Below are 72,089 nucleotides of genomic sequence, written 5' to 3'. Positions count from 1 at the left end.
GGAAAATCCCTTTGGAATCTTCCTTTATCTCTTATCACTCCCCCCTCAAGATGTATGTTGACAAACATCCTCTAAACATATAGCCCACTAATATACATCTATAGGGTCTCATTACTAAAGGTTTACTAGACAGTAGTAAATGACCTTATCCTAAAAACAGCTAACCCCTCAAGGTCCTGGAAACCTTGCTTCCAAATTCCTTAGAGACTCACTAACCCTAACCCCCTCCCAACTTGAAAGTATATAATCATCATTATATACTTGAAAGTATATAATCTTCACAATCCCAGTGCAGGGTCCTATCCCTGTGCTTTTATAAAACCACCTTTTTTGCACCAAAGATGTCTCAGGAATTCTTTCTTGACTGTCCGCTCCTGGACCCCAGCATTTCACATCAAGTATCAGTAGTTTACTCATTTTTAGTTGCTTAATAGTATCTCATTGTTTAATGTACCACATATTGTCTATCCATTCATCGAATGCTGGACATTTGAATTGTGTCTAGTGTGGGTTTATTATGAATAATGCTGCTATGAACATTCATTTATATGTCTTTGTATGGATGCATATTTTTATTTCTCTCCGGTAGATTCTTAAGAGTGGGACTTTTTTTATCATATGTTAAGTTTATTTTTAACCTTTATGAAACAGATAGAATGTTTTTCAAAATGTCTGGAATTTCCACCAGCAATGTATAAGTTCCTATTTCTCCACAACTTCAGCAGCACTTGTCTTGTTGATTTTATCAGTTCTGGTGGGTAAAGTGGAATCTCACTGTAGTTTTAATTTACATTTCCCTAATGACTAGTGTTTAGCATTTTTTAAATGTGATCATTAGTCTTTCTTATATCTTCTTTGTTGTAAACTTTATTAAAATAGAATCTTTAGGAACACCTGGGTGGCTCAGTCTTTAAGCGTCTGCCTTCGGCTCAGGTCATGGTCCCAGGGTCCTGGGATCAAGCCCCACATCAGGCTCCCTGCTCAGAGGGAAGCCTGCTTCTCCCTCTCCCACTCCCCCTGCTTGTGTTCCCTCTCTTGCTGTGTCTCTCTCTGTCAAATAAATAAATAAAATTTTCAAAAAAATAAAAAAATGGAATCTTTAATCTGGATTGCCTATCTTATTATTGAGATAGAAGAATTTTTATATCCTGGATAAAAGCCCCTTGCAACACACATGGTTTGAAAGTATTGTCTCCCACTCTGGGTCTTAACCTTTGCATTTTGGGATGGGGGGGATAGTGTTTGTTGTACAAATGTTTATAATTTTATGAAGTCCAATTTATTTTTTTTCTATTATAGATGGTGCTAAAATATCTTTGCCTAACACAATGTTTTCTTCTAGATGTTTTATAGTTTTAGATTTTGCATGATCCTTTTTGGGTTAATTTTGTGTATGAGATGGCATAAGAGTCTGTGGTATAATAAGAAATGTATTTGTGGGGCGCCTGGGTGGCTCAGTTGGTTAAGCGACTGCCTTCGGCTCAGGTCATGATCCCAGGATCCTGGGATCGAGCCCCGCATCAGGCTCCCTGCTTGGTGGAAAGCCTGCTTCTCCCTTTCCCTCTGCCTGCCCCTCTGCCTACCTGTGCTCTCTGCCTCTCTGTCAAATAAATAAATAAAAAATATCTTTAAAAAAAAAAAAAGAAATGTATTTGTTCTTCATTCCTGGTTCCTCACACAGATCTCCCTAAATGCTTGGAACATCCTGAGTGAAAAGAGTGTTTTTGGTTATTTCTAAGAAACCTCCTTGAATAAAGAGTTTATGCTAATGGTGACTGAGCGTGGGGCCCCTGTTTAACTTCAGAATGGGGCTGGCCACCAGAAATACCAAGAGATTAGAGGGCTGGAATTTTTTACCCAAATGGTGCAGCTTCTAGGAAAGGGGAAGGGCTGAATATTAAGCTTTATAAAAGTTATAAAAGCTTTATAAAACTGAACAAAGAGGTTTGATGAACTTCTTCATTGGTGAATGGATCCAAATGCTGGGAGAGTGACACACCCCAGTTCCACAGACACAGAAATTACTGTGCTTGAGGATCCTTCCAGACCTCACCTCAGTACCTCTTCAATGGCTATCATCTTTAATATCCTATATTTCATTCATATAGTAGCATATGAATATCCCATATTATCATGCTCATTATCCATTATAATAAACAAGTAAGCATATGTAAATATTTTCCTGAGCTTTGTGAGCCATCCTAACAAATGATCAAACCTGAGGAGCGAATCATGGGAAGCTCTGAATTATATCTCCTTGCTGCACCAAACTACAAGTTCTGCCATAGGAATACGTCTTTGGTACTAAATATTTGTGTGTATTCAATCATGTGTTTTTTCCAAGTAGTTGACCTTTAATGACTAGAAAAGACTTTTAAAAATTCAAGATTGGGGGCACCTGGGTGGCTCATTCAGTTAAGAATCTTCCTTTGGATCAGGTCATGATCCCAGGGTCCTTAGCAGGAAGTCTGCTTCTCCCTCTCCCTCTGCCCCTGCTCATGTTCTTTCTCTTGCTTGCTCTCTCTCTCAAATAAATAAATAAAATCTTTAAAAAACAAACATGAAAAACTAAAGTTTGTTTCAGCTATACCAAACGTTGTTGGGTGAGCTGGGGAAACCTCAGACCCTGGGGCCTCGACCCAGCCACACTCAAAGGAGTCATGGAAGGTCCTTGGTCTCATTACAAAAATGAATTCAAGGACAGACACACAGCACAGCAGACAAGTGACACCAAGTGGGAAAGTTTATTAAAGTGAAAATTATGCTTTTGAGACATGAGAACAGGCAAGCTCTAGAGACTAAGAGCTGCATACCCTGAGAGTTAGGTTTCTATCTTTTATTCACAGTTAACTAAGGGATAGAATATTTATTACTTGTGGTGGGAAGCAGGGTTTCCTTGCTTTTTCTTCCTAATTTGGTCAGGGGTTTCCTGTCATGGCATCCCCCAACTTGAGCTCCTCTAGTTTGATCCCACTTCTTGTGGAATGCTGCCAGGACAGGCCTCTGACCTTTCTGATAGCTGGCCATGACTTCCTCCTTGCTGACCTCTAGGTATCCTGTTAGAACCAACTAACTGCCTACTCTACCAAAGAGACAAAGTAAGGGGTTTTTTTGTACCTATGTGAGCCAGAGCTATATTCTGATTAGTACCAATAGTAATAGAAAGGTAAGAAACTGAAGGAGGGAATAAAATTTAAGAGGTTAAATTAGAGTCACTGACCAAGAGCCTTTCCCCATCCTGAGATTCTACTTTCTAAACCACTAATTGAAGAGTTTGACTTCTGTTTTCCTAGGAGTGGTGGAAATCCATTATAATTTCTTTTTCAATTGTTGAGTCTTCAAGGATTTATGTTAAGTCTATCTGGGTTTAGTGATTGTATTGGTCTGGCCCTTTCTACAGTGCCTGTCACATAACATCTCAAGAAAAGACTGTTAAATAAATAAATGTATATATTTCAGTAATTAATCTTCACTCTGACATCTAATATACTCTTCTTTATATAAAGACATTCTCAAGGACTATTGACATAGGTAGCCAGAATATTAGTATACCACAAAGGGCTATTATTAATTTAGTTAGTTATTTGACTTTCTGTGTCTTTATTCTTAATTTTCAGTGTGAAATTTGTCTTTTTTTTCTTAATTTGTTGTTAAGAAGCTTTAAGAGCAGAACCTTCTAATTTGCTGTTAATTTGGAAACACTGGTGTCAATCTTTTATAAGAAGGTGTTAAAATGCTCTACATGGAACAAATTTGGAGATATCAATTTGGCTATTTAGAGGTTCTTCCCTGATCTTAAATTTTAGTCTAGATCATTGAGATCACCAGGTAAACACTATTTCAATTGGTGAGATTTGATTAAGTATTATTGGTGGCAGTTAAGTATTTAACATATATTTCATTTAGGAAGTTCTATATTATTAAAAAGGAGATGGTAGTTGTAATAGTTGGAATCATCTGGTGTTTCCTCACCTGCCTCTTACATAACTCCATTAATGAGTAAGGCTGTTTTACATGCTCTTGATAGAGTGAAATGACTCACTCTATCTAAATGCCAGATATAAGAATTCTTAAAGATCAGTTAACGTGAGAAAGTCAACATAATGAATTCTCATTCTGATTCAATTATGAAGATACATAGTTTAATATTTTCTATATACACATATCTTACTTTTTGTGATAGTTAATGCCTATACACATCAGTCTGTTGGCTCATCAGATAGATTGGGTTTGTTGAATTCTTACGTGTCATTACTAATCCACCTAAAACACATGGCATATGTTGTTTTCCTTATTGAAGCTGGAAAGTGATTCATTGGAGAAAAGAATCCTAGAGCATTGTTTGTGTAGTATTTATCTTTCCTCAATGGAGTTTTTATATTTCAATTTCCAATTGTGTTTCCTTTTTTCCTGCTCTTAATAATTTAAAATGCTTACATTTTATATGATGCAATTTGAAATGTCAATTTTCAGAATCCATAAAATGGTTATTTTAGGCTATGAATTAGCTATGAATTTCTTGGACATAACAGTTAAATTTTGCTTGTCCCTTTATGTACGGTTCATGTTATTTTCTTGCAGAAATATCTAACTAGAACAGCTGTGCCTAGTTCTCTTCTCAAAATGAACATTAGTTGCTACTACACCTCTGTGTGCCTCTGTAAAGTGGAAAGGGGCATTTGAATTTGAAATGATTTACTTTGTCAGGTTCAAGTTAGGTGTTAGCTTATTGGAAAAAGAATCCAAATAGATTTAGGACACGTTCTTTACCTCTTCATTCATGTGTAGAGAATATTCAACAGTATCAACACCAGCAATGGAATACATACTTCTGCACTTAGGTTCAGAATCTTTGCTAATGAAATATCCTGGCCAAAGGCTGCATGTTTCACACTCTGGCTCATTTTCACACCTTCAGCAACCAGGAAAGCATATTCAAAATACTGCAGTCAGCTACTGACGTATGCGGATCTAATATAATTCCTTGGTAAGAAACTTTGGTCTTTGCCCAGTCGGCCTTTTTTGATACAAAAGTAGTTTCACCATTTTACAATACTAGCATCAACAAATGTTGGTAGATATTGACTTTCTCTGTTAACATAACACTTGATGGATGCATTTCTGAAGCCAATGAAAAAGTATTTATTCAAGTAAATTAGGATGTAAATGGCATTTCTTTTTTATTATTTTTTATTTTTAAAAAAGATTTTATTTATTTATTTGACAGAGAGAGACACAACGAGAGAGGGAACACAAGCAGGGGGAGTGGGAGAGGGAGAAGCAGGCTTCCCACTGAGCAGGGAGCCCGATGCAGGGCTCATCCCAGGACCCTGGGATCATGACCTGAGCCGAAGGCAGACACTTAACGACAGAGCCACCCAGGTGCCCCGTAAATGACATTTCTTAAGCTTGTATTTTTCCAGAACAGCATTCCCAAAGCACATTGGTTTACTGATGTTCAATGTGGCCTTCAAGGGATTGTTTTTAAATGTTTTGGTAGATCACTCATATTTCAGGTTTTCTGAATCTTGCTATGGACCCCTATTCCTGTTTCCTCTGTCTTACTTTTATTGTTATTTATTGGTTGTCCCTAGAAAAATAAATGAGTCTATTTTATATCTTAACAGAACCATCATACCAATACAACAATAATTTTTTTAGTGATTTATAAACGTATACCAAAATCATTCCTTGTAGTCATCATCGTAACATACCATTCTTTTCATGGAACATCTGAGAGGGATAAGAAACCATAAAACCCATACCCAATAATGTCACATTCTGGCTAAAATATGTTCAGAATTGTAAAATAATAGCAATGTATTTTCTAGACTTGAATCTGTATTTAATGATGCAGGAGTCAGGGATCCTTGGTTGTCTGCTTTGAAATGTTAAGCCATGAGCAGTGTTGAAATTAAACTTTGAAATAGCTCTGTTATCAGTGACAACTTACAGCAGTATTACTGATTTGGATATATTATAGATTATTAAAATATTTATTGTGCCAGTGGGTGGGATTTTCATTCCTCATGTTTTGATTGTAGTAAGAGTGTTATCTTACAGTTCTCCTTTTGGGTATAGTAAAATTCTTCCAAATGAAAGAGAATCAATCATAGATTTTGCATAAACTGGGAACATTTTAATCACTGCAGAGAGAAGCTGTACTTGACACTGAAATTTCTTATCTCTCCACTGCTTTTCAACTGTTTGCTTTTGTAAAATTTTCCACTAATGTTAATGTTCATTATAGACCTTGATTACTTTCTTGTATTAGGGACAGTTCTTATCCTGTTGATAGTTGGCATCCTAGCCAGCAGGAAATCTTCCCTGAGTGTTAAAGAAAGGAATTATGAACTATGTCCACATTCATTTCCTTTAAAGTCAAATGAATATCTTTACACTACATGAGTGATTAAAAACAAATTGAAGATTACCTATAATTGTTAAAATATTAAAACACATAAAAACAGGCATTTATGTTCATGAATTAAATATATTAACTGAACTTTATGCAGCTTAGGACATTCATCATTCGTTTATTCATTCAACCATCCATTCATCCATCTCTTCAACATGTATTATACATTTATTGTGAGTGCAGGTGGTAGTATGGGTGTTTTCTTTGAGTTGAACAGCTACCCTTTTTATAAAGATATTTTTACTTCTTGGCACATGTCATGAAGCTATAGGTAGATAAATACCATACAGATACAATATATAGATAACTACCACTTCTCTTTTTATGAAAAGATATATAATCTATGGAACCATGCTGTAGATAAATAGTCTAACAGGCTACAAAATTCTAACTTCATAACAAGGAACAGTGATATCAAATGTATGTATACAATATAGATGTAATGCTTAATTAGGTAAAGATTCCAGTTTGAATGGAGGTGCCTGTGCTAAAGTTGGAAAAAAGAGATAACAGTAAGTTGTGGTGGTTAAGAACATGGCACTGAACTCATCTTTCTGTGGCTAGAACCCGGGTCTTTATTGTCTATGAACTTGGGAAATTTTGATGCTTCTGGGCTTCCATTTGTTAATATGCATAATGGGGATGATTATAAAAACTAGCCCCATAGGGTTATGTAAAAATGGAAGGAGATCATGCATATAAATCCCTTAGATCATGCCTGGCCTACAGAAAACCCTCATTAAATGTTAGCCATTATTGTAACAAGTTTATACATATAAAAATTCATTGACTTGGCAACCTTCAAAACATTTTAGTTATTACTTAATAAGCAAATATTGAACCTTAACATTTTAAAAGATCAAGAAATATGACAATCATGATAACAGTGTCAGATGCATGTTATGAAATGGTAAGTGGCCAATTAAATTAGACCTAAAGGAACATTTTTTTAGAAAACATGATTTTGTAGTTATTGATTTTAATATAAGTGACTGACAATGGAGATTTATTTCTTTGCTTTCCATGTATTATAATTATACTTCATTAGAAACTATTCTAAAGAGAATAGTTAAAGATAAATAGTCACAAGACTTATTCTACCTTAAAATGGCATTTTAATTACTTGCTTTTAACTCTTGTGTTGACTTATCAGGAGCTATTACAGCAAGTAGGTTCTAAGCAGAAGTGTGTTACTAGAAGAGGATGTGTTTCCAAACACTGAGAGATGAACTATGCGAATGAAATCACCATATTCCTTAAAGTTCACTTCAAATATTACTCCCACCCTGATGTTTCTTTAACTTCTTTTAAGAATTTTCTATTTATTCATCTCTACTTCCTTAACATATTATACATTCTGTACATTCTCCTTTTTTGAAGCATTTATAACTCTTTATTATATGTCAATCTTCCAGATCTCAACAACACATATCAGGAGGTTTTACTGGCTTTAAAGCTACAGATTTCATTATTTAAATGTAGTCTAACTACTTAGGTTTACATTTTTTGATACCTTGTTTCATAGAGGATTTAGGAGAGAGTACATAAACACAGAAATATAACCAGCAGGATATTAGAATGAGACTCATCTTAGTTTTTCTCTTTTTTTATTGAAATATGATTAACATTCAATGTTATATTTTCAGGTGCACAATATAATGATTCAACAATTCTATACATTACTCAGTGTTCATCACAGTAAGTGTACTCTTAAGCCTCTTCATATATTTCATCCATCCCTTTCCTGCCTCCCCTCTAGCAACCATCAGTTTGTTCTCTGGGAATTTAAGAAACCAACCAAACAAAGGGAGACTCATCTTAGTTTTGAATGAAGCATGAGAAAATAAATGCAAGGTACCTAAGTGAGTGTATAAAAATCACTTCTCTGCATACACAAATTTTATAAAGGAAGTAATTGACAGAAATTGTTCTTCGCTTCTCTATCAAGGAACAGAAACCAGGGATGTGACCACTATGGAAACTTAGAGGGTAAGAGAAGGGCTGGCTGACTAGATTTTCTGCTGAGAGAGTTGAGAATGTGATGATGTGTTGTGATTGACCAAGATTCCTAGACATTACTAATTCACAGGACATGTTTCTCAGGGACCAAACACATCCATGCACGTTATGGGACGTGTGTGTGGTCATCTTGGCTCTTATCTCTTAGAACCCTTGGGAATTAATTGATAGTGGTCTTCAACATAAAGATGAATGTCCATGGATTGAGAAAGAAGTCATCAAAGCCTTCCACCTAGATCATTGGAACTGAGGAGAAAGGGACCCAGCAGAGAACCTTTGAAAAATCAATAATAATGCCCTAAAAGATAGGTGTCAGCTTTAAGCACCTTTGAGACCCACCCAGGGATGTCAGCTTTAGCATCTGCCAAACAAGAAAGAAAACGCACCCACATCAGAATTGCTCTGTTTTTCCCTACTTCTCCACTTTCCCCTTAGGGAAATGAAATTGCATCCAGAAAATGGAGGAGAATGGTTAACAGAAAGTTTCCTGTGTAGATAAATAAACATAACATTCTTTATGTTTTCTAGAGATATCTGTTAAACTAAGAATATATTTATAGGGTAAGAAAATATGAGAATATTATTTTCTTTTGATGATCATGTTTTTTCATTTAAGATTTGGTGAAAAATGGAGATGCATAGGTATTATAAAAAATGATAAAGGAGCTTAGGTCCTTCCTTGTTAAAATATAATTTGAAGTCTTGGGAAATATAAACATTTCTGGTTTTGTTTTTTTTTTAAAGTAATCTGTGGTCATATTAAAGAACTTGTAAACTAGACTGCTTACTGGATTCATGGGGTTTATTTATACAGTATTATAACATGAGGCTAAATGGTTGTAAATACACTATTTGCATGTCTACTCAGATGTAGTTATTTCCATGACAGATAAATACATTCTTACCATTTGGTAGAGCAATTGTAGAAGTTTAATAAATATGTACATTGGTATTTCCAAAGATAAATTTGTCTCCTTAGCAGATTTAGTAGACATGCAAATAAAGCTTTAACAATGCTTGGTGGAATATTAAAATTACTGCGGAGTGCCTACTTTAACTGCTAATGTAAGCCAGAAACTTGAGCCATATGCTAAGCCGTTGGTTCCCAAACTTGCCTGCAATCAGCTGAAGGTTTCAATAAAAGTAAATACCAAAAAACGAATGTCTCTGTCTCATCCTCAGAGATTATGACTTAATTGGTCTGGGGTAGAGATTATAATTTAATTGGTCCGTGGTAAGGCCTGAGCTTTGAAATTTTTTAGAGATCCCAAAGTAATGCTAATGAGCAAAAAAGTTTAGGAACCTCTGAGCTAAGCAATCATTCTTGTTTTATAATGCTTACAATCATGTGCAGAAAGAACAATTTCCTATTCATTAATGAGACTGCTAATTCTGTAATGAAACAAAACCAAAGCTCCATTCTTTTCTGTAAACAGAATTACCAGGCCAATTCCAGAAAGCTCTACAGTAAGATTTAATGTTGCATGAACTTGCTCAGCTAAAAATTCCTCAAAAGGGAACTTCATATTTGTTATGATATGGATAGCTTACTAAGCATTATGTATAATTTAGAAATTTTAGCAAAATTTTGTATAAAATCAGATCAGATCCAAATTCCATAATACTATTTATTTTTTATCTGGCTATCAAAGAACAGAAACCTGCATTGCATAAAAAGCAATGTCTTGAAAAAGGCAATCCTTCATTTATATATCTATGTCATTTAGTCATTCAATCATTTGTTAATTCATTCATTCATTTATTCATGTATTAGGTTATTATATTTTTAGCTACTACTTGTGGCAGTTTTGTGCAAAATGTAGGAAAAAAGAGATGAAGAACACTATTATTTTTTAATTGTTTGGAAATTCTGTTATCCTTTGGCATAGTAATTCTATTTATTGAAAATTGTTTGAAGGAAATAATCAGAGATGAGCACAAATAGTACACATAAGAATGTTAAGCAACATACAAATTATAGTAGAAATTTCAAGATGAGAGAATTTGAAAATTATAGTAAATCCATATTCAAGGATGGGGGTTGGTTGAAGGTTTACACTTTTCGTTTTCTTTTCTCGTTATGTATTTTTTCCAGCTTTATTGTGATACAAGGGGCACAGAACATTGTATAAATTTAATGTGTACAATGTGATGATTTGATACACATATATATTTTGAAATGAATACTACCAGAAGGTTAGTTAACACCTCCATTACCTCACATAATTACCATTGTGTGTGTGTGTGTGTGTGTGTGTGTGTGTGTGTGTTGAAAATATTTAAGATGTACTCTCCTTAGCAAGCACTCTTTATTTTCAATAGTCCATAAGTACTCAAGAATGTGAGGAAATTCTTCTGATTTCTTAATAATACTAATTTTCAGTGTGGATCATATATTATATATCAGGTTCTTTAATAAATGCTTTACAATAATTTGCTGGTACTAATCTTCACAACAAGTCAATTATGTAGGTTTTTTTAACTCTCACTTTATATGTAAGAAATTGGGGGAACAGAGAAATTAAATAACTTGTCCAATGTCATACATCTAGTAAATGGCTGGGCTCAGTTTGAAAGTCCACCCAAAACCATAAGATAACTAGGAATAAATCTAACCAGAGAGGCAAAGAATCTGTACTCAGAAAACTATAAAATACTCATGAAAGAAATTGAGGAAGACACAAAAAAGTGGAAAAATGTTCCGTGCTCATGGATTGGAAGAACAAATATTGTGAAGATGTCAATGCTACCTAGAGCAATCTGCACATTTAATGGAATCCCTACCAAAATACCATCCACTTTTTTCAAAGAAATGGAATAAATAATCCTAAAATTTGTATGGAACCAGAAAAGACCCCGAATAGCCAGAGGAATATTGAAAAAGAAAAGGAAAGCTGGCGGCATCACAATTCCGGACTTCAAGCTCTATTACAAAGCTGTCATCATCAAGACAGTATGGTACTGGCACAAAAAACAAACACATAGATCAATGGATCAGAATAGGAGAGCCCAGAAATGAACCCTCAACTCTATGGTCAACTAATCTTCAACAAAGCAGGAAAGAATGTCCAATGGAAAAAAGACAGTCTCTTCAACAAATGGTGTTGGGAAAATTGGACAGCCACATGCAGAAGAATGAAACTGGACCATTTCCTTACACCACACACAAAAATAGACTCCAAATGGTTGAAAGACCTAATGTGAGACAGGAGTCCATCAAAATCCTAAAGAACACAGGCAGCAACCTCTTCGACCTCAGCCACAGCAACTTCTTCCTAGAAACATCACCAAAGGCAAGGGAAGCAAGGGCAAAAATGAACTATTGGGACCTCATCAAGATAAAAAGCTTTTGCACAACAAAAGAAACAGTCAACAAAACCAAAAGACAACTGACAGAATGGGAGAAGATATTTGCAAATGATGTATCAGATAAAGGGCTAGTATCCAAAATCTATAAAGAACTTCTCAAACTCAACACCCAAAGAACAATATAATCTAATCAAGAAATGGGCAGAAGACATGAACAGACATTTTTCCAAAGAAGACATTCAAATGGCCAACAGACACATGAAAAAGTGCTCAACATCACTCGGCATCAGGAAAATACAAATCAAAACCTCAATGAGATACCACCTCACACCAGCCAGAATGGCTAAAATCAATAAGTCAGGAAACGACAGATGTTGGCGGGGATGCAGAGAAAGGGGAACCCTCCTACACTGTTGGTGGGAATGCAAGCTGGTGCAGCCACTCTGGAAAACAGTGTGGAGGTTCCTCAAAAAGTTGAAAATAGAGCTACCATACGACCCAGCAATTGCACTACTGGGTATTTACCCCAAAGATACAAATGTAGGGATCCGAAGGGGTACGTGCACCCGGATGTTTATAGCAGCAATGTCCACAATAGCCAAACTGTGGAAAGAGCCAAGATGTCCATCGACAGATGAATGGATAAAGAAGGTGTGGTATATATATACAATGGAATATTATGCAGCCATCAAAAGGAATGAAGTCTTGCCATTTGCAACGACGTGGATGGAACTGAAGGGAATTATGCTGAGCAAAATAAGTCAATTAGAGAGACATCTATCATATGATATCACTGATATGAGGAATTCTTAATCTCAGGAAATAAACTGAGGGTTGCTGGAGTGGTGGGGGGTGGGAGGGATGGGGTGGCTGGGTGATGGACATTGGGGAGGGTATGTGCTATGGTGAGCGCTGTGAATTGTGTAAGACTGATGAATCACAGACCTGTACTTCTAAAACAAATTATACTTTTTATATGTTAAAAAAAAGATAGTAGCGTGGGAAAAATGAAGGGGGGCAAATCGGAGCAGGAGAAGAACCATGAGAGACTATGGACTCTGAGAAACAAACATGGTTTTAGAGGGGAGCGGTGTGGGGGGATGGGTTAGCCTGGTGAAGGGTATTAAAGAGGGCATGTACTGAATGGAGCACTGGATGTTATATGCAAACAATGAATCATGGAACACTACATCAAAAACTAATGATGTAATGTATGGTGATTAATATAACATATTTAAAAAAAAGAAAGTCCATGTCATATACTCTTAACTATTATTCTGAATTCTTAATGAAGAATAGCAGAATACATAATTGTACAGATACGAGAATTAAAATTTCATTTTATACACTAAATGTTTCATTGTGGAGAAATAATAAATAACTTCTGCTATCTTTTTTCTCCATCTCTTTCTTTCTCCTTTTTTCTCTATTATATAATGAACATGGATTAAATTTATAATCAGGATGACAAAAACATTTATGCATACATCTGAGAAGCAGGAAATCACCTTCTCTTTTCTGGACTGTCAAAGCCTGGGCATTTGCAGTACAGTAGGGGAGAAGGAGCTTTCTGTTCTCTCCCTCAGATTTCATTTCCATTCTCTAGCTCCATTCAGAGCTCCCTGACAGGTGTAAAACCTAGGGAAGAAGGAGAAATAAATGGACAGTACAACTCCTTTGTGCCTGCCTACTTTCACGATCTTGGGCCTTATATATATTTAAAGTGGCTTCCCCGGGTCGGCCTAGTAGATAAGAGAAGCCAATTTCTGTCTGTGTTCTTCATATATTTCTCACTGGGCTTCTCTCCAGCACTTCCTTGAGGTGGGCAGAAGCACCTCTGATTTGACTATCTTTAGGGTTTCCTTCCACAGCCATTGGACATCAAATGTGAAACTTTTAGGCCTCCCTGCTAAGGTCTCCCTCTCCTCCCACATGACCCTATAGGACACAGGATATGCCATCACTAACCCACATGGATTCCTCTGTCTGGGCCACATCTGGTCAATAGGAAGCATTCACCCATCCCTGTCCCAACAGATTTTAGGAAAGCTGGATGATTCCAGTTGTAAGTGTAAATAGAAATCTAAAAAGGAAAAAAAACCAATAATTTTCCCTGGTGCCAAAAGGGAAAGAGACTCCTTTTCTTTCAGACTATTTTCTTCAGAAAACGTGTAATTGTAAATTCTTTCTCTATCCCTTTGAGATGTATGCAAGTTCTTTTTAAAGTCTAAATAAGCCACTTGCCAGCTTTACAACCCAAAAATATCTTTCTGGAGAATGTGGGGGTCATCTCTTTGAAATGTAATCAAGGAAGATAGCACCTCTCTCCCAGTGGCAGGATAGGAGCCTGACTCCTAGACGGGCTGCTTAGCACCACATTGCAAAACTAGCTTCTGTCATAAAGATATAAAAGGTTTATTTTTCTTTTGGATAAAGCCAATTTGCTAACACAGAGGGTCACCGCAATATCAGGCAAATCTAGGATGAACTATGTGTGGCAAATGGTGCTGTCAAGTCCTCTTATTTGAGGACTAGTTATTTATTTTGAGATCATATACGCAATGGGTTGTATGTATCTGCTTGGCTATATGAAAGTGTGAGATTTCTTTCTGTCTTTGCAATCTCTTTAGTGGACTGCCTCTGATGGGCTTCATATTCTGGTTTAATGCCTATTCAATAGTAAAACTGTTTTCTTTATCTTCTACTTTGTGAGAGGTTTCCTGGGCTGGGAGGACATTTTGGTTTTAATTAAATTTCCCCAGTACAGTACAGCAGCTCTTACTTTCTGGCTCTACCACCAAAGTCTCCCTTTCCCTTCCCCTCTAAAAGTCCTCAGTCCACTGTCTATTTATTTTTCTTCAGTTATGGGCTGGGTACCTAACCTTGGCATTTCTGTAGGTTACCACCTCCTCCCCTTCTCCAAAAGGAGGGGTGTGAACTGTGATTATGGTAACAACTTTATCTAAAGAAATTTCTTCACTAATCACTTCTTTTCATGGTCTCTGACCTGTCCTTACAAACTTCATCTGCCTTAGGGTGCGACCAGGACATAGTGAAGAATTTCTTGGAAACTTAATTCTGCACATGGATGTGAGGGATTCTGAGTCACTTTTATATTCTGACCCTCACACTCTGGAAAACTTGTTCAAATGTGGAGAGAAAGTGTCCTATTCGAACAATTACAATAGCAACAATAGTAAAATGTACATACTACTTTGGGAACATAGAAGGATAGAGCTATTTAATTTACCTTGACGTGGACTACAGACTTTAACTGTACATTTAAAGATCTCTTCAGGGAAATCTTTTGTTACTGTTGCTTGGTTTGGTTTATTGTGTGAACTTTAAGCCATGTTTTTTGGGGGGTAACATATTCTAATGAACAGAGCCCCCACCACAACCACACACACACACTTTGGACTTTCATACTTATCATTACTAGTGCACCTATGAACTGAATTCATTTTTTTAAAGATTTTATTTATTTATTTGACAGAGAGAGATAGCAAGAGCAGGAACACAAGCAGGGGGAGTGGGAGAGGGAGAAGCAGGCTTCCTGCCGAGCAGAGAGCCCGATGCGGGACTCGATCCCAGGACCCTGGGATCATGACCTGAGCGGAAGGCAGACGCTTAACGACTGAGCCACCCAGGTGCCCTGAATTCATTTTTAAAATATCTCATGGTGTCTCCCAACAGTCAAGGCATACTATAATAATTATTTTTTGAGTAATGATATCTATAATTTACTTTAAAATACTTGTCATAGACAGTGTGATATCAGGTAAATAATGGTTTAAGTTATAGTTTAAGGAATTCCCTGATCTGAAATTCACATTCCAGGGGTAGTCAGATAAATTTTAATCTGAATTGTCACTCTTCAGAAATAGCTACAAGCCTGATTTAAGAAAAGAGGGTTTGCTATTTTGCATAACTGGAATGGGTTTTCATTTGTAAAATTAATGCTTATTAGCTAATGATTGTTGGAAATGGGTCCCCATTTGTGTAATTAATAATATTGGAAATACATTATCTGGACAAAAGATTTTTAGAAACATCTCTCTAACCTGCATTAATAGGCATAAGAGTCTAGCCAGCCTTGGGTATGTTCTGTACACTGAGATATTGCTCTCCAGACTTGGTTCCAAACAATTTGTCCAGATGAATCTTGGTCTCCCTTGTATGTGATTTGAATATTGTCACACTTGCTTTAGACAACTTTCCAAGAAAGGTTTCTCAACAACTCCCCCTTACCCATTCACAAAAAAAAAAAAAAAAAAAAAGGAAAGCCAGGATTTTTTAAGCTCATGGAAGTTGTATGACTGTTTAATAACTTCTTGTGGAATTTTGTCAGAGGTTTACTTGCAGCCTAACTAGTTTCAGGTTATTGGAAAATAATAATCTATCACCTACCTCACACTGTTGGAGGTTGAACAAAAAGAACCCAGTAGTTCTGCATCAACCTGTTTTAGACCAGATCAAGACAGTCGGTAGGAGATGGGTCCAGGAAGAAGGATCACAAGGAGGGGAATGTCTGAAAACATTCTGCATATTGGAAAATAAATAATCATTTCTGAAAATTGGAAAATGAGGGATAATTTCCCAAGCTGAAAGGAAGGTGTGAGAGGAAATATTTCATCAGGGGAGTGTTAGGAGATTGTCCCAAGGTTCAAAAGAGTATGCCTTATTCATTCATTCACCTAGAGAATGGCTGAAACTTTGAGGTTTTAGGTACAAAGCAGGCAAAGGCAAGATTATGTAAGACTCTACGTGATCTACAAAAATGTCTACTAAACTTTGTAAAAACACAACACATTATAGCATACTTTTTATATTATACAAGCATAAAGACATAAAAAATTAACATTTCATGAAGTATTACAGCAATGTACTCAGATGTTTTATATTCCACTCTATCCTTTTTAGTTTATTCCATTCTATCTTATTCCACTTAAAATGCTGGTTTTGAACAAATAAATTAATCTGATATATCAATGGATCATTCTCCACAGTATGAGGAAAACTTTGAGGAAACTCTGCCCTATAGAAATTGAGAGCTACGAAAACATTTCAAGCAGGTTTGATGATGACTAGAGAGAGCATTGTTTCAGTAGTATAGAGAATGGATTCAAGATGTGAGACTAGGGGTGTAGAAAAGAGGTAGAAGATTATCACCCTGGTCCAGACAAGATACTGAGAGTATATGAACAGGACATTAGTTTTCTGGATTGAGGGCAGGAAAGATTTAGTAGAAAAGTGGGTAGAATTAGCAGGATTTGTTCACTAATTCTATGTGAGTGTTGGGTGTTAATGAGAGAGGTGGTATGACAGGGAGGAAAGATTCAAGAATATTTTCTAGGCTAACATTAAATAACAAGTGTATGTATAGGAGAGATTCACAAAAGTATGCAGAAAAACCACAGTTCTATTTTATCTATTTTCTAATGAGAGAAGCCTACCATATTCTGTTGTACTCAGCGTGGCTTGGAATTTTCCATGATTCTGTGACTTTTTTTTTAATAGAACATATCTTAGGAGGTATGCTGGCTATTTAGACCTTAACAGTTGTTTGATCAAATGCATTCCAAATCTGATGCTGCCTAGAACAGAATCCCTCTGGGTGAAAAATTCAAGGATGTGTATTGCTTAAGAAGATCCCCAATGGATCTTTGCAGCAGTCCTATGACTGGATTGTGGCTATCACTGCTCTTTATTTTACATATAAGAAAACTGAGTCTCCATGGCATCTAGTGATTTCTCAAATTCTCACTATTTAGAGGCTTAGCTAGAACTAAAATCCATCCAGGTGAGCACCTTTTCTCCACTTCAATGCTTTCCTTAAAACCTTCATACTTTATTATTCACTGATGACCTTGCCTTATACTTTCAAATTAAGACTACCTTGCAATTTCACCTTAAAATACTTCTGTGCTTTTACATTTTCAACCTTCCTTCAATTCTATCAGTAAGATGTGCCCTTCTTTATTGCTAAGACTCCTCTCCAACTGTTTTTATGGCTCTCACTACCCCTTTATTCTTCTGAGATCAATGTGTTGTTCCATTTGCTTTCTAAGATCAATATTTTTCAGATGCTCCACCACCATGTACTTTTTATAAACACTTCCTTTGGAAAGTTGTATTATCCTCACTTCTTTGCTGTTTAGAAACCACTTTTCCATTTTGAGTTAGGATAGAAAGTGAAATAATATTTAACTTTGGATAAAATACATATAACACTCATTGTACCAGCTTTATTTATTTACTTTAAAAGTTCATTAAATATACAATTACCAACAATCTAAAAGACTAAGAAGTACTACTGAAGCTTATGTTTGTTAGAAATCAAGATGCGTGTATGCGAGGGAGAGTATGCTGTATGTAAGAGAGGAGATATTTATTTCACTCTATTTGACATTTCTATTTATTAAAGTAATATATAAAATAAAGACTAAAATAGAGTTAAGGATACAAGTTATGAATATTCTAATGATGTCAATATAATACACACTGTGGTGTCTAGTGAATTTAATTTATCAACAAAGATCAATAAAACATTCTGTCTTATCTATCTTAATTTTGGCATAGTGAGGGGAGGGTGAGATGATCTGGAAAATGAGAGTGACATATGAGTATTATAAAGTAAAACCTGTCTAGTTCTAATATCTTAGTTTTGAGAAATTAATGCCACTAAAGAAAAATTATGGAACTACCTGACCATAAAGTCTCTCTTTAAAATACTTCTGTCAAGTTTCATATACTTATGGATAATACCTCAATAAACCAGATCTCTTCAAGAGCAATTCCAAAATTTAGGAGGTAGAGTGGAAAGAACCCAATTTAATTCTGTCTTCTATTAGTATGCCTTATTTGTTAAATGATAAATCATATTCTATAACCTTGCATCCTAATATTTTTGAAAGATTAGAATTTCTTTATTTGTATGTATAGATAAGAGCCAAGAATTTGAAAGAAATAGATATTGGTTGAACATTGGCTCTGTCATTTACTACCAATATAACTATCACTGGGTTTCTTTGTAAAAATTAAATAAAAATTTGTTTTACAGAGTTATTATTGGATTTATGGGTTTTTCATGCAAAGTAATGAGGATGTTGCCAGTCACACATTAGGGGCAAATAAAATGGTTTTGTTTTTAGGTTACCTATTTCCCCCAAAGTTGGAGTAACGTCCTTTCAAGTGTCAAAATGTAAATATTTTAAAAACATTTTATTGAAAATCCTTTTACAAAGGCTGCATATTTTTCTGCCACTTTAATCTGTGTAACAGAATTGAAATGTTATTTTTAATTAAAAAGGGTCTAGGGGCACCTGGGTGGTACAGTTGGTTAAGGGTCCAACTCTTGGTTTCGGCTCATGCGGTGATCTCTGGTTGTTGCGCTCTTTCTCTTTCTCTCTTTCTCTCTCAAATAAATAAATAAATCTTTTTAAAAGGGTCTAAAGACATAGGGTTCCTTAGAGTTGTCTCAGAGACCATGAATGAAAGGACAAGTGGGTGGTTACATGGAGACCAGCTTCAACCCTGTAAAATCGCTATGGCTGTTTATATGTCAGGGTTCTTTATAAGATTTTCAGAGAATACTGGTCTCTGCTGCTCAAAAATGCACAAAAAGTGAAATAATTATTAATGCATTATTTTACCAAAACTTGTTTTTGAAACACTTCATACATACAGCAAAGTTGAAAAACCATTGTAATAAATACCCATATATCTTTACTTAGGTTCATCAGTTATTAACATTTTGTCACATATGCTTTATATTTCTTTCTATATTTCAGTCTGTCTCTGTCTCTCTGCTCCTGTCTCTGTCAATAGATAGATGATAGATAAAAAGAGAAAGAAATCTTTTCTTTTTTCTGGGCCATTATGATAACTCACCCCCCAAGCATTTCAGCATTGCCTCCTACATACAATGCCATTTTTTTACATAAATCTAAGCCCAATACAATGATCATGTCCAAGAAATTTAGCGTTGAGATTATATTATATTATAAAGACTTTATTCAAATTTCTCAATTTTCTCGATAATGTCCATTGAAGTTTTATTGGAAAATTCAGATACTGTATTGTATTTAGTTACCATGTTTCTTTAGTTTATTTTAAATTGAAACCATTCCTAAGCCTTTTTTGGCTTTCAGTGCATTTATGTTTTTTAAGAATCCAGGCCAGCCGTTTTACAGAATGGGTTTCAAATTAGATGTGTTTAATTGCTTCCGATTAAATTGAGATTTTTTTAAATGTTGGCAAAAATGCTACATGATGTCAATTTTATCCCATTATCTGTGATGTTAATTTTAATCACTTGGTTAAGGTGGTATCCACTAACTTTTTCCATTATAAAAGCATCTTTCCCAATCCACTTAACATGTAATCTGTGGGGTGATACTCTGAGACTGAATATCCCATTCTCCCAGTACAATTTAGCCAATAGCTTTAGTATCCATTTCTTCTGCAATTTCTTCTACTTAATTAGTTAACCCGCCTTCCATAGTTTTTCATTCTTGTCTCATGATTTAACTTATTTTTTAAAAATTACCCATGTGGATTAATATATTCATTTTAACTCACCATGTTAAAATCTATTATTATCATAATTATTTCCATGCTAAAATTGTCCTCCATTGAGCCAGTGAAAGTTCTTCAAGCTACCTCTGCTTTTTTAAGCATTTCCTTACTTTCTGAAGTAAGTTGCATACCAAACTTCTGACATAAAAGTAGATTCTAGGCTTACATTTTGCTCTTCTGTTCCCATCTGGTTTCAGTTTCTCCAAGGATCTGGTTCACTTAATCAGAGGATGGTTTTTAGGAACCAAGATCAGGGCTTTGGGGTTGTTTGTTGCTACTTGGGTGTCATTGCTTCTAGGCCCTCTCAGTGTATATTAAACCATATATGTACACACACACACACACAATCATTTCTGTATCTAGCCATTAAGATCAGAATGAGTATGTATGGATATCTTTGACTCTAATCTGATACCACAGGTTTTATTGTAGCCTTTTTTCTAACTTAACCTGTAACTTCTCTCTCTGACAGTAAGAAACCTGGCTCCCACCATTCATTTATGTATTTGTTTAATCCTAGTATACTTATAAAGTAGTTCAGAGTTATTAACCCATTCCCCCATGAAAAACAAATTTGCCAACTAGAGTACAAAATTTATGTATAATTTCTTTAGTTTTTACACATATTTTCCAGTCACAACACCATTTTACAAAATTAATTACATCAGCTCCTTTTTTACCCCCATTGCTTATGTAAAGTTATGTCATACATCTGTAATATTGTCACATTCTTTTGTCAAAGTGCATTCTATTCAGGTATCCCTTAACATCCTGGTTGATTTGTTGTTTTCGTTTTAGTTGGCGAATATTAAAGTTCACTCTTTTACAATGTACAGTTCATTGCTATAGCATTCTGTATAGATTAGTTCCTTCACTTTAAAATTCTCTTGTTCATTCACTTTGTTGACAACCACCCTACTCCTCTAATCTCTGGCAACTACTGGTATTTTCTGTCCTTATAAATTTGCTTATTCTGAAACATTATATGAATGGAATCATAAAATATGTAGTCTGTTGGTCTAACTTACTTCTCTTAGCAAAATAAATTTTCATACATGTTGGCATGAATCAATGACCCATTCCTTTTATAATTGAATACTATTCTATTATATGAATATACCACAATTTGTTTATCCATTTCCCTGTTGAAGCTTGGTTCCTTCCATTTTTTTTGTCTGTTTGCCTTTAGCATTAGGCTTTTATATGGATATAGTTTACCATTTACTTGGGTGAACAACTAGGAGTATGATTCCTGGGTCATATATTACATTTGTGCTTAACTTCAGAAGAAACTGCAAAACTGTCTTCCAAAGTGAAAGATGACAATGAATGAGAGTACCTGTTGCTTTCCTATTCATTTTTGTAGATATATTTTGAATCATAGTATGTTACCAAATTATTTTTTCTTTGGGTATAGGAGCTAGTCTTGAGGTTTTAAGTGTATTATCTGCAAATATAACTTACTGTAGTCTTTTTTCCAATTATTATGGTTTTTATTGATTTCTCTTTAATCATAGCAGCTAATATCTCAAAAAAAAAGTTCAATAGCAGTAGAGATGGTCAGAACGTTGCCCTGTCCCTGACCTTAGTGGGATTGTCTCTAGTGTTTCTCCATTAAATAATTATGTGTGGGTGTGGGTGTGTGTGTGTGTGTGTAAATATCCAACAATTCCTATTTTACTAATCATTTTTATCAGAAATTGACATTAGATTTTGTCAACATCCTTTTCCATTTAGTCAAGATGCATTGTTTCCTTATGTAGATAGTGAATTCAGTTTTTATTTTTTTTAGGAATTTTCGGGATTTTTCATGGATATTTATAGTGAGATTAATCTATCAAGTTTTGGTGTGTTCTTTATCTTGTTTAATTATCAATTTTATATTGTTTTCACAGAATTTATTTAAAACTTTTCTTTCATTTGCGGGGTGCCTGGGTGGCTTAGTCGGTTAAGTGTTTGACTCCTGATTTCAGCCCAGGTCATGATCTCAGGGTCACGGAATTGAGTACCGCATGGGACTCTGCACTCAGTGGAGAGTCTGATTTAGGATCTCTCTCTCTCTCTCCCTCCCCTTATGCCCCTCCCCCTGCCAGCACACTCTCTCTTTCTAATAAATAATCTTTTGAAAAAAGTTTTCCTTCACTTGCTATGATTGGAATTATCTGGTTTTTTGAGTTTAATACAGTTTCCCTGTGAAATTATCTGGGTGTGCTTGGTTTTTTGTTGTTGTTGTTACTTGTTATTTCTTTCTCTCTTTTCTTATTAGATAGTTATTTAATACTAATAATGATTTAATAATAATACTAATAATTATTTGTATTTCCTATGTATCACAAACAGATTTGTGAAAACTCATATATGATTAATCAAGAATCTTTAATCCATCCAGATTCTGGGTTTTCCTGATCTTTTCTGGGAAAAGTAGTTCATTTACCATGTCCAAAAGCTGTTGGCTGTGTCTTTCATTTCCAGTCCTTTATTCACTCTTTATTATTTTTGTAGGTGTTTGTTTTAACCAACTTAAAACTCCCTTTAATTTAAGTACTAATCATTACTATCACTAAGGAGGGAAGCTTCCTTCAAAAAGTGCAAAAAAGTATTCATTATGGGAAATGGCTGCACAATTCTACAACATTTTGTGTTTCCATAATAATTAACTCTTTCTGGGCTATACTTCTGTAGTTGCACTCTCTCTGCTGGCTGCTATGAATAGAGGGGTGTTTTATATTCATGTTGATGAAAAAATCACTTGTTGGTCAAGGTTTTAATTGAAAAGAATTTTTATCCATTTCATAGCTGCATGATATTCCTGGTGTCCATATATGCTATTAAAACTCAAAACAAATCTATTCTTCAACTATACTAAGTCCATTTTAAAGTATTTAATAGTAGTTTAGTAAACATATATGTCATATTTTTTTCTTCTAGAGACTTCCTCAAATTCATTCTAAGTTAGTCTTGTTATTAACTGTGTCTATATTGTTACCATCACTGAAGAGTTCCACCAGTTCACAGTGTTTGAATTTCTATGGCCTAGGCTCCCAATCACTTTTCACAACCATGCCATAGACAGGAAACTTAAAGAGTGAATTTCAGAAAGTAATATGCTAGACTAGTTAGTGGCCAGATGCCTCACTTTTATGAATAATTTGGAGAAGTAATCTGGGTTTTATCAACAATTAGTTCCATAAATCACATAATTTTCTGATTTCAAAACATTTCCAGGCTTTCATATAGCCAAAGTCTTGGTACAAGAAGGATGTTAGGAAAGTGTTTAGAAATAAAAATGGTTTCATACTTAGGCAATTATAGACCTTCCCCTAAAGGATAATGCTACTTTACTCACCTCTTCCATTTTATAAATTTTGTTCAAAACAAAAGTTATATTTTAGTATTACTATTTTCAATGTGTTGTCAGGATGCAAAAAGATTTTATGATAATTTTATTCCCACTATTTACTACTTTCTTCTCCTCTGCCCCAAAATGCAAACACAAATTAAAGTAACTTAAATAAAAAATAAAAACAAAAAAATTACAAAATAAAAACAGAAGACCAAAAAAAAATAGTAATAAAGGCAAATTAGAGTAACTTAGCCCTACCACCTACCCCCTACTACTGTTAACATCATTACCAATATTGAGTTGGGGTGACAAACAGAAAGGTACTTCCATGTTTTTTTGTTTTGTTTTATTATTTTCTCTTTAAGAGCAATTTCATGGTAATATCCTATTTGCTGGAAGGATTAAGGACCAAGGGATATAAGGAATTCATTATATACCCAAGGATAAGAGGACAAACTCTCTCCTTTTGGCCCTCTCTTCCTAGGCAAGTACAAAATAACAAATAGATATGGGAAGAAAATGGACAGATTTCAGTCATTTTTCTATGCTCATTAACAAATGGAAAAAAATTAAGTCACTGCTTGAAAGAGCAAGGTCATTATAGCAAATGTATTTCTTGTGGTTTTTAAGATCCCTTAATGTGACTTAAATTATTGCTAAAGTCTATGGCTTATAAATGACTAGTTTGTTTTCACTTCTATGGTAAGGAATGGTAAACAGTGAATTAAGAAACAGAGCACTTGGACTTTAAGTGCTTCTAGCATTCATCCTGTTGTCCTTAAGTTATTGTGCACTTTGAAAATGATTTCTTCTTACATATAACCTCTTTGTGCTAAATTATGAGTTGACAAACTACCACCTTTGAGCCAAATCCAGCCTTCTGTTTATTCTTGTAAATAAAGTTTTATTGGAACACAGTAATGCCCATCTGTTTAGGTATTGTCTGGCTGCTTTCCTGCTATGATGACAAAGTTGAATAGTTTTAACACATATGACATAGGTTGCAAAGCCTAAAATATTTGTTATCTGGGCTTTTATAGAAAAAGTTTGCCACCTCTTGTGCTAAATGATTATACTCTGAGGCACCTGGGTGGCTCAGTCATTAACCATCTGCCTTTGGCTCGGGTCATGATCCCGGGATCCTGGGATGGAGCTCGACGTCAAGCTCCCTGTTCGGCAGGAAGCCTGCTTCTCCCTCTACCACTCCCCCTGCTGTGTTCCTGCTCTTGCTCTCTTTCTCAATCTGTCAAATAAATAAATTATTTTCTTTTTTTAAAAAAAGAGAATTTAAAAATAAATAAATAAATAGATAAAATGATTATACTTTGTTTTCCTTGTGGAATAGCTTACCTTTCTCTGTCTCTATTTTTTGTTACTTACTGATTTAAATACTGTTTGTAGGAAAATGTTACCAAACAAGGGCCAGACTCAGAAGGACTTTCTGAGTTTTCATTCACTATTACATATGAATGTGAATAACAGATTTAATTATCTTCTGCTCAACTTCAAGAGGAGAGTAGTAATGAATTCATATAGCTAGATGGATAGATAGATGATAGATAGATAGACAGATAGATAGATAATAGACGGATATAGATTATTTCTTCACATCTGTCTCCCATGTGATTTATATATATTTTCTAATCAACTATACAGAATAACAATTCAATGAATTGGAGTTCTTAGGCATTGTCAGACCCTTGTTTCTTCAGTAGCTCACCCAAATGCAGTAAGTTAGCTCTTCCCATTTTTATCTACACTGACACCAAACCAAGTTCATTTTTATTTTATAATAGTCTACATAATTGTACCACTGGCTATCTATGGTGAACTGGTCAGATGTGTCAATTGACCCTCCCTATAGCAACCCAAGTAAGATTTACAGGAATAAAACTCTATAAATCAAGAAGGAAAAATAGAACAGGAAAAGGTTAACAGTGGAAGAGAAATATAAAACATATTTGAAAGACTGAGTGTGGGTGAAAGAATGACTAAGGAGACAGAAGAAGCTACAATCTGGCGACTAAATAGGAGGCTAGAGTTTAAAATTGAGAGATATCAAGTAAAAGGTCATAGTGGAACTACTGGGGAAATCTGAATAAAGTCTTTAGTTTAATTAATACTATTATAGCAATATTAATTTCTTAGTATTTATAAATTGCTATGTTATGCAAGATGCTAAGATGAAGGGAGTCAGATGAACAATTTTTGTAAGACTTCTATAAACCTATAATTATTTCAAACTAAAACATTTAAAAAGGACATATTCCTGATAAGCAGTTCAGCATCTTGTAGGTAGAGACAGAAACATTAACAAAACACAACAATGAAAAAGAATAGCACACCACAAATGCTCTGATAATGGTGCCCTCAAGTCCCATGGAAACACAAGGTATTACTGATAATCCAAACAATAGCATAGGAAATGGAGGGATGCCTGGGTGGCTCAGTCAGTTAAGCATCTGCCTTTGGCTCAGGTGGTGATACCAGGTGCCTGGAGACAAATCCTGCATCTTGCTCCTTGCCTGGCGGGGAACCTGCTTCTCCCTCTGTGTGCTCTCTCTCTCTCTCTCTCTGATAAACAAACAAACAAACAAATAAATAAAATCTAAAAACAAAATAGTATGGGAAATGGAAGTGGATAGATACCATGGAAGTCTTCCTGGAGAAGATGTTTCCATACTCCGCTGTGGAGGATGAGTGGGAGGTATCTAAGGAAAGAAGAGGATAAAAAATTCCAGGTAGATGTAATACCATGAGTAACAGTGATCAGAAACAAACATGGCACATTCAGGTTATTTAATATGAAGAGATATTATTTTTTTAGAGGTGACATGGAAAAAGATGAGACTATAGACATTGGCAATAAACATAATCAACAGGAACTTGTATAATATCCTAAATAATTCAGATTTTTAACTTAAAGAAAATAGTGAAAGTTGAGTAAAATTTAACAGAGATTGATATGATCAGTTCTGTGTTTTCTAAATGTTATCCCAAAGGCTATGTGTAGCATAAGTTAGAAGAGATCAACAGTGGAAACCCAAAGACTATAGCTATTTCACTTTATTCCAGATGAACAAGGGCATTAGAGATATTATTTGAAAAGACTGCAAGGTTCTAAACCCTATTAATTAGATAGAAATCAGGATGATTTAGTGTTGTTTGAATTCGAGACTACTGAAACAGAAAAATCTAGAATGGACTCAGATGATTTTTCAGTAAACTAGTTGTAGATTAAGTATTAGTTACCAAGACTCAGAAAGAAAGAGGTGAGTAGATTTGGTTGGAAGAAAAGACGGTAAGGAGCCATTTCCATGTTTATCTATTATTTTCAGTTGCCTGTAGGACACAAAGGTATTTCAAGAGGCTGTTGGAGCTCAACAGAGTCACTCTAAATGAGCTATAAATTTGGAAGTCATTGCATACTTGAAGCATGGGGATTAAATATACTTGCCCAGTGAAAGTTTGAAGTGAAGAAAAGTAAAAATAATATTCTGTGAAACACTTAAGTGAACTGAAGGAAGAGAAAACTACAAAGGAAATTAAGACAAATTACCACTGATTTCTGGAGAAATAAAACAAGATAATTGTTTCCTAAGAGATAACAAAAGAAGTTTCAAGCGAAAGGGTAGGTTTTAAACTCTCAAATGGTTTGGGTATCAAATAATAAAATGAAAATATCTTGGATTTGGTAACTAGAAACTCATTGATGAACTTCAGAAAGCTTTTCGAAGTCAAAGTGAAGTATGTTGAATGGGCTCAAGAAAGATGGAGATGACACTATTGACTTCTGTGTGCAAATGATGAAATACATTAAAGGCTTCTTTATGATGGTGTGAATCACAAGCACATATATATGACAAATACGCAAGTACAGAGCTGGAGAAAGGAGAAAAAAGATAACTGATGGTAGAAAAGGCTCCCAAAGACCTTGGAATTGAGTCCTGGATCCATGTTTAAATTTTTTGTTGATCAAGAGACAAGATTCCTTTAATACATGAAAAGAAATAGAGAAGAGATAATCAAATAAATTACAGTAGAAAACTTCCCTGAGCTAAGGAAAAACTTCAGACTAAAATAAATTAACCTGTTGGGCAACTTTAATACAAGAGATAAATATCTATTCTACACAACCCCAGTGAAGTGTTTAAAAGGGAAAAAAAATTCTTAGAGTTTGAAAAAGATAAAAGAGGTAACAAAAATGATGAAAATAAGCTTGGAATTAGAATGCTCCACTCCCTGCAACACAGGAAACTAGAAAAGGCCAAGGGATATGTCCAGACTGTAAGAAAAAAAGAACTATAATTTAACAACCTCATCCTTTCACTTGTGAAGGACATATGAAGACCAAAACGGACCCTTTATACTTTTCAAAAGAAATTACTGAATTAAGTTTTCCACGTAATGCACCCCCTCCCTCATTTTATTGAAGACTATTTAAATGTCACTTTTCTTAAAGAGGATTTTCCTAAACACCCCAACCAACATTGCATCACATCTACCATCTTACCTTCATATGATTTTCCTTGCGTCATCACCTAATAATATATAGTTACTTGTCTATGTTTTTCACTGCTATTTCTCTGACACCTACAACATCTAGAATCTGAGTGCTCAGTGAATATGTAAACCAGTGACTGAAAATTACCTTTATGCCTTTATTGTCTCTTATAAGTAGAAAGGAATATTCTTTGCTTTAAAAGAAAGAGAACATAATGAACTTGTGAACATGAGGAAAGTGGTCCAACTTTTTAATTGTTTTGGACAGTTGAAAAGGTAATTAAGGCACGCCCAGAGGGATTGCTTAAGAGCATTTAATGGGTCATTTACTCATTCATCCAGCCTACATTTACTGAGTTCTTACTGTGCCAACATTATCGCTTCCCTCCAGCCCTCTCAAGGACTTCGCTCTTTGGGTCATTTGAAATTCGTGTCATTGCTCACTACCTCTTACTCATCACTCCCTTTCTGTTGGGGGTTTCCAGCAGTCATACAAACGTGCAGTAGGCAATCCCATCCTGAAAAATGTTTTACCCCTAATTCCACATCCCACTTCAACCTCTACTCAAGTTTTCTGCTGCCCTTCACAGCCAAATATTTCCTGTTTATATTATGACAATTATTCACTAATTTTTAAAAGTGGAAGAAGTTTTAAATTATCAATAAATACAGTGAATCATGTAACATTCGCCTGTGCAACACCTTAACTAGGATTACCAAATATTAATATTTTCTCATATTGCTTAAGATATTTTTAACTCCTAAGAAATAACACATAATAAAACTGAAGTTTCTTTTTTATCACTCATAGTCATTCCCCTCCCCCCAGAAGCAACCACTATTATGAAGGTAGTATTTATCTACCCTCTACCAGTTTATACATGTTTAAATCTATAACACTATTTATGTTTTTAATTTATATAAATTTAGAATACTGAGGTCTTTTTGTATGACCAGTTTTTTGTATTTAATCATATATATCTGAGGTGTTTCTATGTCAACAGATACAGCTTAAGTTCATTAATTATATTATATTGCTTCTTCATATGCATATACAATTTTTACTTATCCATTCCCATGCTGATGTATAGCTATTTCCACTTTTCATTTTATTTTATGTCATTATCTTTATGCATTGCTCTTTTGCAACCTCAGCTCATATCTATCATGAGTTAATATTGTAACAGCTTAAACATCTTCCATGAATAATTTTACTTAAGTAATTTAATACCATATCTCACCAATGTTATCATGTGAAAGGATGATTATGGCAACATGTGCTGTATGAAAATAAACTGGAAGAAAATTAAAACATTGAAAGGGTGACTGGAGGAAAAGGAGTTAGGACACTAACATTAACAGGGGAAGAGTTAAGAATTCAGGAGAAACTTGGTTATAATTCATGCCAACAGCATGTGGACATGATCAGCAATATCAAAGGCTTAGATCCAGAATTTTAAATGTTATTGATGACCTTACCAAGTGTAATTCCAATGGAGTAGTAGGATAGAAGCCAGATTAAGAAAGATTATTGTGGACAAATGAAAAAATTGGAGAGAAATTACCCTTTCAAAGAGTTTGTTTGGAAACACACAAATACACACATACACACACATACACACACACACACACACATTTTGGAGGAAAAGCCTGGTTTAAAAACTTGAAAATGTTGCAGTCTTAAAGAAAAAAGAAACGTTGAAATCACAGGGAGGAGTAGTACACACAGGAAGATTTGTTTAGACTGGCTGAGAAATCATTTCTTCTTATTAAAGAAGGATGCCCAGGAATTATTTGTGTTTTAACATTAATTTACGATTCAGGAAAAACAAGTAAGTGTAAGTGTGACAAATGCCTGCTTCAGTCTTCCTCACAATAATGTTAAATGTAGAACACTGTGAAGGACTATCTAGACTGATAATTTTTTTGAGTATTACTCAATCTTTTTAGTCACATTATAAAGGAACCAAATGTTGTCAACCTGTAAAAATTCAGCTCATCATTTAAAAATGAAAACTAAGTAAAGCACTACGCAATGAATAAAGTTGTGGATGACATTTCCATGGTTATAAGCATTAAACCTTAAATTTAAAACTAAAGATAAATCATAATAAATCTTGAAAGAATTGCTATATACTATAAATCTAGGTTAAGAGACTAGAAAAGTAGAATGAAAGTCTAGATCAAATGTGCAATATAAAAAAAAAACATGAAAAAATTACAAAAACAAAAAACCTTGCTCCATATAAGAAAATAATTTTATAACTAGATACATCTATAATACTAATAAATAGATTGAATTTCATTTATATAGATTATAATATTAGTGAAAAATCAAACTTATTCTGAAATAACACTTGGGTTAAAGGGAAAATAAAATTGAAATAGAGAATACAGAAGGCAATGATACTAAAACAAGTGTATATTAGAACCTGTGAGATCTAGCTAAAATGTGCCCCCTAAGGATAAATATGAATTAAAAATAAGAGGCTTAATTTTCCCCATTGAAAATAAAGGAATAGACTCCACACCCCCTCCTTTGTCCTAGAACTCTTACTTTCAAATACATGTAATTATAACGGCTTCATTACTTTGAAAAGCATGTAAATCTTTTTAAAGGCTAAATAAACCTCTTAACCAGCTTTACAACTCAGGACTGCCTTTCTCAAGAACCTAGGAACCATCTCTCTGAAATATAATCATCAAAGGAAGAGACCCTATATCTCAGTGTCTGTAGAAGAGTAAGAGCCTGAATTCCTCTGATGCCTTGTTGCAAAACTAACTTCCATCATAAAGATAGGAGAAATTTATTTTTCCTTTAGATAAAGCCAATTAGCTAACACAGATAGTTACCTTCAGTTACCAGGTGAATTTAGGATGAACTACATGTGACAAAGGGTGCTATCAAGTCCTCTTACTTGAGGGGTAATGATTGTTCATCCTGAGAACATACATGTGATGGGTTGTATCCTTGGCTATATATATATGTATATGTATATACACCCACACACCCACACACCCACACACATACACACACATACTCACACTCACACACACACACATACATACACACACACACACACACACATACAGATTATATATGCACAATCTTTAGAGGATTGCCTGTGATGCCCATCACATCACATTCTGGTTTAATGCTTATTCAATAATAAAATTGTTTTCTTTTCTTCTAAATTTGTGGAAAAGTTTTCTGAGTTGGGAAGGGATTTTAGTTTTAATTATACTTCCCCAACACCAATGGAAAATTCATCGCTTAAGTACTCATATTACAAGAGCTCAAAAGTAAACCAAAATAAATAAAGTTTTTTGTTAATATTTTTCACCATGTTAATAAATCAGATGAAACATAATTACATGAGTATATCTTGTTATTCTCTTTTGATAAAAAAGCATCAACAGTTATTTGGAATTAAGTTGTTGTAGGTTGTTCTTTGCTTGTGATGCTTTCTTACAATACTAAACATGCTCTTACCATATGACCCAAAAATTGCACCACAAAAAGCTCCATTTATCCCAGCAAAATGAAAACTTACGTTCACACAAAAACCCACGTTCAAATGTTTATAACAACTTTATTTGTAATAAGTTCCAAACTAGAAACAACCCAATGCCTTTCTAAGGGTGCATCATTAAATAAATGATGTGGGAACAAACTATCTGTACATGCAACAACTTGGATGGATCTCAGGAAATTATGCTGAGTAAAAAAAAAAAGCCAATATCAAAAGATTATATAATGTAGCATTCCATTTATACACAGTTTTGAAATAAAATTCTAGAAATAGAGGAAAGATTAGTGGTGTCAGTGGTTAGGGAAGTGTGGAAAGACAGGAGGTGGCTGTGGTTATCTAAGCACAGCAAGAGTAATCCTGGTGATGGAATTGTTTGTTATCTTGACTGTGTTAGTGGTTACATGAACTTAAACATGTAAATGTGTACATAACTATATATGTGCACATGCACACACATACACGCACAAGCTCATGTAAAACTTGTAAAATCTGAATAATGTTGAAACTATGTATCAGAGTCAGTTTCCTGGCTAATATATTGTACTGTAGTTATGTGAGATATTACCATTGGGGAAAACTAGCCTAAGAGTATATGGGAATCTCTACTATTTCTTAAAATGCATGTGAATCTATAATTCTCTCAATTTTTTTTCCTTTAAAGTAAATTGTGAAATATTTAAACCCAGAGCAACTCAACAAAGAACAATTGCTTTGTTTTACTTAGCGATGCATTCTGTATTTCTGTTGCAGAAAGGAATTTTTTTCTGAAACTTTAAATCATAAATAAACCATGCCTGAAATTGTCCCCTTGATCCCATCTTACACTGGAAGTTCTTTTCACGTATTCGAAGTCACAGAGCTGATAGTATGAGCCCACCACACTGAAAGACGAAAGCCCTTTTAGTAAATACATAATGTTTCTCTAATCTGGTAAAAGCTGTATTGCTCACATAATCCTTGTTTAGAATTCAATGATAAGTGTAGGGGAAAACTACTAAATATTAACATTTCTGAATAAATCTTACACATATTTACAAAAAAATCACACACACACACACACACACACACACACACAGAATTTAGGTGTGATGTTATGATACTCCACAAAGCACTGGTAACTACTCATTTGGTATTTTGGAAACATTTTGTCACAAGGTCACACATTTTTTAAAAATGTGAAATGTTTATAAAATGTAAATTCTAACTTTCCATGAAGGAATATATTCTGAGTAAGTGATAAGCATTTTTCAAAGAATTGGGTAACTTCCAATAGGCTGCAAATATGAAACCAAGCATTATTTTTTTTTAAGATTTATTTATTTATTTGGGGGAGAGAGAGAGAGAGCCTGCAGAGGGGAGGGGCAGAGGGAGAGGGAGTCTTTAAAAGAATCCACATTGAACGCAGAGTGGTAAGCAGGGTTCAGTCTCACAACCCTGAAATCAAGACCTGAGCTGAAACCAAGAGTCGAACACTCAACCAACTGTGCCAACCAGGTGCCGCAATTTTAAAAAATAATAAATGGAAGTTTATAAAATACAAATTTTAACATTAAATGAAGGAACTCATTCTGAATAAACAACCTCTTGGGGAATTTAAAACACATGATATAACATCAAAACGTATTGTTAATTGAAGTAAAAACATTTATTATCCTTTTGTACCATTCTTTATCAAGTTTGGGACAGGAAGTATCTGAATGATATCTTGAGGGGTGCAAGTTAAAATAAGGACAGGACATCATCACAGATTATGGTAGCTCCTGTAGTAGGATGGTGGATAGGTCATATTTTAAAAGTCTCAATTCATGAAAGGAGGAGATGAAGGTAAAAACTACATCAAATGCTTCAAAAATAAAATATAAGGTGACATCAAGTTAGAAACAGAAAAAAATTATGGATTGATTTAAAAAAATCATAAAAAGTCTAAATGAAAACATGAAACTGCCATGGGAAGAAATACTTGACAGTATAGTCACTTATTACATAAAAACTTCCTTTCCCCAGGCCCTGATGCCATCAAAATAAAGCCAAAAGAAATTTGTATGAGCCACGAAAAGAAGTAGCTTTATTGGATTTGACTGCCTTAGTCTTCATGATTGTGGGTGGGATGAGAGCAACATATAAAAAGATCATGGGTATACTCTCTCAAGAAAACTAGTTTTCCCTTCTAGTTGAAATGGAGTCTGTAAAATAGGAATGATGAGATGATGATGGTATGAGGAAAAGTTACCCTTCTGAATATTCTGTAGGTGAAAAGGAATTTCTGGATCATGTCATTGAAATATTTAAATTGTTACATTGAAGCTTTATTCATTTGAGCATAAATTTGAAAATAAGAACTTATCCTATGACAGTATTGTTTGGTTTTATCATTATTATTCTTAAGAAATGTTAGGCTTAAAGGGATCTCAGATTTGGGCTGTCAAATTTTATGAACTGAGTTAAGAACATTGAAAAATGTGACCTAGAATGTGCATAGAAATGTCTTTCCACCATAAAAACAGTGCTTTATAGAATTTGTAGATGTGACCAAAAGTTCTGTTTCATATATATGGTATGTTGTCCCTGTCTTCAAGAAGTTTTTATCTGGATATGGATATAAACTGAATGTGTTAATTTTTTAAAAAAGGAAAAAACACACACATTTAATTATGCATTTTATTTATTTGTATAGGTGCATTGTCTTATAGCAGTGGTCCTCAAACTTGAGTATGCAGTAGAATCAATTAGGGATTTGTTAGAACACAGATTATGCGGCCCACTCAGGGTATCTGACTAAGTCTAAGGTGGAGTCTAAGAATTTTCATTTCTAAAAATTTCCCAGATGATGCTTATATTGCCAATCTGAGGACTACATTTTAAGAATCATTACTCTAGAGGAATTCAGAAGAGAAAAGATATCATTGAAAAGCAGGGTAGCTGAGTGTGTTTTGTGTGGAGGAGGTAGTTCTTACACTGGGACAAATACAGATTTATACTTGATAAGAATTTTTTTCAGGCTGGTTATGGTAAATTAAATTTAATTATTACTGTTACCTTTTTTTCCCTCTTGCTTTTTCCTTCATCTTCTTTTTCTTCTTCTCTTCTTTTGGCTGAGAATAGTCTCATCAATCGTAATCTCCATTTTTTAATTAAAAAAATGGTGTTTTTATCCTAGTAGTTTAAACTGGTATATTCCTATCTGGTCCAGAGCAATTTCCCAATAACATTTTCCAGGCTACATACAGAACTTGTTTTGAACATCTATAAACCAATCAAGCTGTTTCCACTGACCACAGCAAACTTCATTATTGAAGCAAAGGAGACCAAGTTGGGGTGCGATAATGAATGTCATACACAGATAAACTCTGCAATGTCAGCAATGTTTGCTCAATAGTTCCAACTGCAAAAGCAATATAAATAGTGAAATGTCAGGGTAAAGATATAATAGGATGTAGGTACATAGGTCAGATTTTCATTTTATATTATTCAATGGAAAATTTTACCCACAGGAACTTTCTAAAAACTCCAATAAACTTACTTTTATTTTTGAAATATGAGAATTTCTTTTGTTTGGTTGGTTATTTTTTCCAATTAAAATGTATCATATTTACATAAAAATGTAATAATACTTCATGTTTCTTCTCTCCAAATTACGTTTGGTACTCAATATGGAAAGGGAGAGGGGCAGGAAGATTCATTTTTAACAATAGCTAAGGAATAGTTTTAAAACAACAGAATGTACTTTAAGATGTATTTTCCAACATGTTCACATTAAGCATTAAAGTATATTCACAGCATTTGTACAGGTAGACATTGATTATATGTGTCTTCTACATCATTCACATAAGCATCATTTTATGAGTGGTAAAATCTTTAAACTGTGGCTCAAGGCTTTTACTTTATGAATAATGAAAGAAAAGAATCAAATCCCTCTGGGCCCAAACTAATGTAATAACAGTCTTCTGGACAGCATAAGTTTGAAGTAAATAGGCGGGTTGAGTGGCAGACACAGAGAAGCCTCGGCTTTCCACTGCCTAACCACACCGCTGAGCATGCAGAAAGTCCCTGCTCCAAGACACCTTTGCAATCAGCCTCCCAGGGACACTCCAGGCCATGGTTCTCTCTGGGATCCTTCTGGCTCAGGAAAACACACAACTTTTCATCTTTCATTTTTTTCTTGTTCTTCTTTCCCTTTTGCTTTTGAGAAGAGCTATTTGGATAAACTTCTTTATTATTCATTTCCTAAGTGCAAAAGGGAAAACTCAGTGAACCTTAGTAATGCAACATTAATTAAGCTGAGAATTCACCAACCAAGAGATATATAACAACAATTAATGTATTCAGTCCCTGCACACACGAAACATAGCAAAATAGACAGGCTTCAATATATTTTTCCAGTATGTAAGGGAATAATTCTCTTACCACAATGCTTTCTATAAAATTCTATAAATTTTTTTTAATCCCAATAGCTACAGAGACTATGCTTCCACAGGCTGGATTAAATTTTAATCGATTCAGAAGATCATAATAGCAATTGTAAACACTTAGTGTCAACCATGTCCGCCTGTTCTAAACACTTGACTTGTATTCTTTCCTGGGATCTTTATGACATGATAACACAGGTACAATTATTTTCACATTTTACAAAAATTGGAGGCACAGAAAAGATAACTAACTTGTCCAAAATTAGACAACTAGGAAGTGGCAGAGCAAGAATTAAACTGAAGCAATCTGAAGCTAGGGCTATTCTAGCTGAGGTCCTGTACTGCCTCTCTCCTGTCATATGGTTAGTTTTCTCATAATGTTTTGTTTGTTTTTATTAAGTGCCACGCCTATGACTCAGTTACAATGATATGCATGTGAGTGAGTATGTCTGTCCTGTTCTTATATAAACATATAGCACTTTGGGTAAAATGCAATACATTAAAATGTATAAGATTAAGAAATTCTGAGAAAATATAGACACAGATACACTTATGGAGGAAAACTCCTGGTCTTTTAAGGCCATACAACATACTCAAAACATAAATAAAAGCCTGTCTTTAAATAAATTTATTTGTGTTATCATAATGCCAAATTATTCTAAGAGACAGAATTAAGCCAAATTGTCCATACTTTATTTAAATAGTTGAAAGAGTATGTCAAGGCTTCCTCTGGAAATGACTTAAAAATCACCCATTGTATTATAAAAATTACCCACTGGATATTCAAATTACCCAGTAGATGTTATAATTTTATACAAACAAAATGTACACAGGCAACGTCTTCAACTTTTTTAAATTCTTGGGGGTTAGTTACCTGGTCTCCCTAGAAGCACTACTCCTATGACAGACCAGCTCTTATGATGGATAAACATTAATCGTCCTCCAAAATGTATTTCTTGGGTTACTATGACATTTTCCAAAGAAGTCTTTACTTATACCAAATTCTAGGCTTCAGAAATTTGCATTGGATAGTGTATTATTAAACAAAAATTTGGCCTGTGTTCTATTTGATACCATTTACAACTAAATGGGTAAGTCTTTTGGGAGGCAAAAAAAAAAAATTAATCTATAATCCTCATCTATTTCTCTTATATTTTTGTCTCCATTCCTACTTAAGACAAATGTATGTTACAGAACTATGAATTAAGTGTTATTCAAGATATGATATACTTAATAATATTTGCCATAATATTTTGAAATATTATAATTATGTTAGAATTCATAATAAATGTAAATACACACAGATATACATATATGTTTCAAGATGTATATCTGTATATTTATACAAATATACCTAAGGAAAAATACTAAGTCCTTTGCAACATCCTCACCACCCCCTTGCACATTTCAGATATTTCTGGGTCATCCTCAGTCATGTCATTATGCATCTCTATATTGAGAAAATAGCAAAAAAATTTATATAAAGATTAAGAGAAGACTTATGTTTGTAGACTTGAAATAGTTTATTTCTTATAATTTTCCTATAGTATTTTCAGGTACCTTTGTTTTATGTGTCATTTATAGAACCTTATGATTCCAAAATTAAGAATGGCAAAATAATACAATCCAATCTATCATTTTATTGGCCAGTAACCTAGTAGAAATAGAACCTCAAAGTTTTGAACATTGCCATTGTCTGATATGCAAATACTATCTCGTTAAAATATATGTGTAATGTATTTTTAAACTTTATTCAGGAAAATAAAATGGAATTTTCAGCCTATGCCCTAAATTTTTAAGGCTGGACTTCTTATCTGATTGATACTGACTAGTTTGCTTACACTTCAATCAGCCCAAGATCTTTGTATAAACCAGTCACCTGAGTTGAGAAGTCTTCTCATTATGATATGCAATGTATGTTGTCTCCTTTTTAACCACTTTTCCTATCACAAAGGTATATGTCTAAGCTTCTCAAATAGCCATTTAAATGTCTGCTGCATGTATTCTATTTGTGTCAAGTATGATATGAAAGAAAAAGCTGTTCTTTTGTTTCTAATTTGTACACACGAGTTCTTTTTCATATTTTCTCCTGCTAAAATTTAGAAAGGTTACTTATTAAAAAACATTATAAGTATTCACAATGTTATCTTCAGAGTAGTTGTTTCTGTATGTGGAAGAAAACTATGACATTTACTTACTTGTGATTTGCCCCTAGAGATAGACTTAGAGGAAAATGATAGAAATATTGATTGTCAGTTTGTAGAAAAGCATTAATCTTTGTAAGTGACATAAGGCTGAACTCATATATTTCTACAAAAAGATAATTTTGGGGATGAATCCAATAGATTTGTTTTGGAAATGAAACTTTCTAACTTACATACAAATAAATTATAAAGTCACTAGGCTGACAGGAAGTAGCAATTGAAATACAGCTAGCTCTGTTACTTGAGCCTTACAACATTTTTCGCCTGAAACCCATTACACAAACCCATCTATTAGGAAACATTTAAAAGGAAAAAAAAACAGTGTTTTATCTCTAGTTTAGCCATTGAGTTCAACATAGACTTGAACCTGTTCCTGATTCCCACCCCACGCACTTCACCTCAGAATATTAGATATAAATTTACCTATAGAGAGCATAAAAGAGATATATTTTCTCAAGGTCCAGTTATACGCAAAAAAATGAAAAATTGGCTCTTCCCCTATCTCCATCTTAATCCTGGGAAATCATCAGGACTTCATGATCCCTGAAGTCTAGATTTCTTATACACAGGGATAATCCACAGCATTTTGCCTGTTTTTATGCAAAAGGATGAAACTGACAAGTGGGGCACCCTTCTGTTAAGATCCTGGTTAATATTATGTTTGATGTGCCAAGATAAAAATATGAATGTGTCTTATAATGATACTGAAGATGGCCTCAGCCACACACCTGGAAGGCAGTGAGGTTTCTGAGAACTAATAGAAAGAAAAAATTTCTACAACAGTCATGGAGATCTGTGCCTGCTCGAGAGGAACTCCTTGGAGAGGCAGAACATTATATGGGATGGCCATATGGATGCCCTTGAAAACCTGGCAAAGGGTACCCTGGCTATGGGTGACTGGGAGGAAGTCTTATACCAAACTTGGCATGGAGGAATGGAGTTAACAGGAAATGTATTCACCCTGGCACTGCCTTAGTTCTTTCTCCAATTATACTCTACTGGCTAGAAAAGCTACCTGCTTGAAAGGATATGCATTGAGGGGTAGAAGAAGGTGGGAGGAAAAGAAAAGAAATTGTCTGCCTCCTCTCTATCCAAAATTCTTCACTACCACTGAATGTCTTGGTAACCACTTTTACAGCTATAATTAAATTCAGCACAACATTTAAAAAGCTATTAAAAGACTTATGAAAAAAGGCAATTTTCAAGTAAAGTACAATGTAATTTTATTATCTTTTTACCTAAGATGTAGATATAGATAAACTATATTCAAATTATGAAAGGGAAGGCTAATTGTATTGTATCTTTAGGTTATATGGCAGAGCTCAGCGTATCCTGTGATACCAGTATATAACCTGATTATAACTATCTTGAGTAATCTTAATCAGTGGCAAAGACAATACTCTTAAAATTTAAGGCATTGAAAGTTCAACTTCTGCCTGGGCTGTATAAATCTGGAACGAGCAACAGTTGGATAAACTATAATGAGAAGTATCTAGATAAAGTACAAAATAATAATTTTCCATGAACTCATTAAAGAGCTGAGGTCCCTGGGCAATGAAGTAGCTTGAGACTCGAGGAGAAACAAACTCCTTCAAGAAGAGATATCTAAGATATCTCTATGGATACAGAGAGACTAGATGCCATACAAGTGGATAAGAAAAAAAAACCCTGAAATTTTGATTAATTGGTAAAGGACAAGTGTGAGCTAACTGGCAGTTTAGAACCCCTGAGAGATCCAGACTCAAAAGGATTTCACACTCACTTGCAAGTTCTCTTCTAATGACCTCTATTAGTTACCTTCAAGAAAGATTGGAGGCAGGGTAAATGATCAGAGGAAAGCCCCTGTGGTTAGGCAAGGATGCAAGAGGGAGTCAACTGCCACTGTGGGAAAGGCACAAAACTTCACACTACTACCTGGATCCTTCTCTTATACAGAATCTTATAAGATTCTTTCTGGGGGATGGGCAGGAAATATTGTCACACTTACAATACAGTGAAATGTGCATCATTACCAGTATATTGGTTAGAAAAGAAAATCTATCTTTGGGGAGAAACAGGCTAGGAATTCATACCAATATAACCATAGGTCTACCACTGAGGAGGGGGAGAAATCTTTGTCTGACACAAGGCCCACCATAGATATAAAGTGGACTTTGGCTGCAATAGAAAAGATAGATTGGAAAGATGAGGAAGCTTTACTCCACTTTCTAATCACAATGCCTGTCTAATACTAAGCTGGACCAGGAAAATACACTGCCCCTCACCACAAGCCTCGGCAGGCATCAAGTGAGAAGGAACAGCGTTCTACCACCAACAGGGTGGACAGAGACCTTTTTTTTTTGTACAGGAATGCTGTAATGTTTGACAGCTCCTAATGAAACATTAACACAGAAAAACTTTCCTGATCCTTAGCCTCTCTATTAATAATCACAAGGCAGTGATAGACCACTGCTGGACAAATTTGAGGCCTTTGGTACACAAACTGAGAAAAACAAACACAAAACTCAAACTCACCTCTGCTCCTGAAAAGAGTGACTCAACTACTCACAACTAATAGCCAGACAGAGAAAAAGTCATGCTCATTTCAGAGAACAAGTATTATTTACCTTATTCTCTACTATTCTACACTGAATGACTGGCAATCGATAAAAAGTTATGAGACAGATAAGTATGAAAAATATCTAACTTGGTCAAAGAACAAGAAATCAACAGAACCAGAAATGGAGCTAATCCAGGTGTTAAAACTCTCAGTCAGGGATTTTAAACAAATGATGGTTTTTATGTTAAATGATCTAAAGGAAATAGTAGACAAATGCATAAATATATATGGAATTTCAGTAAGGAGATGGAATCCCTAAGATGCTAAGAAAATTATTAACTAGAAGTAGATCAGTAGAAATATCCAAACTGAAACACACAGGGAATAATGGTGGAGGGGTGAAAAAATTAGTACATCCAAGAGTTATAGAATAAATAGTATCAAGCTATCTAAAAAACATTTCATTGGAATCCCAGAAGGGCAAGAGAAAAAGAACAGGGCAGAACAGTGTGGGAAAAATAAAAAATTAAAGGCTCAAATCTTAAAAAAATAGTGAAATATTTTAAACCATATATCCAAGAAGATGAAAGATCCTATGATAAATACTAAGTGCATACACATACTTGTACAGACATGTCATCTTTTCAAATTGCTGAAACCAGAAATAAGAAAATCTTGAAGGCAGCCAGAGAAGGGGGGAAACACAATACATACAGAATGACCAAAGATAAGAATTTTAGTAGACTTTTCTCAGGAACTATGAAAATCACAAGTCAATGGAATGAGTTCTTTATAGTACTCAACTTAAAAACAAAAAAACATAGCTATGGTGAGTGCTGTGAATTGTGCAAGACTGTTGAATCACAGATCTGTACTTCTGAAACAAATAATGCAATATATGTTAAGGAAAAAAAAGAAGAAGAAGATAGCAGGAGGGGAAGAATGAAGGGGAGTAAGTCGGAGGGGGAGATGAACCATGAGAGACGATGGACTCTGAGAAACAAACTGAGGGTTCTAGAGGGGAGGAGGTGGGGGGATGGGTTAGCCTGGTGATGGGTATTAAAGAGGGCACGTACTGCGTGGAGCACTCTGTGTTATGCACAGACAATGAGTCATGGAACACTACATCAAAAACTAATGATGTAATGTATGGTGATTAACATAACAATAAAAAATGTCAACCCAGAATTCTCTAATCAGTGAAAATATCTTTACAAAGTGAAGATGACATAAAGACTTTTTTAGACAAAGGCTGAGAAAATTCATTGCCAGCACAGACACAATATAAAAAATATTAAAGGAAGTACCTTAGGCAGAAGGAATATAAATTCAGACAGAAACACGAATCTTCATGAAGAAATTTTGAGCTCTGGAAACAAAAATGAAACACAAATAATAAGCTCCTTTCTAAAAGATTTTGTTTGTTTTTATTTTTATACTCTATTATTTTACTATCTTAATTTATGGAAAGTATTATCTCTTAAATCTTGACATTTTTGTTTATAATTTATTTGTCTTAAAACACTTTTTTTGTGGGTTTTTGTTTTTAAAAAAGGAAACCATTAGTATCTTGATTATACTATATAGAATTGGTCAAGTAAAAAAAAAATGTGGGCACCTGGGTGGCGCAGTCAGTTGAGTGTCCAGCTCTTGGTTTCAGCTCAAGTGGTGATCTCAGGGTCATGAGATCAAGCCCCTGTGTCAGGTTCTGTACTTAGCACAGTGGCTGAGTGGCTCAGTCAGCTAAGCATCTGCCTTTGGCTCAGGTCCCGATATCAAGCCCCACCTGGGGCTCCCTGCTCAGCAGGGAGTCTGCTTCTCCCTCTCCCTCGGCCCCTCCCCCGTTTGTGTGCGTGCTCTCTCTCTCTCAAATAAATAATCTTTAAAAAAAAAAAAGACTCTCTCTCCCTCTGCCCCTCTCCTGTGCACATGCTCGCTCGCTCTCTCTCTCTCAAATAAATCTTGCTTTGTTTTTGTTTTTATTTATTTTTTTGTTTTATTTTTTTATTATGTTATGTTAGTCACCATCATTAGTTTTTGATGTAGTGTTCCATGATTCTTTGTTTGCATATAACACCCAGTGCTCCATGCAATAGGTGCCCTCCTCAATAGCATGGAAGACATTAGGAGAAGGAAGGGAAAAATGAAGGGGGGTTGAAATCGGAGGGGGAGACAAATCAAATAAATAAATCTTTTTAAAAAAAATCCCATAAGTGATATAAATGATTTGATATTTCCATCTAAACTTTAGTGATTGCAAATATTATTTTAGGGTAAAATCAGATAATAAAGAAATAATGATTGTACATGTAAAAATTATATTCATTTAAGAATGATGGCAAGAATTAAGTACAAGATGATGTATTTTAAATTTTGATAGTATTAAGGTAAAAGACTTGCTTATTAATAACACCCAGAAGCATAAAGCAATTTTTACAGATGGGTGAAGAATATCTGTCAACAGTAGCATAACCTTGCCATTGTTTGAAATGCAGCCAATAAAAATATATTCCTTTTGTGTGGCTAAAATTCTGTCAGTTTATTCCTGTTCCCTAACTAAAGCTCTGTAATGACGTTTTAGCACTTGTAATTTTGCATTAAATATGGCCATGGGGGAATAAACCTTTCATGAACTTCCACATGTATCTCATTAAGAATTCGTAGATTTTATTTGCCAAATAAAAAGCAAAATGTCATTTTCCAGAATTAAAGTGAAAATTATAGTAATAAAATGAAATTTCTTCAATCACAATCATTAGTATGTAGATTGACACTAAACACTTAGCAAGTTACTTATTCTTCTACATACTTAAACAAAATACTGGAGAACCATAAGAAATGAGGGCTTAGGGAGTTTTTTCATTGCATTATGCTTGTAAAAATATAGGCAAACATAACATATAAACTTTCATTCATTGTATGACTATTTATAAATGAAAGTATTTCTGTACATTGCTTGGTGATCATCAGGATATGTTCTCTACAGCTGTTTTGCCCATCCCCCAACCCACTTCCCCTCTGGTAGCTATCAGTTTTTTCTCTATAGTTGAGAGTCTGTGTTTTGGTTTGTCTCTTTTTGTTCTTTGTTCGTTTTGATTCATAAATTCCACATATGAATGAAATCAAATGATATTTGTCTTTCTCTAACTGGCTTATTTAGCTTAACATTATATTCTCTAGATCCATCTATGTTGTTGCAAATGGCAGGATTTCATTCATTCTCATGGCTAAGTAATATTCTGTGTGTGTGTGTGTGTGTGTGTGTGTGTGTGTGTGTGTGTGTGTGTGTATACATACCAGTTCTTCTTTATCCATTCATCTATGGATGGACACTTGGGCTACTTCCATAATTTGGCTATTGTAAACAATGCTGTAATAAACATAAGGGTGCATGTGAAAAAAAAGTCAAAAGGAACCATGTAGGTATGATAACTATGTTCATTATCCTGACTGTGATGATGAGTTCATAACTATGCATGTATGTATGTATGTAAATACACATGCATATTTGTATAGCCATATATGTATGTGTATATACATATTTGTGAACATTATATGTTCATAATACATATATGAACATATTATGTGTGTATACAAATGTGTGTCGAACATGAATGTATGGTACATAGAGTTTATATATATGTCAAAATTTATTGAATTGTGCACTTATTTTAAATACATGCATTGAATTAAATGTCAATGATACCTCAATATAGCTGTTTTTTAAAGAAATTTGAAATAAATAAATAAAAAGAAGCAGAAATGATACATAAATAGCAGTATTTCAGTGTTGCACTATATGGAATGAAAGATGCCTAATAGTTGTATCTTTTTTATTAGCAATTATCCTATTCAATCCAGTCTCAAATACTAATGGAAGAGTATATCAGAAGTGTGTTATCTTTTTTATTGTTATGTTAATCACCATACATTACATCATTAGTTTTTGATGCAGTGTTCCATGATTCATTGTTTGTTCATAACACCCAGTGCTCCATGCAGAACGTGCCCTCCTCAATACCCATCACCAGGCTAACCCATCCCCCTACCCTCCTCCCCTCTAGAACCCTCAGTTTGTTTTTTAGAGTCCATTGTCTCTCATGGTTCATCTCCCCCTCTGACTTACTCCCCTTCATTCTTCCTCTCCTGTAATCTTCTTCTTTTTCTTTTTTCTTAAAATATGTTGCGTTATTTGTTTCAGAAGTACAGATCTGTGATTCAACAGTCTTGCACAATTCACAGCGCTCACCCTAGCACATACCCTCCCCAATGTCTATCACCCAGCCACCCCATCCCTCCCACCCCCAACCACTCCAGTAACGCTCAGTTTGTTTCCTGAGATTAAGAATTCCTCATATCAGTGAGGTCATATGATACATGTCTTTCTCTGATTGACTTATTTCACTCAGCATAACACCCTCCAGTTCCATCCACGTCGTTGCAAATGGCAAGATCTCATTCCTTTTGATGGCTGCATAATATTCCATTGTGTATATATACCACCTCTTCTTTATCCATTCATCTGTCGATGGACATCTTGGCTCTTTCCACAGTTTGGCTATTGTGGACATTGCTGCTATAAACATTGGGGTGCACGTACCCCTTCGGATCCCTACATTTGTATCTTTGGGGTAAATACCCAGTAGTGCAATTGCTGGATCGAATGGTAGCTCTAATTTCAACTGTTTGAGGAACCTCCATACTGTTTTCCAGAGGGATTGCACCAGCTTGCATTCCCACCAACAATGTAGGAGGGTTCCCCTTTCTCCACATCCCCGCCAACATCTGTCGTTCCCTGACTTGTTAATTTTAGCCATTCTGACGGGTGTGAGGTGGTATCTCATGGAGGTTTTGATTTGGATTTCCCTGATGCCGAGCGATGTTGAGCACTTTTTCATGTGCCTATTGGCCATTTGGATGTCTTCTTTGGAAAAATGTCTGTTCATGTCTTCTGCCCATTTCTTGATTGGATTATTTGTTCTTTGGGTGTTGAGTTTGAGAAGTTCTTTATAGATTTTGGATACTAGCCCTTTATCTGATATGTCATTTGCAAATATTTTCTCCCATTCTGTCGGTTGTCTTTTGGTTTTGTGGACTGTTTCTTTTGCTGTGCAAAAGCTTTTTATCTTGATGAAATCCCAATAGTTCATTTTTGCCCTGGCTTCCCGTGCTTTTGGCGATGTTTCTAGGAAGAAGTTGCTGTGGCTGAGGTCGAAGAGGTTGCTGCCTGTGTTCTCCTCTAGGATGTTGATGGACTCCTGTCTCACGTTTAGGTCTTTCAACCATTTGGAGTCTATTTTTGTGTGTGGTGTAAGGAAATGGTCCAGTTTCATTCTTCTGCATGTGGCTGTCCAATTTTCCCAACACCATTTGTGGAAGAGACTGTCTTTTTTCCATTGGACATTCTTGCCTTCTTTGTCAAAGATAAGTTGACCATAGAGTTGAGGGTCCATTTCTGGGCTCTCGATTCTGTTCCATTGATCTATGTGTCTGTTTTTGGGCCAGTACCATACTGTCTCGATGATGACAGCTTTGTAATAGAGCTGGAAGTCCGGAATTGTGATGCCGCCAGCTTTGCTTTTCTTTTTCAACATTCCTCTGGCTGTTCGGGGTCTCTTCTGGTTCCATACAAATTTTAGGATTATTTGTTCCATTTCTTTGAAAAAAGTGGATGGTATTTTGATGGGGATTGCATTGAATGTGTAGATTGCTCTAGGTAGCATTGACATCTTCACAATGTTTGTTCTTCCAATCCATGAGCATGGAACGTTTTTCCATTTCTTTGTGTCTTCTTCAATTTCTTTCCTGAGTATTTTATAGTTTTCTGAGTACAGATCCTTTGCCTCTTTGGTTAAATTTATTCCTAGATATCTAATGGTTTTGGGTGCAATTGTAAATGGGATCGACTCCTTGATTTGTCCCTCTTCTGTCTTATTGTTGGTGTATAGGAATGCCACTGATTTCTGTGCATTGATTTTATATCCTGCTACTTTACTGAATTCCTGTATGAGTTCTAGCAGTTTTGGGGTGGAGTCTTTCGGGTTTTCCACATACAGTATCATATCATCTGCAAAGAGTGAGATTTTGAGAAGTGTGTTATCTTAAACTATGTTCTTTTCCTTTCTCACCTGTCATCTCCTAAAGCTTGGTTTAGACTCAGGTGCTTTTTTTTTTTTTACTTTTTTTTTTATTATTATGTTATGTCAATCACCATACATTACATCATTAGTTTTTGATGTAGTGTTCCATGATTCATTGTTTGTGCATAACACCCAGTGCTCCATGCAGAACGTGCCCTCTTTAATACCCATCACCAGGCTAACCCATCCTCCCGCCCCCCTCCCCTCTAGAACCCTCAGATTCAGGTGCTTTATCTACAAAGGCCAGATTCTATCACCTGAAGTAATCTCTCAACGATGGCTTGGCTGCTCCATGACCCTGCTTGTGAGCACAAGACATTTGACAAAATTGGGAGCTCTGGTGCCTATGGGTTAGCTTCCACAGACCCTCTATGCACCCTCATCTTCTGAGTCTTGCTCCTTCCTCAGAGTCCTATCACTTGGATTGCCTGGCTCACTCAGCTCACCCTACAGTTACCCACATTGAGTTTAGACTTTTACAGAGGACTGAGAAAGGTGATGTCATCTATTATTTTCTCTGAGGCTAGTAAATACTAATAAACTACAAAAAGCTTAGATTGGAGCAAAGGTAATGCAGTGAATAAAAAACATAATTTACCACCTCAATGTTACATTCTGCCATGGATGAGTATCAGATACATAATGTATAACCAGGGAAGCCAAAAGCATTTAGTCTGCGCCCTGAAAAGTAAGTAATTTTTGAGTAGGACTAGTAGAGGAATGGGATTCTATGCCTCAGGAATCTTAAAAAACAAACAAAAAACAAGTGCAGTTGGAATAATGACTCTGCTCTTGCTTCTATTCTCCTTGAAGGGAGATAATGCTGAGAGAGAAAAACTGGTATGGTGAGGTTGAATCCTCCATTACCTTATAAATAAAGTAGAGATTATTCTTGATGCAAAAAGCGAAAGAAAATGTTATATGAATTTTCCCCCCTGACAAAAGGAAAATTAAGTATTTTAGGATGATTTGAAAAAAAAAAAATCCATGTAGAATTACTATATTAAGTGGAGGGTGGACACAAGAAGATTGATTATGCATTCTTGTTTCTTTTTTATTTTGTATGAGAATATTGTTTTTAAAATATTATATGCTGTACTACATTGTTTTGTAAAGATAGATGCATATTATTACTTGTTACCACGTTGAAGCTCTCTGTATTTAGTTTCCTATGTTATTGAATAAAGGACCTATTTTATAAGTAGTAATGTTTCTTTTATAACTCAAATTAGTGCTCCCAAATTCATAAATCATAAAATTAATTTAATGAATCATAAGTGAAAGATACATTCATTCCTTCTTGTATATAAAATATATGTATCTCATTTTTTTGTGCTGCAAGCCAAATTCCTTCTGTAAGTTATTATTTTCCCTAGATCCAAACCCATCTTCTGCTCTGTGATGCTGTGGCTGGGATGCTGCGGCTGGGATGCTGCAAACTACGCTTCTTGTCAGCTGGCTCTCTATTAGATTCTGCCAAGAAGGGGTGTTCAGAGAGAGAGACAAAAGACTGAAAGAAGAAAAAAAAAGATACACACTCCTTCCTGTTTCACTTTAAACCCACTTTTCCCTTCCTGTTCCTGTTATTGTTATGTCGCCAATGTGCATTGCCTTCATTCTGAAAGCGGCAGATAGTTTTCCACTACCCATGGAATCAGACTTCTGACACCCCCTCAGAAGTGCCAGCATCCCTTCCTCAGAAGTGGGATTTCAGCCCTGAAGGGCCCCTCATTCATGCTTCTAATTTTTAGTAATTTCAAACTCTTTCCTCTGTTGCTAACCCCTAAGGTTGCTAGCTGCTTCTTGTAGTTGCTGACCTCTATGACACATTAACATTCCCTTTTGCTTTTTTCACTTTTCATTCTCTAATTAACAATTCATTCTGTTAAATTCTTTCTGTTAAAATAACTGATGTGATGTCTACCTCCTCACTGGCTGATTGAGTCATTAGTACCAGGAGTGGGAACTCAAAAGGGAAACCCTCAAAGATGGGGATTTGGAATCAGTTTGGTCTTGTCTTTAGTCAGAAACATAGTGCACCATGATTAATCACATTATCACCTGTCTTTTATGGTGATGAAGCTAACTTCCTTGGGGGACTAAGTGACTGTTCACTCAACTTTTCTGCAGTCGTGATGACCCCAAGGAATGCACTTGAACACTTACAGAAGGAAAAAACAACAAGCTCAGCTCTTTAAATTCTCAGCTCAAGTTAGAGTCAGATAACTATAGAAATTCTCTGACAGTCCTAAAATAAGCCCTTATTCTTTATAGCCACAGGCCTGGTCTTAATTAAAATCAGACACAAGCTTTAATTGAGTGGGTTGAAAAATTATAACAGAAGTTAAATTTGCAGCCTCATCAATTCTCTCTTGTAAAGGTTAGGACAAACTTGGAAGAGAGTGGGATCCTCATAATTGAACAGGGTTCATTGGATTGGATACAGATAATGCTCAGAATCTTCAAGCCTGAGTCATCCTGACAGTGGAAGAGGAGACCAGCCTTCCCTTGCTTGAAGGCCCTGTAATAACCTCACCTGGTATTTTGCAGACATGCTTATTCTCAAGACCCTCTTATTGCCATCTCTCTAAAACTAGAGTAATATCACAACATGGTTCAGGAAGGAAGTACAAAGTCTGACTAGGGAAGACATAGCTTCCACACCAAAAACATTGTGAGAGTTTTGTGTCTTTATATTGGCAGAAATCTAAGAGTGTGATTTAGAATCAGATCTATTTCTAAGTAGGATAACTAAGTACAAACCTAAAATCTGTAATTTATAATAAACTGTATAAATGACATATGGCATTTATAGTATATGCCAGTATATGGTATCAGTGACATGTAACTTCTCTCATGCATTATCTCATTTAATTCTCTCCAATCCCAGTAAGATTGTCAACTGTTACCCCATTCTATAGATAAAGAAACTGACAGATAAGCTTAGCTTATTGTCAAAGGTTAAGTGGCTATTTAGTAATACAGTGTACATTCAGACTTACATCTATTTGACACATACCGTTTTTATTCTTCCCTCAACCCTATCCTGAAATAAAGCTTTATGATTAAGACCTATATGTCTCATTGATAAAGATTTAGTGCAAGTTGTCACAAGAAGAATTTGGCTGATTAAATTTAGAATACTGAAAAAAGCACTGTACATAACTACCCTTGTTGAATAGCATTTACATTTGAAAAAATATCTTATATTGCTATTTGATTTAAGAAATTGCTTCATTTTCTTTTATGAGAAATCAAGATAAGTTAATTTTGCCTGAGCCCAGAATTCCTTGTTCTTATATTTGAGATACACAGTTTACAGACTCTGTTTAAGGCGGATAAGACAAAGCCAATGTTTTCCAGCTTTTTGTTTCCTTATAAACTATGCCCCATTATCTTTTATAGTTTTATTTTTTTCATTCACATTCAATGCTTTTTTTTTTTCTATCCCATCTCATGTTATAGTGAATTCTTCCCAAAATGCCATGTTGTATTGACTAGGTGACACCATCTGAAAACTTCATCTGTGGCCATTTCTAATGTCTTGCTGGGTATTAGGTAGAATTGAACAGACTCCACAATGAAGGGGCACATGTAATATATCACCAGGTCACTACACAGAAATATTGCTCCTATTTCCTCTCTTCCTCTAAAGCTACTCAGTATCTCAAAGACAAGAAAGCAGCATGATTGATCATGCACTCTAGAGTCTGGGAGACATTGGGTTTAATCCCACTCTAACCACTTGCAGCTGTGTAGATGGGGGCCCATCACTGAAATCTTCTGGGCTTCAATTTCCTCATCTGTGCAGAAAGAACAATGGTGCTTGCCTCTGGGGTCACTGTGAAGACTTGATGTGATTCAAGCAAAGCCTCCAGTTAACATGGCACCCGGAAGATGTATGCACCTGGTACTATTAATAGGAATTTCCTCTGGAACAAAATCTAGTATATAGTAGCAAAATTACTGTGTGTGGGTGAGTGTGTGTGCATGTGTGTGAGTGTGTGTGTATGAGAGAGAGAGAGAGAATTTAAGGGAAGAAAGGGGTAAAGGAAGGAAAGAGAAGGAAACTTGCATATATAGATAAGCCATTTTAGAATTAGAAGATTAACATGATTTCTGTTAAAGCACAATATTTAACCTTGGTTACAGGAAGCTATGACATCAAGTCTATGATGACGTGGGGGAAAATAAGGTACAAAAATAAAGCAAATGTTGTGTAATTGTGTTTCAAAACTCTTGGTACAAGTGAGGAAATTAGAAATCTGAAATCGAAAGTTAATTATTTTCAAGTTTGTTCTGCCCATATAATTAGAGATAAATAAAACCTTCAAATCTTAAGAAATACATAGATTTCTCACATTTAATTCACTGAAAATTAAGGGTCAATTCAGAAATATTGTATAATTAAATATTTACAGAAAATATTGCTGTCCTAGTATGTTTAAAGGAAGACACGGCCAACCCAAATAGCAGAGGTTTGTCTAACAGATACCATATGAATTCATTTTTATCAGAAACATTCAAAGGTTGTTTATTTTAAACCATGAAATGCAACTTCGTCATCTCTTCACACATTTGCAGAGATTTCTGGTTAAATTAAGGAACTCAATATGACTATGAGACTATTGACAGAAGTTAGGAGTAGTCCTGGCACAGTTGCATTGGCCTCTTTCCTGGTGGCCTTCTCTGAGAGATGCCTTTTGCCTCCCACAGGCTTGTTGTCCAATCAACCACTGGGCATCTGGTACAGCAGATGGGCTCGGCCCCATACACGGAACAGTCACCAGCAAGTGTAATCAGTACTTTTTCTACTTCTGCGTGAATTTATTTACATGTTCTACTTTCAGATCACTCATTCTACGATACATTTATTGATCCCCAGATATATGTGAGGTCGTAAACATTACCAAATTGAATATAGATATAAATCCTTACCTCAGGAGCTTTGTTCAATTTTACAGCCAAATCTTGTTTCTGATGTGTCCCTGATCAGGCTTACTTCTGTTCTGGCACAGATTGGATTACTTTATTCACAGTACCTTCATTTTGATACTGTGCTCTCTCTTCACGCTGTATATGCCCTTTTTATGTTCTTGCTCTATTTTGTCAGCTATCCTAATCTCCGTGCCTTGTTGCAACTTCTGAACTTCTTTCTTTCCCTGGGGTTACTATGGAATGGTACCAGGGATATAGGGATTTCTTCATTCCAAACAAACTGAGGAGCTTCTCTCAACACAGGCATACCCAAATTTCACCCTAAGAGTATCTGATCTGGTAAACCTGGGTGGTGTCTTGGTCTTCATTTTCTGGCCAGTTTTGTTCAGACAACCGATGCTGAAATGACCAGTGGGTTATTAGAATACATCCTTTTCATGAATATTAAGGATAGAATTTCCTCATGTGATTCTGGTAGTAGAACTGAAGGATCAGAAGAGAGGATACTATATGAAAGGGATAGCAAAACAAAACGGTTTTAGTATTCCGCTAGGAAATGTAACTGATAGAGATTGGCTAGGCATACTCAATATACATGAAATATGACTGGAAAAACAAAACAATCCTTATAGGCCAACAGTTTGTGATATGTGGATATGCTCTCTCTATGCTCTAAAGATAGAATCACCGGGTTGTATAGTCAGCTCCTTCAGGTTGTGCCTCAGCTACAGCCTTGGCAGAAGTTATGCCCTTCCCAGAGTATCCCACCATGAATGACTGCGATCCGGCCATCTCGCCAAAGCAGGATGCAGGGATGAGCATTCTTGCTTTAGAACTCCACCCTAAGTTGGCTGAGGCTTTACCTTCTTGGAGCCTGCCTAGCACTTAAACATTTTTCTCCACACAGTCACACTCTCCCAACTTCCCTTCACAGTGGTTGGGTCCTAATAAACACGTTTTAACATCTGCTTTCAGTGGGCCTAACCTGGGACACGTGTAGCAAATGGGAGTATAATATGCGGACCAAAAAAATGAAAACATGAAACTTCCATCTTGTAATGTGAAACTCCAAGTTTCATTCAAACGCTAGTATTGCTAGGAGAGAACTAGTTGGGACATAAAGTAAATGTGCTTACAAGAGCTAAGAAGCAATCAAGAATTATAATAATCCATAAACACCTGCACTAAAAAATTTTATAAGCTGAATTTCTGGAACAAAAAGAGAAAAACTGTAGTCTTGATGGATTTCTCTTTTTCTGCATCAGTCGCATTGAAGCTGGTATGTATTCTTCCGGCATGTGAGAGAAGAACCTCGGTCTAAGGTGAAATATTCACAAGATACCTGCATCTACATCCTTTATAATCTCCTTTCTTCTGTTTCTGATAAAGAGGCACTCCTCCTATCCGAATCCCGTTCCCTTCTGCATTCTCTGGGACTTTATTCCATCAATTTGATTTTTTTCTCCTTTCTGTTCAACCTCCATCTCTTCATTTCTAAATATGTTCAAGGCTTTCCCATGAAAATTAAGTGCTCACACATACGCATTTAAACACAACAAATAAGGTGCTTTTGTATTTTTGCTATTTCCCCCTTTCTAATCCTGACAGTCCTTCAAAGTATGCATTGAAATAAAACTGAAAACATTCAAAACACTAGATTTCAAAGACAAATCAAGATTCTCAAATACGACGAAGCATATTCTAAGGAATAAAACAATATTTTTAGTAAAATTCAAATGGTTTAGATACAATAAAAAAAACAATGTTTCTAAACATTTTAATTATTTTAGCTTGCTCCTTATCCCCTCAGAGATTTTATGCTAGTGCTTTATCTATTATTAGTACCATAGCATACATATGCATTTTATATATTTTCTCTATTAATAGAAGCACAGAATTGAAATTATTGAAATACTATTGGCTGAAAGAACATTGGTTTTGTAGGAAACCCTCCTTCAATCTTTGAATGCATATAAAAGTCCCTATTAAAATCTAAGAATCAAAGCTACTTACCTTTATTTCCAGTCTAAAGTCATTTTACACACTTGAAATTAACTACAAGTAGAACATTTACCCTAAAAATTGCACTAAACATTTTCTTGATATAAAAGTGAATAATTATGCAAACATTACTGTTAGGGATGAAGGATACATAGAATCTATCTTTATTATTTCTTACAAATGCTTATGAATCTACAACTATCTCAAAATAAAAAGTTAAAAAATTAATGATTTAGAAATTATCAGTTCGAATTTTTTTTGAATTTTTGATTCTCATAGGCAACATTAATAATGTTATCTGGTAATGTTCAAGTTCAGAGTTGCAAGATAATATTAACTTTTATCCTAGTTGCTCATTAACAATTTTAAATAACAATTTTTGAAGCTCTGGATTTATTTTAATAAATGAACACATGCATCACAATAAAACCATAAATTAATAGTGGAAGCTATTCTAAAAATTGAGAATACAGATTAAAAATTTAAGAATCTTTCTCACCAAGACTAATGCATAATTCCAAACCTCTTCTCAGAAATAACCATTGTTGGGGCGCCTGGATGGCTCAGTCGGTTGAGCGGCTGCCTTCGGCTCAGGTCATGAACCCAGGGTCCTGGGAGCAGTGCCGCATCAGGCTCCTTGCTCATTGGGGAGCCTGCTTCTCCCTCTGCCTGCCACTCCCCCTGCTTGTGCTAGCTCTCTGTCTCTCTCTTTAGAAAAAAGAAAGAACCATTGTTACCCATTTATTTGCTTTATTCAGTTAGCATATTTTAAATATATTGCCAGGTCAGTACAAGGGCTATGGTGAGCACTGTGAATTGTATAAGACTGTTGAATCACAGACCTGTACCTCTGAAACAATATGTTAAAAAAAAAAAAGAAGACAGTAGAAAGGGAAAAATGAAGGGGGGGGAATCGGAGGGGGAGACGAACCATGAGAGACTATAGACTCTGAGAAACAAGCTGAGGGTTCTAGAGGGGAGGGGAGGGAGGGGATGGGTTAGCCCGGTGATGGGTATTAAGGAGGGCACGTATTGCATGGAACACTGGGTGTTATAGGCAAACAATGAATCATGGAACACTACATCAAAAACTAATGATGTATGATGATTAACATAACATAATAAAATTAAATTTAAAAAAAGAACACAGATTTGCAAATCTGAAAATAAAAAAGTCAACAACTCAAAAAAAATAAATCTATATTTTTAAGTTACATAATCTTCAACAGCTGTTTGAATTGAATGTGCCATAAGTTACTGAACTGATTCCCTATTAATAGAATTGGATTGATAGCAAATATTTTGTTACAATGAAAGATACAATGAAGGTTTGCTCTATGTCTCTTTGTCTAAATGTAAGTATAGTTCTGTAGGAAATGAAATGGCTACCTTTTTTTTGGTTACATTTTCTATATTCACAGGTTTGAGGAGTCTCAAATTGTCTTCAACTACATATTAATTGAATTTTATAAAAATGCAGTTTTCCCCACAAAGTCTAATATATTAACATTTTAAAAATTATAGTTTGGTGGGTAAACCATTAGATTTTCTAGTTTTCTAGTTTTTATTTCATTTTACTAATTATCAATGACATTTGGCATTATTCATAGGCTCAGGGCCTTTTACATTTTCTCTTTTGTGAATTGTTATACAAATCCTTTACTTAATATTCCATTGACTTGTTTGTGGTAGTTCTTTTTTATTGTTCATATTAATCATTTTATGTCTATATGTTTCAAATGTTTTCTCTTAATTTGTCCCATGCCTTTTTGAAATATCCAGAGATAATCTGAAAATTTTCATTAGAAACTTTCTGGATTTTATTTTTTATTGTTTGAAAAACAATATAAATCATAATGATTTATTTTTATTTATTTTTTCTAATATACTTTTTGTTAGAATAACTGAGTGTATAATTTTTTTCCTTGGAAATTTAATGTATAAGGATTTTTTTTTTTGCTGTGAAGCAAAATTACAATTTTATTTTTGTTTTCCAGTTGGATGAGCAAATTGGTTCAATATCAGTTCATGAATAGTGAATTAATTTTCAACAATTTGAAATATCAAATATATACTGTACTAAGGTTTGCCAAGTCATAGGCCTATGTCTACTTGGCTATGATTCACTAAAAATAAAGTCTTCTGGTCACTATAGATTTAAAAAGGTGTGTTTGTAACATAAAGAATGAGAACCCTCATTATACTTGATGAATTTGCTGGGTAGAAAGTAATATAGTAGCAATTTTACCTATTTTTAAACAGTATTAAATATTTTCCCATTGCAATAATAAGATCTTTACAACTTTGACTCAAGTCCATGGTATTTCTTTTTAATGATAACCTTAATGGAAATATTGATAATATTTCATCCTTAAGAATTGTTTGGTGGGCTTGAACAGTGGCCCCATGAACCATTCATGGATAAAGCTCAGGCTTTCCAGTAATCAGGCAAATTCAAAGCAAGAAAATGCAATTTCATATTTATTGACATTTAATGATGTCTGATAGCGAAATGAATACTAAATATTTGTTAGGTTGCAGAGAAATAGAAAATTTTATACATAAATGTGGAAAGTATTCATTAGTCTATTTTGGAAAGCAATTTGGCAATATCTAGAAGAGTGAAAAGGGGTATTCCTATGATTATTCTGTATTGGACAAAAGAATTGTGTAAATAGGGACACCTAGATGGCTCAGTTGGTTAAGTGTCTGCCTTCAAAAAATTGACAAGGCAAGAAACAACAAATGTTGGAGAGGTTGTGGAGAAAGAGGAACGCTCTTACACTGTTGGTAGAATGCAAGTTGGTACAGCCACTTTGGAAAACAGTGTGGAGGTGCCTCAAAAAATTAAAAATAGAGCTATCCTATGACCCAGCAATTGCACTACTGGGTATTTACCCCAAAGATACAGATGTAGTGAAAAGAAGGGCCATATGCACCCCAATGTTCATAGCAACAATGTCCACAATAGCCAAACTGTGGAAAGAGCCGAGATGCCCTTCAATAGACGAATGGATAAAGATGTGGTCCATATGTACAATGGAATATTGCTCAACCATCATTAAGGATGAATACCCAACTTTTGCATCAACATGGATGGGAGATTATGCTAAGTGAAATACGTCAAGCAGAGAAAGTCAATTATCATATGGTTTCACTTATTTCTGGAACATAAGGAACAGCATGGAGGACATTAGGAGAAGGAAGGGAAAAATGAGGCGGGGGAAATTGGAGGGAGAGACGAACCATGAGAGACTATGGGCTCTGAGAAACAAACAGGGTTTTAGAGGGGAGGGGGGTGGGGGGATGGGTTAGCCTGGTGATGGGTACTAAGGAGGGCACGTTCTGCATGGAGCACCGGGTGTTATATGCAAACAATGAATCATGGAACACTACATCAAAAACTAATGATGTACCGTATGGTGACTATCATAACATAATAAAAAAAATTTTTAAATAAAAAAGGGCTAATAAAAGTGTACTTAAACATTTAAAAAAATAAATTTAAAAAATTTTAAAAAAAGTGTCTGCCTTCAGCTCAGGTCTTGATCTCAGGATATAGTCCAGCCTCAGGCTCCCTGCTGCTCCCTTTGCCCTTTGCCCCTCGCCCCACTCATGCTCAGGCTCCTGCACTCTCTCTTTCTCAAATACATAAATAAAATCTTAAAAAAAAAGAATTGCATAAATATATATGGTTACTCATTACATCATAGTTTGTAAAAACAGTAATTACTCATCAAGATCATCAGTGCTGAATGGCATAAAAACAATAGGTGAAAAACAGGTGAAACTGTGTTTTATATTTACACAAGTATAATGTGCTATATTTACAGGAGGAAGTATGATGTACTATATAGTCATTAGAAGTCATATATTATCATGGATGCTTTTCTAAAATATGAGTGAAAAACATTGTTAAAGAATTATACTATAAAATGACTTTTATATTAAGTTTAAAAGTAATAAAAATGGTCCTTAATAATGTTTCTGTTAAAATACAATATAGGAGGGTAAAAAATTTTGGATACTAGCTTTCTCTAAGGAAAACTGATCTCAGAGGGTAGAAAATGAGCTCATGGATGGGATAAGGGCCTTAAACTGAAAATTTTCATTGTTAAAAATTTTGATCTGAAAGAAATATCTCAAGATCTGTTAATCCTGAATGCTGGGCACACAGATGTTTTCTCTAACTACTGATGATGGAAATGTTTCATTGAGTTTTTGTTTTATTTTGTTGGTTTACTTGTTTTTAGAATATTATCTATGGGAAAGACATGTCTTTTCATGTTGAAATTTTATTTTACTTAACAAAATATTGTTGTAAGATATATAGAAGACAAACAGTGCAATATGTTGAGGTATCATCAGAACAATAGAACACAGTATAATTTTTAATTACAGAAATTAATTAATTAAAGCAGCAGTCAATAGATTTCAAACCTCAATGCATGACAATACAGTTAAAGAATCTCTGATTTAAGTAGTGTTACTGGCATAAGGGAATGGGTAAGAGATGGAGGCAGAAATACACCTAGCACTGATTTAGTCAACGTACTTGTTTTTCAGATGAGCAAACTAAGGTGAGTACTATTCACATGACATCCCAAGGTCATTTCACCTTCTACCCTGGGCTCTGCCAAAGCATCATCCTATGTCTAATTTCCTTGTGCATTCTCAAGATTTTTCAAAATTAGCTTCATATATTCCCTTATTAACATAATTGATTCTGTCAGGACTTTTTCTAAGTATTTAACAAATATACTTACCTACATAGAAATTTAATGTAAAGTTCACTATTTGCAGCAATAGCAATTTATTTTATTTCTGTCTACATTACTTTGTGGCTGCTAATTTCTTACATGTACTGTTTTTTATTTAAAATTATAATTTTGTATCATGGAAAAGCCATTAAATAATTCATAATGATCCATGAATCAATACCAAATACTTAGTCTAACCCTATCTCTCTTACTGGTTGTATCTAAGTCACCTGTAATTAAGCTCAACATTTTCTTTCAGTCTTTCCCCAAAGAACCTCATCATTTGCTATGCTACCTCAACAATATTTCCCTTTCTGCTATTGTGCCAATATTACCTCGTCCCTCAGGAAATGGGCTGTGTACAAAGGCATAACTTTTAAAGAACAAAGTAGATCTGAAATATCTCCATGACCACTATTCAATATTGCTCCAGAGCTCTGCAGAATATTAATGTTGACTCAGAGGAGTCATGAATAAATAAACACAATTGGATATGTTTCAAATATTGTCCCATTATTTTTCCTATAAAACTGATTTGAAAACAAACAGTTCAGGTAATCTGTGATTTGAATGACCTCTACAATGATTTCCAGTTGTCAATTACAAAATAGATCAGATGAAGTTAATGGGAAAATTTTAGTACAGCTTAATTGTTAAATGTTTTTAGGATGCATATATATTTTAATTTCTTATATTTTAGATTGTTGCTTAGCAACACTATTTTTAGCCTTGCAAATAAATGTAACGGTACAAATTAATGTCACTCAGTTATAATTATATTTCTTAGGCTATTAAATACCACCTTATATCAAGCTGTTAAGATACAATGCAAAGCGGTCATTAATTTCTCTAACAATTAAAATAAAGGGCACTTTAGTAGTATTTACTGATGGCATAGATAGTTGATATTATTCTTATGTTACAATCCTACAACATTTGAAATCATGAAAGGAGTAGATCATTTCAGTAGACCATCAATATAATGCTGATTTTTTAATGTCATTTTTGTATATTTTTCTAACTCTGTGTGTGTTGTGTGTGTGTGTGCGTGTGTGTGTGTGTGGAGAGAGAGAGAGAGAGTAGTTTGTGGCTTTTGATTATGAAAGGTTTTCCACTATTCCCTACAACAGCCCTCAATTCTGAGTTTCTTTATATCTGATACATACATCATTTGGACAATTTTGGAAAGTAGTCAATATCAAACTTCCTTCATCAAAATCAAAGCATACAGTGAGTAATATAATTGACTTTGGTAGAGAAAATCAAAATTAATTAAATGTTCTATTTTGGTTCCCATGGAGTAGTAATGCAGATATCAATAAATCCATAATTGAAAGTATCAGACCCTTTTATTGTGCATACTGTTTAGTGTTTCTTTCATTATTTATTTTACATATTTTATTAAAACTGTTGGATAGAGTTATATAATTGGCATATATGCTATGTTACATACACAACTGGTTTAATCTCCTACAGTGCAATAAAATGTATTTTGGAGGTTTGTTATACTACAAATACCAGATATACTGGAAAGATAATATTTTCATCTCTACCAGACAAACCTCTAAAAGTTGACATATCTATGAAAAGACTGGGATATTTGAGCAATGTTAAACAGTTAGTCAAAAAAAAGTCATGTCCTTGGATTAAGAGTTAACAAATACAGACCACAGGCTAAACCTAGCCTGCATCTGTTTATCTAAATAAAGTTTTATTGAAACAGAGCCTTTCTATCTGGTCTTTTTTATCAAATTTTTATTTAAATTTTAGTTAGTTTACATATAGTGTAATATTAGTTTCAGGATTAGAATTTAGTGATTCATCACTTAACATATAACACCCAGTGCTCAACACAATCTATCTGATCCTTTACCAAAAACAGTTTGTCAATTTCTGCCCTTGCTTTTCCTTGGGTGATCTTCACCCCTGTATGATGTTTGAAAAAATATGCCATTCACCTTTTTGTGTAATTTTCAATTTTTTGAAAATTTTTATAACAAAATTGATTTGATTTTATTTTAGATTTTATTTATTTATTTATTTGTTAGAGAGAGAGAGAGAGCACAAGCAAGGGGAACAGCAGAGGCAGAGGGAGAAGCAGGCTCCCCGCTGAGCAAGGAGCCTGATTTGAGACTCAGTCCCAGACCCCGGGATCATGACCTGAGCCGAAGGCAGATGCTTAACGACTAAGCCACCCGGGTGCCCCTGGACAAATTTTTAAGTGCACAATACCATACTATTAACTATAGGCACTATGCTGTCTAGTAGATTTCTAGAATGTATTCATCTTGTATAACTTCTTCTTCTTCTTTTTTTTTTTTTTTAGAGAGAGCACATGAGAGTCAGGGGAGAGAGAAAGAGAGGGAGAGGGAGAATCTTAGGCAGTCTCCACACCCAGGCCAGAGCCCAGTGTGGGGCTCAATCTCACGACCCTGAGATCATAAGTTGGTCACTTAACTGACTGAGCCACCCAAGTGCCCCCATCTAGCATAACTTTATACCCATTGATCAATAATTCCCCATTTCCCTTACCCTCCAGTGTCTGGCAACACTGATTATATTCTCTTCTATGATTCTATTTTAGATACCTTGTATAAGTGGAATCACCCAACATTTGGTCTTCTGTAACTGACTTATTTCACTTAGCATAATGTCTTCAAGATTCATCCATGTTGACACAAAAGGCAAGATTTCTTTCTTTCTTTTTTTTTTAAAGATGTTATTTGTTTATTTGAGAGAGAGCACAAGCAGGGGACAGCGGCAGAAGGCAGAAGGCGAGGGAAAAGAAAACTCCCCACTGAGCAGGGAGCCTGATGCTACTCCAGGGCTTGATCCCAGAACCCTGAGATATGACCTGAGCCAAAGGCAGATGCTTAACAGATTGAGCCACCCAGGCACCCCAAGATTTCCTTCTTTTTTAAAGGCTTAAAAATTTTTCATTATACTACATTTATGGGATGCAGCAAAAGCAGTACTAAGAGGAATTTTAGAGTGATAAATGACCAGGGGATTGTTTTGTCTGTATTTGAAGAAAATGCATATTCTATTTTTTGGATGGAATGTTTTATATATATATCTTTTAGAATCATATATTCTGAAGTAGTTTTCAAGTAAAAAATGTTCTTGTTAAAAAAAACTTTAACTGAGGGTATAAATTAAAATAAAACTTAACGAAGGGGGTGAAATCGGAGGGGGAGATGAACCATGAGAGACTATGGATTATGAGAAACAAACTGAGGGTTCTAGAGAGGAGGGGGTGGGGGATAGGTTAGCCTGGTGATGGGTATTAAGGAGGGCATGTATTGAATGAAGCACTGGGTGTTATACACAAACAATGAATCATGGAACACTACATCAAAAACTAATGATGTAAGGTATGGTGATTAAGATAACATAATAAAAGAAAAAAAGAAAAAAAGAGAAAATAAATAAAGTATATCAAAGGGAAAATGAGTGGGGGGATGGGTAAAATAGGTGAAGGTGATTAAGAGTACACTTACCATGATGAGCACTGAATAATGATGTATAGAACTGCTGAATCACTATATTGTACACCTGAAATTAATATAACACTGTGTAAATAAATTTAAAAAATAGATAAAGGGGGTAAAGAGGTACAAACTTCCAGTTATAAAATAAATAAGTCATGGGGATGTAATGAACAGCATAGGCACTATAGTCAATAATATAATATGAGGCGCCTGGGTGTTTCAGTCATTAAGCGTCTGCCTTCCACTCAAGTCATGATCCCAGGGTCCTGGGCATCGGCTCTCTGCTCAGCGGGAAGCCCGCTTCTCCCTCTCCCACTCCCCCTGCTTGTGTTCTCTCTCTCACTGTGTCTCTCTCTGTCAAATAAATAAAATCTTAAAATAATAATAATATTATACTAAATTTGTATGGGGATCATTTCATGACGTATAAAAAAAATTGAATCATTATGAAGTACAGCAAAACTAATAGGATATTGTACATCAGTTATACATCGATTAAAAAAAAATTCTCACCTCCCTTGAGAGGGACATGGTTTTGATTCTTGGCCAAAGTAGTAAGACATACACTGTAGAAAACGACTTTGGAATATAAAGTCCTAAGTTTGGGGCACTCCTTACCCATGTGACTTTGAAAAATCACTTTGTATTTCTGATTCTTAAATTCCTCATCAGCAAAATGGGAGTAATGATTATAATAAAGTGAGAAACAAAGAAAAAAATTAAAAAGAAGATTTCAAATAAACAACTTAATTTTACATTTAACAGAAATAGAAAAAAAGTACAAACTAAGCCCAAAGATAGCAGAAGAAAAGAAATAGTAAAGATTAGAGCACAAATAAACAAAATAAAAAAGAGGAAAGCAACAGAAAATATCAAAGAAAATAAGAGTTGGTTTTTTTTAAAAGATAAACAAAACGGACAAACCCTTAGTTTGACTAAGAAAAAAAGGGAGAAGTCTCAAATTAATAAAATCAGAATGGAAGAAGAAACATTGCAACCGATGTCACAGAAATAAAAAGGGTCATAAGAGACTACTGTGAACAATTATTCACCAACAAAATGGATAACCTAGAAGAAAAATAAATTTCTAGAAACATAAAACATACCAAGACCGAATAATAAAGAAATAGAAATTTCTTCAAACAAAAACTAGTAAGGAGATTGAATCAGTCAGTGATTAAAAAAAAAAAAACCACCCTACAAAGAAAAGCCTAGGACCAGATGGCTTCACTAGTAAATTCTATCAAATGTTTAAAAAAATTAATGTCAATCCGACTTTTCTAAAAAACTGAAGAGAAGGGAACACTTCCAAACTCATTTTATAAGGCCAGTAATACCCAGATACCAAAGCCAGACAAACGCACTACAAATAAAGAAACATATAGGCCTATATCTGTGATGAACATAGATGTAATTATCCTCAACAAAATACTGGCAAACCAAATTGAATAACACATCTTAAGGATTATACACAAGACCAAGTGGGATTATCCCTTTGATATAAACATAATTGAGTACACTGAAATCAACCAATGTAATACACCTAAAAGAACAAAGGATAAAAATTAGAGGATCATCTCAATAAATGCAGATAACGAATTTGACAAATTCAATACCTGCTATAGACTGAAGAGTTGTGTCTCCCTAAAACTTATATGTTGAAACTTAATTTCGAACATGATGGTATTTAGATGCGAGGTCTTTGGGAGGTGATTACAAAAGAGTGCCTTATAAATAGGAATCATGTCCTTACAAAAGAATCCGAGAGAGCTCCCTTGTCTCTTTTTCCCTGTGAGGATACAGGGAGAAGATAGTCATCTATGAACCGGAAAACAGGCCGTTCACCAGACAACAAATATGCTAGCACCTTAATCTTGGACTTCGCAGCCTCCAAATCTCTGAGAAATAAATTTTTGTTATTTATAAGCCACCTTGTCTGTTTTATATTTGTTAAAATAGCCCAAATGAGCTAAGAAAATACTTTTTTTTTAAGATTTTATTTATGTGTGAGGGAAAGTAGAGTGAGAGAGAGAAAGCACAGAGCGGGGAGGGACAGAGGAAGAAGCAGACTCCCCGTTGAGCCAGGAGGCTGACCCGGGACTCAATCCCAGGACTCTGGGATCATGACCCCAGCCGAAGGCAGATGTTTAACCAACTCGCCACCCAGGCGCCCTAAGAAAATACTCTTTTTTTTAAGATTTTTTTTTTTAATTTATTTGACAGAGAGACACAGTGAGAGAGGGAACACAAGCAGGGGGAGTGGGAGAGGGAGAAGCAGGCTTCCTGCTGAGCAGGGAGCCCCTGATATGGGGCTCGATCCCAGGACCCTGGGATCATGACCTGAGCCGAAGGCAGATGCTTAATGACTGAGCCACCCAGGCACCCCAAGAAAATACTCTTGGGCGCCTGGGTCGCTCAGTTGGTTAAGCGACTGCTTTCGGCTCAGGTCATGATCCTGGAGTCCCAGGATCGAGTCCCACATCAGGCTCCCTGCTCAGCAGGGAGTCTGCTTCTCCCTCTGACCCTCCCCCCTCTCATGTGCTCTCTCTCTCTCATTCTCGCTCTCTCAAATAAATAAACAAAATCTTTAAAAAAAAAAAAAGAAAATACTCTTTAATGAGAAAACCTTCAATTAACTGGGAGTAGGAGGAAATAACCTACTCTAGTGAGAGCTATATATGAAAAGCCCAAAGCTAACATGATACTCAACAGTGGAAAATGGAAAGATTTTTCCTTTAGAATCATAACAAGGATGCCCACTTGCACTCTCACTCACTTCTATTCAATATAGTCCTGGAAGTCCTAGCCATAGCATTAGGTAAGCAAGCAAGCAAGCAAGAAGGGAGGGAGAAAGAGAGAAAGAGAGAGAAAGAGGGAAAGAGAGAGAGAAAGAAAGAAAGAAAGAAAGAAAGAAAGAAAGAAAGAAAGAAAGAAAGAAAGAAAGAAAGAAAGAAAGAAAGAAAGAAAGAAAGAAAGAAAGAAAGAAAGAAAGAAAGAAAGAAAGAAAGAAAGAAAGAAAGAAAGAAAGAAAGAAAGAAAACGTATCCAAATCAGAAAGGAAGAAGAAAATTATCTCTGTTAACAGATGACATGGTCTTACATGTAGAAAATCCCAAAGCTTACAAAAAGAACTATTAGAATTAATAAATAAACACAGTGAAGTTACAAGATATAAATCAACATACAAAATTCAGTTGCATTTCTATTCACTAAGAAAAAATTAATAGGAAAGGATATAATAGCATCAAAAAGAATAAAATACTTAGAAATAAATTTACCAAGGACATGAAATACATGTATACTGAAAATTACAAATCAATAATTAAAAAAATTTTAAAAGATACAAATAAATGATCAGACATCCCATCTTCATGATTTGGATTGATAAAATGTCCATATTACCCAAAGCAATCTACAGATTCAATACAATATCTATCAAAATCCTAATGGCATTTTTTTACAAAAATAGGGAAAACAATCCTAAAATTCATATGAAACTAGAAAAGACCCTAAACTGCCGAAATAATCTTACAAAAGAACAAAGCTGGAGGCATCACACTTCCTGATTTCAAGATATACTACAAAGTTATGGTAATTAAAACAGTATGGTATTGGTGTAAAAACAAGCATATAAACAAATGGAACAAAATACAAAGCCCAGATTAAATCCACATACATATGGCCAATTGATCTTCAGTAAGACTGCCAAGAAAAAAATGGGTAAAAGACAGTGTCTTCAATAAATGGTGCTGGGAAAACTGGATATCTAATCTACATGCAAACAAATAAAACTGGACCTTTATTTTTTTACCACACACAAAAATCAACTCAAAATGGATTAAAGATTTAAATGTAAGATCTGGAATTGTAAAATTCTTAAAAGAAAACAGGAAAAACTTCATGACATTGGGCTTGGCAATGATTTCTCGGATATGACATCAAAGCACTAGCAACAGCAAATTTAGACAAAAGGGACTACATCAAACTAAAAATCTGTACAACAAACAAACAATCAACAGAATGAAAGGCAACATATAGAGTGGGAGAAAATATTTGCAAGCCATGTATCTGAAAAGGAATTAATAGGCAAAATATATAAGTAATTGCAATTCAATAGCAAAAAATAAATAACCTGATTTAAAAATGGGCAAATGAATTGAATAGGCATTTCTCCAAAGACATGGCCGACAGGTATATGAAAAGATGCTCAAAATCACTAATCTTCACAAAATGCAAATTAAGACTATAATGAGATATCTCGCACCATGAGGATGGCTGTTATAAAAAAAATAGGTAACAAGCGTTGGCAAGGATTTGGAGAAATTGAAACACTGTTGTTAGGAATGTAAAATGGTGTACACTATTGTTAGGAATGTAAAATGGTGTGGCTGCTATGGAAACCACTATGGAAGTTCCTCAAAAAATTAAAAATAGAACTACCATGTTATCTGGTAATCCTACTTTGAGTCATACATCCAGAAAAAAAATTGAAATTATATTCCCAAAATGATTTTTGCTCTCCCTTGTTTATTACAGCATATTCACCATAGCTGCAGAGTGGGAACAATTGAAATGTTTATCAACAGATGAATGGGTACAGAAAATGTGGTATATACATACAATGGAATATTATTCTGCCTTACACAGAAGAGAAGGAAATCCTACCATATGAGACAACATGGATGAACCTTGAAAACATGCTAAGAGAAATACATAAGATACAGAAGGACATACTACATGATACCCCCTACATGAGGAACCTAAAATAGTTAATTATAATAGAAACAGAGAATATACTGAGGTTTCCAGGGGCTGGGGAGAAAGGAAAACAAGTTGCTGTTCAACTGGTATAAAGTCTCAATTATACAAGATAAGTAAGTTCTACAAACTGCTGTACAACATTGTGCCTATAACAACACTGAAAATTTGTTTAGAGCCTAGATTTTGTGTTAAGCATTCTTACCACAATAAAAAAAGACTGTTGAATCACAGATCTGTACTTCCGAAACAAATAACGCAACATATTTTAAGAAAAAAGAAAAAGAAGAACATAGCAGGAGAGGAGGAATGAAGGGGAGTAAGTCAGAGGGGGAGATGAACCAGGAGAGATGATGGACTCTGAAAAACAAACTGAGGGTTCTAGAGGGGAGGAGGGTAGGGGGATGGGTTAGCCTGGTGATGGGTATTAAAGAGGGCACATTCTGCATGGAGCACTGGGTGTTATGCACAAACAATGAATCATGGAACACTACATCAAAAACTAATGATGTAATATATGGTGATTAACATAACAATAAAATTTAAAATAAATAAATACATAAATACATAAATAAAAATAAGTAGAAAAATGTTGGTTCCTGTTAAAAATGAATTACTGCCTCATCTAGAGTTAAAAGAGGTCTAGTGTCCATTTGCTACTATGTGATTTGTTTCTCTCCTTGTGATAAAGTGCTATATCAGGGACTCATCATTGACCTCTATTTGATGTTAGGTTAGATATTCAGTGTCACTGATAGTTAAGGTCAGTCTTGGTGAATGAGAGCCCATAACTTTGAGCTCTGCTGTAGGATCCATCCCTGCCACCATGACCACCCTGTTCAAGTACCTATTGTATCCTACACAATTTTGTTGGAGGGAAAATTTGTATCCCATTTAAAGCATAAACTCTACATAACAAAGCCTAGATTAATAGAACTAGCTTTCATTTTAAGTTCTGATCCTAATCTGGTTTATTGTTGTACTAGTCACAATATATCAGAGACAGACTACTATGTTCGGCAGAGTTAGGTTCACATGCCAGCAAAATTCAGAAATTTTAGGTAGAAAAATAAGCAAGAAGTGATTCTAGTTTGAAATGCCCTGAATGTATATAACTCTATAAGAGAAAACCAACAAAATGAATTAAACGTTGTCAGCACTGGGTTTGCTATTTAATATCAGGAAATGAACCAAATCCTTGATATTGTTTAGAGTTGTGGAAAGCATTTCAGATGAAATCCCTCAGAATGAGTGTCAAAGTCTTATCTTCTCCAGATTAATATGACAGAGATAGAAAAAAAATGAAATATACACATCATTTCCAAAGCAAGTAAAAGTTGTTCTATTTTCAGAAGATAAAAAAGCAGGAAAAATAAAATAATAATGTTTCCTGGGCAAGCAGTGATACATCAATTCCTTGTTTACTATAGAGTGTACTGCAGTTTCTGAGTTTTTAAAATAAACACAAAAAGGTGAGTATTCTTCAGCTATACATGGAGAAATAGTCCAAAACTCTCTGAGATATGCTAGAAATGAAGCCAATGAGAAATAAGGTAAAGTTTATTAAAAAAAATTCTGCCTGGGAAAAAATAAAGATACTGCTTTTGTAAGATAAATGATTCTAAAATGTAATAGATAGTAAGTTAATATAATAATTTGGGAGACACATTTGATTAATGTGCCTACCTTATTTAAAAAGTGAAAGTTCTGATAAGAGAAATTTGAACAAATTGAAATCCCAGGGGAAAAGCTATCTTTATTCCAAGTCAGAATTCAAAAAAATGGAATCAATGTCATAAAACAAAACAAAATTACCCTCTAGGAATATTTTGAATGACAAGTGGGTAAGCTCAGTCTCAAAGAAAATCAGTGGGCCAAATTTTTAAAGATTTATTTATTTATTTTAGAAAGAGAGAGCACAAGTGGGAGGAGCAGAGAGAGAGGGAAAGAGAACCTTAAGCAGACTCCACGCTAAGCCTGATGCAAGGCTCGACTCCAGTTTCAATCTCAGGACCCTGAAATCATGACCTGAGCTGAAATCAAGAGTCAGATGCTCAACGGACAGCCAACCAGGTGCCCCTGGGAAAAATTCATTTGAAGAAGTATTTACCTAAAGTAAGAAACAATTTAAGCCCTTCAAACACTGAAATGGAAAATTTCCATTATAAAGATCTATTAACAGTGGGACAAATAAGTTCTGTATTCTGTCCTTTTTAAGGAAAAAACAGTTTCTTTCATCAGCTTTGTCAGTAGAATTATAAGTAAAATTCATCAAATCTGAAATCTATTAAATGTTATAATGCATAAAATGTGTTGAGCAAGTTGGAGATTCAATGACTTAAAAAAGTACATACTATACTTTTCTAATGAACTTACTTTGCCTTGATGACATTCCACAAATTGAAATTTTCAATAAAGTGCTGTTTTGATAAACATAATGCCAAGCTGACTGAATTTAATTCTGACCAAGATAAATATAATTGGCTAATATGATTGGTCAATAGAAAGTCTAAAAGGGGTATTCTTCCTTTGTGTGTCATACTTTGAGTTTTGGTTTCATACTAAAGAATAATTAAGACTTTGAACTTCACACCCATTATGTTTTGGGGGGGACATGCTTGATACTTCAAAAACACTTAAAAAATCTATTGCTCAATTTTCATACTTTAATATGTGCATTTTAATAAAGCATGGGACTCAGAGCACGGGTCCCCGTTAGAGCTCATAAGGCAGTACTGTCATGGAATCCCATCTGTGCCTTTTTTTGCTTTTCCATGACTCCATTTCTCTCTGGACAGGATCTGACTTCACTAGGGATGACCAACCAGAGAATCCAGAAAAAAAAAAAAGAGAGAGAAAGTGTCATCACACAAGCCAATGACAGTGTTTTAGGAATAAAGAAGAAATTTGACAACTGAAAATACTCATTATATTTAACAACATGGAACCACTGTTTTGAGTTATATTGGGATGATGAGTATATGCCAAGTGAACAAATCTATTTGTGGCTTAAAATTTTTTTTAAGGTTTGGCTATAGATGAGGTAAGTCCATTAATGGAGGGAGATGTGGAGTTAAGGGAGGTTAAAAAAACACTTTATTGAGGCATAATTTATTTTTTTAATATTTATTTATTTATTTATTTTAGAGAAAGCAAGAGAGTGAGGGGAGGAGGGGCAGAGAGAGAGAGAGTCTTCAAGCAGATTTCCCACTGAGCGTGGAGCCCATTGTGGAGTTCAGTCCCACGACCTATGAGATCATGACCTGAGCTGAAACCAACAGTCAGGCACTTAACGAACTGAGCCACCCAGGTGCCCCAAGATATAACTTAAATACAAAACTTCATATATTTAATGCATACAACTTGATGAGTTTGGACATACGCATACACCTGTGAAATTATCACCACAATCATGGTAATAGCCATACCCATCATATCCAAAGGCAAAGAATTTTTTTAAGTTATTTTACATAATCATGGAACTAACCCAGTTAAAGATAGATTAATATAGAAAAGAAAGAAAGCATAACTAAACAAAATGTTCAAGAAAAAGTCGGAGAATTTAAAGCATAGGTGATTACCTTGCTTTAGCTATGGGAGGCATAGCTCCACCAATGAAACCAATCTGAAAAGAATGGCCAATGTTATAGATGTGAAAAAGATGGTTGGGTTACAGATGTGCTAGTGAAAATTCAATAGAGTTGTATCTTGTATCTTTAATTTTTCTCCATGAGGTACACATAAAAGGAGAAGTAGAGGTCTGGATATTTAAAGGTACTTTTAGAAGTCTGAAACAATATTGCAAAGAATAAGAGTTTGAAATCACAGAGAAATGTAATAAAAGTTGGGAGTAGTTGGAAATTCTTAAATGTAAATAAAGCTATTAATAATATTAATTTATGATGCGTTCTTGAGGAGGATGAAACAATAATGTGCATTGCTCTCAGAATTGAAATAAATAATATGAAAAGAATTTTCTCTGTAGCAGGATAATATTTTTCAATATTCCTTTATGTAAACATGCACACATGTATATTTGTAGTTTCCTAACAGTCTTTGCCCTCTCCTCAAAGAATCAGCAGCATCCATTTCCTGAGCAAGATATCAAAACTAAAGGATTTTTCTTCTAGTGTATCACTGTTTCTGATTTTTCAGAAGCCCAAACTTTTGAAATATAAAAGGGTAACATGCTGAAGGACTGGAGGAACACACACTATATTTGAAAGAATGTATTTATAAGCAGTTTCAGAGTATCTTATAAGAAAGATACCCCAAACACAGTGGCTTAAATTAGGTAAATATATATTCCACTCTCATAGAAGAGTCTAAGATTGTGGTCTAGTCTAGTGTAGAGGGTTGGCTATGTGGACAACCCAGGTGCTCTGTCTCTGTCTCTCTCTTTTTTTCCATCCTCAACACACAGCTTGTATCTCCAGTTCCCATAACCCAGATCGACATTATAGCCATTAGGAAATGGAAAACAGAGGAAGTGTAGGACATGCCCATGTCTTGGAAGAAGTTGCCCATCCCATATCTGCTCACATATCACTGGCCAGAACATATGACCATACCCAGCTACAAGGTAGAATAGAAACTGTAGCTTCTCTGGGGAGATGAGGGAGTGCAGAGAGAGAGGGTCTAGACTGTGTGGCCAATTAAAATTTGAAGATTCCATTTCTAAAGGAAGAAGAGAGTAATAGATTTAGGGGTAAACTGGCGGTCTTTAACACAATATACCCCTTTGGTATATTGAGAATATACACACAGAGAATACTCTAAACCTCTTCACAAGACAGGCAACCAAATGACTGATCATGTTACTGCATTCATCTCAAAGTCTAAGTCCTCTGGGTTATGGACATTCCTCTTCTGCAGGTCCATACATGACTGATGACTAAAAATTAATAATCATGTTAGCTATCTTTTTCTATCTCAAATGGTATCACAAACAAAAAGAGAACAATTTAAAAACTCCCTTTCAGAAAAAGAAATAATGGAGAACATTGTTAGGCAATTGTCATAATAAATCCTCACCAATACTGTAGCAAGATCCTTCACTGGAACTTCTGGTAGTTGTGATTTGAGTTTCTGAAAGGACCTCTTTGTCCACTATCCTTTGCAGCCACGTATGAAGAGACATTAGATAA

The sequence above is a fragment of the Eumetopias jubatus genome, unplaced genomic scaffold (genome assembly GCF_037043125.1).
Source record: "Eumetopias jubatus isolate StellerSeaLion01/CBP00866 unplaced genomic scaffold, mEumJub1_p1.0 scaffold_14, whole genome shotgun sequence".
NCBI lineage: Eukaryota > Metazoa > Chordata > Mammalia > Carnivora > Otariidae > Eumetopias > Eumetopias jubatus.
The sequence above is the reverse complement of the archived record's forward strand: the minus strand, read 5'-3'. Positions refer to the sequence as shown.